The 72,089-nt window shown below is 39.4% G+C and overlaps 2 protein-coding genes across 3 annotated transcripts; one reads left to right on the forward strand and one right to left on the reverse strand.

Moving 5' to 3' along the window:
- Positions 1 to 14,594: 14,594 nt before the first annotated feature.
- LOC311081868 (uncharacterized protein) lies at positions 14,595 to 27,291 on the reverse strand. The gene is made up of 3 exons (XM_084112567.1): positions 27,238 to 27,291; positions 21,520 to 21,649; positions 14,595 to 16,148 (listed from the first exon to the last, which is right to left on the reverse strand). Exons 2-3 carry the CDS (start codon positions 21,602 to 21,604, stop codon positions 14,956 to 14,958), a joined length of 1,278 nt encoding a protein of 425 aa, XP_083968693.1. The 5' UTR covers positions 21,605 to 21,649; positions 27,238 to 27,291; the 3' UTR covers positions 14,595 to 14,955.
- A 1,724-nt stretch (positions 27,292 to 29,015) lies between these two features.
- Positions 29,016 to 48,836, forward strand: LOC311081049 (uncharacterized protein). 2 transcript variants are annotated; one of them, XM_084111446.1, is made up of 3 exons: positions 29,016 to 29,068; positions 34,610 to 34,759; positions 45,429 to 48,836. In XM_084111446.1, exons 2-3 carry the CDS (start codon positions 34,675 to 34,677, stop codon positions 47,312 to 47,314), a joined length of 1,971 nt encoding a protein of 656 aa, XP_083967572.1. In that variant the 5' UTR covers positions 29,016 to 29,068; positions 34,610 to 34,674; the 3' UTR covers positions 47,315 to 48,836. The 2 variants fall into 2 exon arrangements, with proteins under 2 accessions (XP_083967572.1, XP_083967573.1); XM_084111447.1 differs by having other exon boundaries at positions 34,625 to 34,759.
- Positions 48,837 to 72,089: the final 23,253 nt, after the last annotated feature.

A 72,089-nucleotide genomic window follows, 5' to 3' on the forward strand; every position in this document is an offset into this window, starting at 1 on the left:
TTGATCTGACTGCACTGATGCTGTTGAACTGAACTGAGCTAGATGATGACATCACTGTTTTCTGCAGAACTGCTTTATAGATGAAATTAACTAAATTAATAACTGATCATCTTTACAATGGAACTGAATAAACACTGAACTGACTTCAGATGAACAGCAGCAGAAATGCATCATTTTCCTGTTGTCACTGTAAAGCTGCTTTGAAACAATCTGTATTGTATAAAGCGCTATATAAATAAATGTGACTTGACACTGAAGTGGACTGTGGCTAACGTATTCTGGCTGTGTGGGAGTTGCGACACGCATGAACTGACTTTTCTGCATCTGTCGTAATTTAGATACTTTTAAGATGGAAAAGAGATAATAGAGAGAGGAGTTTTTTTTCTTCAGACTGTTTCATTTTAGTGTGGTGATCTGGGCAGATATTGTGTAATATTGGCATGACTTGCTTGGTCTATGAAACTTAACCATCCCAGTCCAGACTGTAAAGTCATTGTTGGCTGTAAAGTTGACAGTTTCATTATTTTTGCTGTTGGCTGGCCAGATAGTGTATGTGGTCCTGGTATTAGGGCAGGGGTTCTCAACCTTTTGCAATTCATGGCCCACCAATGACTGTTTAAAAACATTCCGAGGACCACCTTTCCAAATATTATAGTATTAACACGGAATAACAAAAAATTAAAAAAGTACAATAATATACTCTGCTGTTAATCTGTTATGTCACTGTAGCAGACTAGGTCAAGTTATGGGATAGAATATACAGTTTGTACAAAATAAAAATCATAATAAAAAGTGAAAAAATAAATACAATTTAAATAATGTCTATGGAAAGTCCCATAAAACATGAAAACCCAACACGTGTATAGGTTTGGCTATACTTATAAGGGCCAAATGTCCTCACTTATCTAGTGAAATATTATGACAACGACTAGTGGGGACATTTTACTGGTCCTCGCTAGTTAAACAGGCTTATTAATCATCCAAAACATGTTTTTATTTAAATTGAGTGTTTTCCACCTGTTTCTGTGATGGGTAGATTTAGGGAAAGGAGTTGGGTTGGCTGCCTGATATAGGTAAGGGCCCCTCCGGGACTCCAGGCTTTTACCCAGTACTGCAGGGGTCGCATGTGGAACAGGCCCAATGGTACCACAGCGGTGGCGGCTGCCATCAGGCCCAGCAAGCTATGGAAAACTATGAGAAGAAGGAAATCCTGTACTTTGAAAGACATCGCTAGCCGCTGAATACTTATCGAGTGTTCCGGCGTCCCCCCAGGAAAGTGACTCTGCTGGGAGACCTCTGGGAGCCAAAGGCTCTTGGCTGAGTTGATTCTGTGCCCAAGACGCTAACAGAGCTCATGCTCCGACCGGGCTTACAACATCCAGTGGTCGGGGTAATTCATGAAGTGGATTCCCATCTGTCTCAGAGAAGATAGAGCAGCGAGCAGTGTCCTTGCACTTTGTAAAAGTGTGTGGAGCCAGAGAGAGTCCGAATGGGAGTACTTTAGCTTGGTAAGCCAACCCCTCGAACGCAAATCTCAAGAACGGTCTGTAATGAGGGGCTATTTGGATATGAAAGTAAGCATACACTGTAAGTACACTGATTTAAAAATGCATTCAAGATTTAATCACAATATTTTATTTATTTCCACATTTATATCTTGACAATAAGAAATTATAATATTACAATTACAAAAAATACATCCACATTTCATCCAACATTTCCCAATTGTTGGTTGCAAATTATGCATGCAATTAAACAATTAAATTGCTTCCACCGAAGATCATCAGTTCACCCAACTAATCTAAATATGAACTAAATTTGGCCGCTATAAGAAATTAACACAAAAATTCTACGGGTTCGAAAATGAACTTCAAAATCACCATGTAACTAAAAGCAATCCCACAACACAATTTTATTTACCCTATTTAAGCATTATTTGTATACCCTAGTCTTCAGTGGTGTTAGGGGCTCGGGGCAACTTTAAATGCTGAAATCATGAGCACCTGCACACTGATCCAATTGACAAGAGCATCCACAAGTGAACTAAAGCGTACCCCCACTCAAAATAACCACTAAAAATAAAAAAGACAAAATAACAAAGTTGCAGGTTCAAACCTACTCGAAGACTACAAAAAACAAAACAAATGGGTAAATACTCACATGGGACCACAGTAGTTACTTCCACGGAAAAAAACAATCACTTACGACAACGGGACGGCCACATACCATTCCTCCCACACAAAACAGTTGAAAATTCTAAACGTAATAGTTTTGGACGACCCCCCAATTATGTTAGGGTCAAAGCCACAACACAAAAGAGGGTCAGCACAAAATGCTCGGTCCAATAGGGGAATTTATTTAAGGACAATAATCATTACATAAAAGTGGGAGAACAGTAAACGGGAAAGCCAAACAGCCAAAATGTATGATTTTCCTGTTATCACTGTAAAGCTGCTTTGAAACAATCAGTATTTTATAAAGCACTATATAAATAAAGGTGACTCGACTTTTTACTGAAGTGGACTGTGGCTAACAGACTCTGGCTGTGTGGGAGCTGTGACGAGCATGAACTAACTTGTCTGCATATTTCGTAATTTAAATATATTTTGAAGATAGAAATAATACAGGGAGTTTTTTTCTTCTTCAGACTGTCTCATTTTTTAGTGTGGTGATCTGGGCAGATATTGTGAACCTTAACCATCCCAGTCCAGACTGTAAAGTCATTGTTGACTAAAGTTAACAGTTTCATATTTTTTTCGGTTTGCTGGCCAGATAGCGTGTGTGAGGTTCTGGTATTAGGGGATAGAATATACAGTTTGTACAAAATAAAAATCATTATGTCTATGGAAAGTCCCATAAAACATGAAAACCCAACGTGTACATGTACAGGTTTGGCTATGCTTGTGAGGACATTTTACTCATTTAACCTAATAACAATTACCACAACATACTGGGAATTTATTAGTGCATTTATAAAAATGAAAATATTATGGTTTCCATGTTGTAGATGTTATCCACAATTTCTCTCTCCTCAGCTTTAGTTGGAGGATCTTTCTTTGGCTTCTTTAATTCAATTCACAATTATTTGTATAGCGCTTTTCACAATACACACCGTTCAAAGCAGCTTTACAGAAAATGCATGCGCCTACATTACAATTTAGAGTGATCTGTTATCAGATGTGACTGTCTTAAGTTATGTCAAAAATGTACACCATTTTTTGGTGTTAAGAGCCAACATTCAGACTTCAAAAAAGAAATTCAGAATTCTGACATTATAATACTACAAGAAACATGGTATGTAAGAGATTTGTCCACTTGCTGCCCAATTGGATTTAGAGAAATAGTTCTACTATCATCCAAACTAAGAGGGGTCACTCAGGGCAGAGACTCAGGGGGGATGCTGATATGGTACAGAACACAATTCATAGACTCAATCAAATCGGAAAATTGTACATTTGTTTAAATATCCAAATAGAGATTGTCTCCACAGGCCATCACATATTCTTGTGTGCTACATATTTAACCCCGGCTGAATCTCCCTATTACAATGAAGAAACCTTCTCCATCCTCCAAGATGAGATCTGCCATTTCCAGACAAAAGGAAATGTGTTAATGTGTGGAGATTTAAATGCCAGAACTGGAAAGGAACCAGATTTTGTCAACACACAGGGAGACAAATATATTACAAACACCAGCCACCCTCTGCTCTCATACCACATCAGAAATAATTATGACAAATTCACAAACAAAAGTGGGAAAAGTCTACTAGAGCTCTGTCGATCACTGGGCTACAGGCCACTATATACAGTATAGTGAACAGTCGCATACGGGGAGACTCTTTTGGCTGTTATACCTTTAATTCTTTTCTGGGCAACAGTACTGTAGATTATTTCATTACAGACATTAACCCAGTGCATCTCAGAGCATTCACAGTCAGTCCTCAAACACCTCTGTCAGACCACTGTAAAATGACACTATATCTAAAACAAACTCAAACCAATGAATCAGGCAGACAGCCCTCTCAATTACTGAGGCTGCAACAGCCCTATAATTGGACAAAAAACAGCACAGAAAATTATCAAATTATTATTGAACAAATTTATAATTAACACATATCCACAAAATAAAAATAGGCATAATTCTGGCACTAAGTGACATCAGCAACAACCGCACAGAATGTGATTCACAACTCCATTGTGAATTGACGTCACACAGCTCTTCACCTCCAGACACAGTGAATGGTCATGTGAAGCTCCCCCCTCACACACAGCCACCTTCACACAGAACACATGTAGTTCTTCTGATGGACTTGATTGGAAAACACATAGAACCAGATAAACTGTTCTCCAGACAGCGATTTCTCGCCCTCCATTGCAGAAACACAGAACATGCTCATGAACTGCTCACTAAAGATGAACGCGGCTTGGCCAACAACTGGCTATAGAGGAGCAAAAAGAAATCAGATGAGAATGCAGCCGTTTGATCCATCTGGACCTTCATCTCACTCAAGACCACCACAAGACCTCCAGAGACGACCCATGACTTCACGATGGTCTTGTTATTTATTTATTTATTTATTTATTTCATACGTTCTTGGTTTTGCCTTAAGATAAACAGCAGTATTTTAATCTCTGATCATAATGTTAATTATTAGCTTTTGGAATATCCAGGGTTTGTGCTCTACAACATTTGGATTAAAAAGCACAGACACAGATTCCTTGAATAGCATCACAAATGTTGACTTACTAATTCTAATAGAAACTTGGTGTAGATCAGATGTGTCCACTCAGTGTCCTTCTGTAACATATATTAATGTATTAAAGTCAAGTGAAATAGTCAATTCCATAACATTGTTTAGCAATTCAATATATGATGATAATCAGAAGGGAATTGATTTAGCAATAAAACATTATGAATGATATATTTTAAAATATAAACAAAATCCTTCTGAAAAATGGTTTGACCAAAAACACAAAGATCCATCCAGTCAACTCTGAGTTACGCTTAAAATACTCAGAACGTCTGGAAACAATACAAAAACACACTGAGACAGAAGAAACTGGATTATTATAACAACACTCTTCAAAAGATTGAAACCACAATTGATCAGGGCCAGTTCTGCAGCATGTGGGGCAGTTTTAACACTACAAAGCCACAAGAACCAGCCATTCAAGATGGTCAAATTTGGAAAGATTATTTTGAGAACCATCAAACTGACCCTTTAAATAATCTCAACCAATTATAAGTACTTTAGATTATCCAATAGATTATCCAATAACCCAAGAAGAACTTGGAAAACTGAAATCCCTGAATTTCAGAATGCATTGCTCAAACTTTTCAACTTGATTCTGAGTTCAGTTGTTTTTCCAGAGGTCTGGAATACAAGACTCATGATCTCTCCTATCTTTAAAAGTGGAGACAAAACAGATCCTAATAACTACAGAGGAATCTGTGTAACCAGTAATTTGGGGAAAGTATTTTGTTCTATAATCAACTCTCGGATTTCATCTTTCTTAAAGCAGCACAATGTTATCCGCAGGTCTCAAGTTAGCTTCCTCCCTAAACATCGAACCACTGAGCACATTCACACATTAATAAACCAACATGTAGCCTACACCAAAAGAAAGACGGAAAAATATTTGCATGCTTCGTAGATTTCAAGAAGGCTTTTTGACTCCGTTTGGCATAAAGGATTGTTTTATAAAATCATTCAAAGTGGTATTGGGGGTAAAATATATGACTTCATTAAAAACATGTATAACAAAAATAAATGTGCAGTAAAAATTGGACAACAAAGAACAGAATATTTTTCCCAACAGTGAGGGGTCAGTCATAACTTCATTTAACATTTATATTAATGAATTGGCAGACCTACTGGACCAATCAGAGAGTCCAGGACTACATCTATTCGACACAGAAGTCAAATATTTACTGTATGCAGACGACTTACTAATTCTATCTAACACACCAGAAGGTCTCCAGAACAACCAAGACATTTTAACTAAACACTGACATGACTGGACCTTAGAAGTCAACATCCAAAAAACTAAGATTATGATAGTTCAGAAAACTAACACAAATCTGTGCCCGTATTTATCAAACCTCTGACAATTACTTACAAGAACACTGCTAAGAATTGACGTAAGAGTAAAACAATTCTTGGTTCAAAGCTGCGCTTAAAAGTTAGTTATCAAGCAACTCAGTGTCATGATCCGGGTTCCTTCTTTCTCTGTCTCCCTCTTGTGGCCACATCTCACACTTTTTCACTACACCATCACCCTGGTCTCATCAGTTCCAGCTGTTCCCATTTATCCTTAATCTCCGCTCATTCATCTCACCTGTTTCCCCTTTCCCCCTGATGTTTCCTGCTATTTCTAACACTCTCTTTCTCTGCCTCTTTGTCAGTTTATTCCAAACTTTCTAATGCTGAAGACGCTTCTCTTACCTCTCTTATCGAACGAATTGAGTCCTGTCCTGTCCTGTCCTGTCCTGTCCTGTCCTGTCGTGTCGAGTCCTGTATGGTTCGTGTGGGAGCCTCTCCTCGAGTCAGTATACTCATCCTTTCTCTTGCTGGCTCACTGAACTCTGCCCTGCCAATTCAGACGCTGAGTTCCTGATCAAGACGCGGTATCCAGTCTACGGTACCTTCTCTCTCTCGGCGGACTTCGCCTCTCACTACAGTCTCCACTCGGAGCTCAACTTCACCTGATGCCCCGCTGCGCATCCTGACGCCCCGCTGCGCATCCAATAATTACATTATTCCTGTAATATCTGCTACCAGCAGTTTATGTTGATTTCTACAAAGCGAAGTTATCTGTTGACTGTTTCCTGAGAGTCCTGAGAAGATTTATGTTTCTTATTGCTTCAGTGATTCGCTTCTCATTTCCATTAAAGACTGTATTATTGTGAATCTCGCTTTTTGGTTCTCTATCTCTCAATATAACAGAATAAACTGACCAGCTATGGACCAAGCGAGCAGCCATCCCTTTCAAGCGGCAGTCGAGCTTCAAGGTGCCATGTTGGGGAAACATGAGCAGGAGATATCCACCGCACGCCAGGCTGTTGACTCCCTCGCTAGCCAGATGGCCGACCTCACACAGCGGGTTCATCAGATTCGGCACGAGCCGTCCACCTCTGAGATCCGTGAGGTTTCCGAACCACGTGTCAACAATCCTCCTGTGTATTCCGGTGAGCCAACTCAGTGCCGCTCCTTCCTTACCCAGTGCGAAGTGGTTTTCTCGTTACAGCCTGCCACTTACGCTCGGGACCGAGCCAAGGTCGCCTACGTAATCTCCCTCCTCGCAGGACGAGCTCGGGAATGGGGAACGGCTCACTGGGAGGCAGAAGGTGAATGCGTCTTCGACTTCACACTCTTCAAACAAGAGATGATCCGTGTCTTTGACCGGTCAGCCCACGGGGAGGAGGCTTCACGACTCCTTTCGTCCCTTCGCCAGGGAAGGCGTACTGTTACTGACTTTTCTATAGAGTTCCGCACCCTTTCCACGTCCTGCGGGTGGAACGAGCCGGCGCTGGTTGCGCGCTTTCTGGAGGCGTTGAATCCTGATCTCAAGGACGAGATTTTCATGCGCGAGGTGCCTGCTCGACTCGATGCCCTCATCGATCTGGCGATCTGTATTGAGAAGCGGTTTGACCTGCGCCACAGAGCACGTCGGACCGAAGCCGCTCGCTTTCCCACTTCTTCCTCTGCCGTTTCTCCTCATGCCTCTGACACGGACTCTGAGCCCATGCAACTTGGTGGTCTTCGAATTTCTCCCAAGGAACGCGAGCGACGCATCACCAACCGCCTGTGCATGTACTGCGCCTCAGCAAATCACTTTGTCACTCATTGTCCAGTAAAAGCCAGAGCTCGTCAGTAGGCGGAGGGTTACTGGCGAGCGCGATGTCTAGGAACTCTCCATCCAAGTCCTGTACAACACTTCCTGCACTTCTTCGGTGGCCCGTCTCGTCTGTCTCTTGCATGGCTCTGGTTGACTCGGGGGCGGAGGGGAATTTCCTCGACGAGTTGTGGGCTCGGAAGCAAGGTATTCCCCTCTTAGACTTAAAAGACTCCACCCCTCTCTATGCCCTTGATGGTAGCGTCCTTCCTAGAATAAAGCAGAAAACTGTGCCTCTAACGCTTACCATCTCGGGAAATCATAAAGAGACAATTTCTTTTTTTATTTTTCATTCCCCCTTTACCCCTGTGGTACTCGGTCATCCTTGGCTAGTACTACACAATCCCCAAATTAACTGGTCTGATGGTTCTATTTTGTCGTGGAAATTGTCTTGTCATGTTGAATGTTTAACCTCTGCTGTTCCACCTGTTTCCTCTGTATCTGTTTTTCAGGAAGAACCCGGTGATTTGTCTGGAGTCCCGGAGGTTTATCACGATCAAGGTCTTTAGTCGAGCCCGGGCCACTTCTCTTCCCCCCCATCGTCCTTACGATTGTAGTATCGACCTTCTCCCGGGGACCACGCCCCCGCGCGGCAGATTATATTCTCTATCGGCGCCTGAACGAGAGGCGCTGGAGAATTATCTGTCCGATTCCCTCAACGCCGGCACTATTGTGCCCTCCTCGTCACCTGCCGGTGCAGGGTTTTTCTTTGTCAAAAAGAAGGACGGTTCGTTACGTCCCTGTATCGATTACCGAGGGCTGAACGAGATTACTGTCAAGAACCGTTATCCCTTGCCTTTAATGTCGTCAGCCTTTGAGATCCTACAGGGAGCTAAGGTCTTTACCAAACTCGATCTTCGTAGCGCCTATCATTTAGTCCGCATCAAAGAGGGTGACGAATGGAAGACCGCCTTTAACACGCCCCTCGGTCACTTTGAATATAAGGTCCTCCCCTTCGGGCTGGTCAACGCCCCCGCCGTGTTCCAAGCTCTTATCAATGATGTCTTACGAGATATGCTTAATATTTTTGTCTTTGTCTATCTCGATGACATTCTCATTTTCTCTCCCTCACTCCAAGTCCATGTCCAACACGTTCGTCGAGTTTCTGTTAGAAAATCGACTCTTTGTCAAAGCTGAGAAATGTTCGTTTCATGTTCCGTCGGTCACGTTTTTGGGTTCAGTCATTTCTATAGAAGGAGTCAGTATGGACCCGGCTAAGGTCCGAGCGGTCACCGAATGGCCCGTTCCTGATTCTCGTGTTGCGCTTCAACGCTTTCTTGGCTTTGCCAACTTTTATCGTCGTTTCATACGAAATTTTAGCCAAGTTGCCGCGCCCCTCACTGCTCTGACATCTGTCAAGTCCCGCTTTAGATGGTCAGAGACAGCTCAAGCTGCTTTTGATCAGCTAAAGACTCTTTTTACTTCCGCTCCTGTCTTACTCTCCCCTGACGTCTCGAAACAATTTATTGTCGAAGTCGATGCCTCGGAAGTCGGGGTCGGGGCCGTACTTTCTCAACGCTCTTCCTCTGACGGAAAAGTACATCCCTGCGCCTTTTACTCTCACCGTCTTGCGCCCGCCGAACGAAATTATGATGTAGGCAATCGTGAACTGCTCGCCGTCCGGTTGGCGCTCGGCGAATGGAGACATTGGTTAGAAGGCGCTTCCGTTCCTTTTGTCGTATGGACGGATCATCGAAATTTAGAATACATACGTTCGGCTAAAAGACTCAACGCCCGCCAAGCCCGTTGGGCTTTGTTTTTTACACGTTTTGATTTTTCCATCTCTTTTCGCCCCGGTTCAAAGAATGTCAAGCCTGATGCTCTCTCTCGCCTCTTCGACTCCCCCACCGCAGCCGTAACCCCTGAGGTTATTATTCCTCCCGGTCGTGTTGTGGGTGCTACTGTGTGGGGAATCGAGAGGTTGGTTAGACGCGCGTTATCTCAGGTTTCTGCGCCGTGTAACTGCCCCAAGAATCTCCTTTTTGTGCCCACGTCCGTTCGCCGCGCTGTCCTCCAGTGGGGACACTCGTCCAAATTGTCTGCCCATCCCGGCGTGCGGTGCTCTCTTGCTTTCATTCGTCAACGTTTCTGGTGGCCTACTATTGAGCGCGATACGCGTCGCTTTATCGCCTCGTGTGTTACTTGCGCACAAACCAAGACCGGCAACTCTCCTCCGGCTGGTTTGCTTCGACCATTGCCTGTGCCAGCTCGCCCCGGTCTCATATCGCGCTTGATTTTATTACCGGGCTTCCTTCGTCGGCTGGCAATACGGTCATCCTAACAGTTGTCGATCGTTTTTCTAAATCTGCTCGTTTCATTCCTCTCACTAAACTTCCTTCTGCCAAAGAGACAGCCCAAATTATGGTGGATCATGTTTTTAAGATACATGGTCTTCCCACTGACGTGGTTTCAGATAGAGGTCCGCAATTCTCCGCCTTTTTTTGGAAAGAGTTTTGCCGTCTAATTGGAGCTACCGCCAGCCTCTCGTCGGGTTTTCACCCTCAAACCAACGGGCAAGCCGAGCGTGCCAATCAAATTGTCGCCCGCATTCTTCGCAGCCTTGCTCACCGTTGTCCCGCATCGTGGTCTGAGCAACTGGCCTGGGCAGAGTATGCACACAATTCCCTTCCATCCTCTGCTACAGGTCTTTCGCCTTTCCACTGCTGTCTCGGTTATCAACCTCCTTTGTTTTCGTCTCAGGAAACCATGTCTAATTCACCGTCAGTTCAAGTCTATATTGACCGTTGTAAGCGCACTTGGAGGAGGGTGAGAACTGCACTTCGTCGCTCTAACACTCGCATGAGCATCACTGCCAATAAGCGTCGAGTCAAGAGTCCGCGCTACCTTCGTGGGCAGCGCGTTTGGCTTTCCACCGCAAATTTACCCTTACATTCCGATTCCCGCAAGTTGGCGCCCCGCTTTATCGGGCCATTTCGTATTATTAAGATCATTAATCCTGTCGCGGTACGACTTCGCCTCCCATCCTATCTTCGTTGAGTCCATCCAGTTTTCCACGTTTTGCATATTAAGCCCGTCGTGCGTGCGCCTTCTCGTCCTGTCTGTCCGCCTATTCGTGTTGATAATTTTTCTGTCTACAGGGTTCGTCGTATCCTTGACATGCGCCGCCGGGGTCGTGGTCACCAATACTTAGTCGATTGGGAGGGATATGGGCCGGAGGAGAGAAGCTGGATTCCCTCCCGGGACATCCTGGACCCTTCGCTCATTGATGATTTCCTCTGCTCTCGCCAGCCCTCCTCCTCGGGAGCGCCAGGGGGCGCTCGTTGAGGGGAGGTACTGTCATGATCCGGGTTCCTTCTTTCTCTGTCTCCCTCTTATGGCCACATCTCACACTTTTTCACTACACCATCACCCTGGTCTCATCAGTTCCAGCTGTTCCCATTTATCCTTAATCTCCGCTCATTCATCTCACCTGTTTCCCCTTTCCCCCTGATGTTTCCTGCTATTTCTAACACTCTCTTTCTCTGTCCTGTCCTGTCCTGTCCTGTTGTGTCGAGTCCTGTATGGTTCGTGTGGGAGCCTTTCCTCGAGTCAGTATACTCATCCTTTCTCTTGCTGGCTCACTGAACTCTGCCCTGCCAATTCAGACGCTGAGTTCCTGATCAAGACGCGGTATCCAGTCTACGGTACCTTCTCTCTCTCGGCGGACTTCGCCTCTCACTACAGTCTCCACTCGGAGCTCAACTTCGCCTGACGCCCCGCTGCGCATCCTGAGTTCCTGTAATATCTGCTACCAGCAGTTTATGTTGATTTCTACAAAGCGAAGTTATCTGTTGACTGTTTCCTGAGAGTCCTGAGAAGATTTATGTTTCTTATTGCTTCAGTGATTCGCTTCTCATTTCCATTAAAGACTGTATTATTGTGAATCTCGCTTTTTGGTCCTCTATCTCTCAATATAACACTCAGTCGTGATTTACGTGAAGTGTAGGACTAAATCTTAAGTCTCTGAAATTTAAATGTTTTATTTTTCAGTTATAATGATTCGCCTTACCCGGCCAGCCTAAACACGGGCTCTCCGTGTGCTCTCCCTGCTTTGGATGTCCTCTCAAGCACCTCAAGTCGGGTATGCCAGCCCGACAGAGGACCCGCTCCAAGATGACTTGCAAGCACTGCAGAAAGAAAAACTAAAACTTAAAATGAAAGTATTGAGATTGCAACAGGAATACAACACTATAGCATTGAAAAAACAAAAACAAGAGTGACAAATAAAATGGCCTGTAAAAAACAGAAGTGTGTGTTAATACTTGTTAATAATTATATGTACCCAAAGTGGAGGTTGGCAAAGTGTTGACTGAAGGCTGCCCGATCACATGCAGACCTGCCAACCTGTACGCATTTTGCATAGCGGATACACTTTTTGACCTCAAAGTACGCTGGTACGATTTGTCACTCTAAACTACGCAAAAACCTGGTGACGCCTCTGTGCACGCGCAGTCCTCAAATCAAGCAACAGCAAAAGAAGAAGAGTTCGACCAATCATAGTGCTGGGTTCATTCCCCAAATAGCAAGTGGGGATGACTGACAGATGCGTAAGGCCTATCATTAAAAAGAGACTGAAAATCGACACCAATAAAGAATCCCCCTCGATCCACCTTCCACTCCGCGGCCCGCCGTCTGACTGATTTCATAAGCGAGGACAGTACAGTAGTCACGGTACTTCTGACTCCTGAAGTTAAACGGCCTGGGGTGGATGTGGAAAGTTGAAATATTGTCTTGAGTTAACTTAATCCTCTGGATTCGATGATTGCATGGATTATCTTAAAATACTCCATCATTCATGGTTACTCAGATAAGAGGAAGACATCATTCAGCCATGCAAATTATAAAATGCTCAAGTAATGCTGAACAATAAATCTAAATAAATTTGAAATCGCTATGGCTTAGTGATTATTAAAGTGCTGTGATTTGTGGATTACCGATTGCACGTAATGAACTGACTCCATATGAGGAAATGTCATGAACTTGTAATTTCAATGAAAAGTATAACTTAGATAAAAAATTATCCATGAATTTATATGGAAACAAGCCTTAGGAGCTTTCCATCTTTACTCTCATGTTACGTTGCATTCGGAGATCGACTACTTTTGAGTGACAAAATTCCAGCCACCGGAAACACTAACTGATAAAGTGAGTCGTACAAAACCTTTCTTTTTAGTAAACTTTGTGAACACGAACAATGTAGTCAATGCTCAAGTTCATGTGTAGAGCCCCTGGTTATTATTGCGAGCACAGTTTTATGTAGTGTCGAGCCTTCTTAGTGTTTTAAAAATTACGATTTAGATGCCATCATAGAAGTGCCCCATGCACTCCCATTCAAAAGGCATTTTGACCCAAAATGAAAATACGGTCAATCATAAAAGTGGCGTTTACATTCTAATTATGCTTTTACACGAAAGTTTGACTCGGGTAGATTAACAAAAAGAGCCTAGGTTCAATTTTGGCAAGAGTTACCTTTTAACAGGTGACATTTGCCTACACTGGATGTGAGCATCATGTTGAGCCAAAAGCAAATAGAACCCATTATAATCACGGATCACTTTCTGACGTACTCCACACTGTTGAGTCTGTTGACAACAGGACAAATGGAAGAGTGAAAGAACATTCCCGTTGAAGCATCCAATTTAATCAGCTCTTTTGCATCTCTGTACAGACTTCAGAAGGATCCCAGTGTTGGAAATAAGAGGATGGTTTATTTTAATGGTGTACCAGATTGTATCATAGGATTATATGTTTGTTCGGGGCAATTTTGTTTTGTGAACGATTGTTATGTCCCTCCACTACCTGTGTTTCCTTTTTCTCAGTTTGGCTGCTCTGTTATTGTGTTTATTATTGTGTGCAGGTGTGATCGGTAACGAGTGGGCGGAGAGACACCCTTTAAAACATCAGTCACTCCGTGGAGCGAGCGGAGATCTGTGTTCTGGCAACCACGCCAATGATTGACCTTCCTGCATCGTTTCTTCTGTTGTAGTTGATCTCCCATTTTCTGTTTTGTTGGCAATTTATTTAATTTTTGTTTAATAAACCCCTAGACAAAACGAGTCCAACTGACATTGCAGTCATTTTATGTTGCGGTTAGTGTGTCTGATCGTAACAACGATGCACAGTGTAATGGAGTTTGCAAAGAAAGTTTTGTTAAAAGATGAAGCAGCCAACTGTACCGGATCTGCATCACAAACCATAGGTAAAAGATTTCATAATGATTTGTAAGTAAACAATGGTTTTATATGGATGATGAGGTTTACAAAACACTAACTCAAAAGCAATAGTGAGTGGGTGTTGATACTGTTTCCTATGCAGTGACATCACGTTAGCCAATTATAACATATATATTTTAGGGTGTTTTTTGTGGAAAAAATGTTTTTATTAAAATAAGTTAACCTCAAGGAACATAAAAAAAATCTATGTAATGACCACTTTAAAAAGCTATGCGATCAGCTGTATACTTTGGGATTTACCCAATTTAAAAAAAAAAATGTTTAACTTAATTATGAAGTTAGAAACACATAGGATCAATGGTAAGACTGCTATGTTTAGCTATTACACAACCCGCAGCTTCCAAATGTTACCAGATGAGCCATAAAAGTAGCCAATGGAAATCCAGACTGACAACATATACAGTATGCTTACTTGTGCATTCTCTCACTAAAGATAAATCAAACAATGCAGTGAAATGTTCATTATTTCATTCAGTTTGTCCTTTTATTTACATTCTTTCATTAACAATGTGGCATTTCACAGCAAGACACACTAACATTTTAATTCTGAGGTATCAATAAGTAGAATGAAGCATTGCCATTATACAAATGAATTATAGCCTAAACTTAACAGTTACATACTTTCCAGTGCCTTTTTTAAATTGCAGAGCCATTTAAAATCCTTTCCACTCTAAGAACACAAATAGGGTCTCACATCTGCATGACTTTTCAGGTGTTTCTGTAAGTGTGATGGCAAAATAAAACTTATTGCTACCACAATTCAATTTTCTTTACTACAGAGTTAAAGTGCAGGTGATATTTGAAATAGCTTTTTTCTAAACACCTTGTCACACTCGGAACTGTGCCATTTCTTTTTCAGAATGAGTTCGCAAATGACGTTTCAGGTCTTTTAGATATGTGAAACACTCTTCACACCGAAGACACATGAAAGGCTTCTCTCCAGTGTGAACTCTAATGTGAGTTTTAAGGTTTCCTTTAAGTGTGAAACTCTTCCCACACTGAGGGCAGGTGAAAGGCTTCTCTCCAGTGTGAACTCTAATGTGAACCTCAAGATTTGTTTTGTTTGTGCAACTCTTTCCACAGTGATGGCACATAAAAGGCTTTTCTCCTGTGTGAATTATTACATGATTCTTAAGGTGATTCCTGTCTGTAAAACTCATTCCACACTGCTGACATATTAAACAGTTTTCTCTTGAGTGAATCCTCACATGGCGAATAAGGTTTTCTTTACATCTGAAACATTTTCCACACTGACCACATGTGAAAGGCTTCTCTCCAGTGTGAATTCTTATGTGACCCTTAAGACTCTCTTTTTGTGTGAAGCTCTTCCCACACAGTTTGCATATGTAAGGACTCTCTCCAGCGTGACTTCTCACGTGGGAATCAAGGGTTGCTTTACGTGTAAAACTCTTTCCACACTGAACACATATATACGGCTTCTCTCCGGTGTGAATTCTCATGTGAGTCTTAATATTTGCTTTTTGTGAGAAGCTCTTCCCACACAGTTTACAGGTGTGAGGGCTCTCTCCAGTGTGATTCCTCATGTGGGAATTAAGGCCTTTTTTCAGTGAAAAACACTTTCCACACTGAGGGCATGTGTGAGGCTTCTCTCCAGTGTGAACTCTCATGTGAGTCTTTAGATTTCCCTTTCGACTGAAACTTTTTCCACACTGTTGGCAGGTGAAAGGCTTCTCTCCAGTGTGAATTCTCATGTGGACATTAAGGCTTCCTTTTTCATTAAAACTTTTTCCACACTGTAGGCAAGTAAAAGGGCTCTCTCCAGTGTGAATTCTGATGTGGACTTGAAGGTTTCCTATTCGATTAAAACTTTTTCCACATTTTTGGCAGGTGAAATAACTTCTAGTTGCTGTCCTTTTAGCTCTTTTTAGTGAGGAAGCCTTTTCTGTCTGTGAGCATTTAAAATATTTTTTTCCAGTTATTAAATCATGACGTTTCTTGTTCAAATGTTTCTTTTCCATTTCATTCAGTTCTTGACTCTCCCCTTTCAGCAACATCAAGTCTAAGGCAAAAAAGACAAATACAAGTTAACCACAGTTTAATAGCATACAAACCAACAGACATTAAATCATTTAGACATTTAAAACATCAAAACTAACAACATAATATCCTACTCCCACTAAGCTAATGAAAGAGGTGTTACCTGTAATTTCAGAATATGTCCCAATAAAATTACAATAATGCAAAAAAAAAAAAAAAAAAAAAAATCACCCATAAGTACTGGTTACTTGTACAGGTTTAGGAGGCTAACTTTTATAACTGTATTCCATTACAGATTACAGAATATTAGGGGCGTAACAATACATCGATATGGATTCCACACGTAAAATATCGATATACACCTTTATTTTGACACTCTCCACATTCTCACGTAACATCCTTCCGCCAAAGCGCACATTTTCGTTTACTCACCAACCATACGGTGTCTTTATAACGTTAATCTCCTCATCTGAAATAGATGCCTGACAAGACTGACTGAACCCTAAACACGTTTTGTCACAAAAGTCGGTATTGTCCACTCAGGCATCGTGAGTTCATGTTTTACAGCAGAAACAGACAAGCAGTAGCACCCTTGTTGGTGAACAGTCAGATGTCACTTTGAAAAGACGCGCTAGCTAAGAGGAGTTTTGTCAAAGCTGACTAAAAGTGATCGAGGATGGATAATTTCAACGAACTTGATGAACCTGTGATATCTTCTTAGGGGCATAAAAGGAAAATAAAAGCTGAAAACTTTTCACGGAACCTTGCTAAAGCAGCACGTTACAGTGTTGAGGGAAAAGCTCCCTGTATTGCTTGTAATCACAACAACAAAGTTTGTCAGGCGTCTATGTCAGCTGAGGAGATTAACGTCAAGTCAAGTCAAGTCAAGTTTATTTATATAGCGCTTTTCACAATACAGACTGTATCAAAGCAGCTTCACAGTATTAAATAAAAAAATACATCAATGCTTGTTTCTAGTGGAAAATGTCCACGTTTGGTAATGCTGATCAATAGTATTGTTGATTGATTAATTAAATTAAATATCCCAAATATCCCCAACTGAGCAAGCCAAAGGCAACAGTGGCAAGGAACCGAAAAACTCCATCAGGTGACCCAATGGAGAAAAAAAAAAACCTTGGGAGAACCCAGGCTCAGTCGGGGGCCAGTTCTCCTCTGGCGTTTATGAACTAGAGGTTGGATTTAACTGTAAGATTAAAAGTATTATATGAATGCCTGGCTGAAAAGATGCGTCTTTAATCTAGTTTTAAACTGGGAGAGCGAGTCTGAGCAACAAACAGTATCAGGAAGACTATTCCAGAGTTTTGGAGCTAAATGTGAAAATGCTCTCCCTCCTTTGGTGGATCTGGATATCCTAGGTATGACCAGAAGCCTCGAATTTAGTGATCTTAAAGAGCACGATGGATTATAGGGCGATAGAAGATCCGTTAAATAGACTGGAGCTAAACCGTTTAGGGCTTTATAAGTCAGTAGCAATACCTTGTAATTAATACGGAACTTTATAGGTAACCAATGTAGTGATGATAAAATTGGTGTTACATGATCATATTTTCTTGATCTAGCAAGAACTCTAGCGGCGGCATTTTGGACTAAATGTAGCTTGTTTATTGAGGATGCAGGACAACCGACTAATAAAGCATTACAGTAATCTAGTCTCGAGGTCATGAATGCATGAACTAATTTTTCTGCATCAGAAACTGATAGCATGTTACGTAGCTTAGCAATGTTTCTAAGGTGGAAAAAGGCTGTTCTTGTAACATATGAAATATGATTTTCAAAAGACAGGTTGCAGTCTAGTATAACACCCAGGTCTTTTACTGTAGAGGATAAAGTAACAGGACATCCTACTATGTTAAAGTTGTAGTGTGAGAGGTTTTGTGGGCGTTTTTTTAAACCGATGATTAGTACAACGTTACAAAGATTAACCGAGTGTTGTATCATTTATCATAGCAATTACTTAGAAACATGAAATGTTAATGTATCTGCTCTGCTAAACAACAAACTTTTTGAGGTATCGGCAAATATTGTATCGCTGGCTGAGAGAATCGATATCGTATCGTATCGTGATGAACTGTCCGATTTACACCCCTACAGAATATATGCTGTAAAATGTAATCTGTAACATATTTCATTATATTATTCAAGGCGAATAACAATCTAAATAGTTTGAAATACTTCTCCAAAATGGGTAGATTCTTTTTTGTCAAATGTATTGCAATTAAGTGTGCTCCAATAAGGATTTTTGGAGCCGATCACTGATCGTCGATCACAGGAAGCGGGGGTGGTGGTGGGTGGCATTTTTTAGACATTTTTCAAAAAAAAATATATAATTTTCACCTAAATATTTGATCAGATTATGTAGTGTATTTTTGTTTTTACAAAGGGGCAATTGTTGCACAATAGCTGTCACACAGCACAAGCCTGATTTCAAACTCTGAATTGAATTCACAAAAAAAGACAGTAATAGTCAGTAATAAAATAGGAACAAATAAACAATTTTTAAGCAGTAGCACAAATAAATAAAATGGAATAAATATACAAATAAAATAAACAGTACTTTTGTTTGTAGTTTGTCAGTAGTTTGTTTGTTTTTCAGGTAGGTCTAACACTAGTATTGAGGTAAGAATACTAAAGAAATTCTAAAGAGAGTCTTCCCTGCACTGCAAAAAATGCTTTTCTTACTTAGTATTTTTGTCTTGTTTCCAGTCCAAATATAAAAAAAAAATCTTAAATCAAGACGCATTTACTAAAGTAGTAAAATGCCATAAAATATTATGTCTTGTTTTTTGGGGAAATAAATCAAAATTAAGTGAGTTTTTGCTTAAAACAATATATATATATATATATATATATATATACACACACACACACATATACATATGCTGAATGGCTAAAATTGAGGGGGAAAAAAATTATTTAATAACGACATCAGTAGCAGTATTGGTATCCGTAATAGGGCTGGTACGATGCGTCAACGTAATCGTAAATTAGTTGATTTGCGAGAAATGCCTCTTGCTTTTTATATTCCCCAATACGCTGATTTCACGCAGCCGCCATTTTGAAATCGAAAGTGAGGCTCCGGTGGGAAAAACCCCGGAAGTAAAGATAAACAACAATGCCTTTGGACTACCAACCTGAAGCTGCTGCCGCGATTTACACTATTGGATGTTAATATCCAATATAGGATATGTATATAGTTCATTCCTGCTTCTTTTTTTACTTTCTGAATTATATAAAAAAAATATTTTATTTATAAATGAATTTCACTGTACAGTATGTACAGTTTTAGAATTGACAACATCATTAAACACAACAATATGCCATCGCATTCACGACTCTCCTGTGATTAAAGGCGACACTTCCGGTTTTCTTCCCACCGGAGCCTCGCTTTCGATTTCAAAATAACGGCTGCGTGAAATCAGCGTATAATGGTGTCTTCCGGGTATGCTGAAAATCAGCCATTATTACAAAAATGATCTAAAGTGTGGGAATTGACCCTTTGCTAAGCCACCCCCGAAAACCGCCACAGGCCAATCGTGGCTTAACAACCGTAACTAGGCGCAGGAGGTCTGGCAAGCTTTTGAGCGAGGGAAACATGCCGAAGCGTTGTGCGTATGGATTGTGCAAATCTGATACCCGGTATCCTAAAAGTTTGGACGGGTGGGTGGAATTTTTACCCTTCCCGAAACCAAAAATCCAAGGGGAGAAATGTCGGGCGTGGATCAAGCAGTGTGGGAGGCCCCATTCACAACTAAATGACGACAGGATTAACATAAACACCTACGTTTGCTCCACGACGTGTGAGCAGTAGCCTGGCGCGCTAAAAATATAAGCGTGAGAATGTTATCATTGCAAAGTGGTCAGGCTAATGTCTTGTGTTTATTCCACAAGATTTATGGATAAGCTGTTTGATTTATAATTATTAGATTATTTTCAAATTTCACTCACCCTGCTGTGCATGAACATAGCTGTTCCTCAATTTGTGTGTTTCCCGTTTGAATGGTCAGCGTACGAGGCGGCTGCTGCTTGCGCTGGGACCTATAGGCTTTAGCTTCAATTTTGATAAAATTATTCTCTAATCGGTTGCATATTATGTCGTGGATATATCCCTCGAATGCATACTGCAGTCCCTTTTGTCTTGCTCTCTCAGATATTTCACCTGTTCGCCAAAAATTACTAATTATCTCCTTGGGAATGTCTGACACCGGTGCATACATATGTAATAGACTTGCCAGGCGTGAAAGCTTGTCAGGCGTAGCAACAGTAACTAAGGAGGGCGGGGCTTAGCGAAGGGTCAATTTTTTAAACAGAGATGACAAACCACAGCAGCACAACTTCTATGCAGGAACATCTAAAGAGAACATGCTGGGGCTCTTACCTCAAAACGCAGAGATGGTAGCGCAAGTATTTGGACTACTACAGCTCATTTTAACACAGCACCCGTATACAGTTGTCAGTCCCATATTTTGTGCTTATTACGGCTGCGTTCATACAGCATTCTGCTTTTAACAAGCTGCTGTGGCTGCGAGACGCACAGCTTAAACGTACTCTCTACAACCAGTTACAAAGCATTTAACACTGTTATCTAAAATATCTAATGGATGAACTCACGCCTCGATTGGACTCATTAATTACGTCCTGTCAGTCACTGTAAAACTTCACAATTTTATGGACACCGCCATGTTCGATACTGTCGCTATGGTTACCACTATAGTTAGAATGCGGTTGACTTCAGCTGTTTGATCACACAGCTGAATGAACATAATCAAACAGCTCCTTTAATCCACGGAATAAACAAAACATTTCAGGATTCACACTTGTAATCAATTTCTGCTGAAAATCCCCAAAAGTGACTGAATGCAGTCATAGACCTTATTCACAGCAGCGCCATCTGATTTTTAATGGGAATGAAAGAGGATAGACATAGGCTACATCTCTTCAGTGGGTTGTACTGTTATTTAATGTGTTTTTGAATTGTTCTGCTAACGAAACACTGAAAAAATATCTTTCCAAGAAATTTCAGCAGACAAAAAATCATGCAAGACAACATGAGCTGCAGAAAATTATAAGTGATCTAGGAGCTTTATATAGCTTTTAACAGCAGATGCTATTGAAAAAGTCTGTAGTAAACACCTTTCCAAATTAGGCCTACACTGATCGTTAGATTAATCGTTAAATCGTTAGATTAATCGAAAAAATGATTGATAGATTAACTGATTGAAACAATAATCTGCATTTGTAGACAATAAATGTAAAGTTGATCACTCACATTACATCTTTTGCAAAAAATAACATAATAATAATAATATTTCTTAAGATGGAAACATTTTAATAAGGATCAAATGACTGAGTTCAGTTTTGAGAATGAAACCAACCTGTTTGTGTCTCAGTATCTTCTTGTTTCACACCGAATGCTTCTTCAGTCTTCATGTCTTCACTCTCCTCTTTAATCAACGCCATCTTTATAATAGTGTCACATGGACCTCAGTTGTGTGTTTGGACACTCTGTCATGTTTAAGATGAGAATAATTAACAGAAAGAAAAATAAATCTAACTAAATATATGGGTGCATCTCAGTCAGCTCCCTAGTTCAGTAGTGTGGCTGGCTGCAGTAAAGGTCATAAATCTCACCCTCTCCATGTAATCGAATGGGACGCGAGCCAAACTAAAAAAATCCAACTACACTTCAAATAATTTTCTTCCCAAAGATGGTTTCTGTCATTTTAGGTAGTTCTTATTGCGCAGATGTATGGTTCAAGTGTTCATTATTCCAATAAGTTTGGTTTTAGTTAGATATTTGATGCTTTAAAAACGGGGTATAAAGTTATGATTGACAGCTGTGCTGTCTTTGGGAGTGGGAGTATACATGCGGGACCTTGATACTGTGGCTCCTCCTTAGCATCACTACTACTGCGCAGACTCTGGCTCTGAGCGATGTAAATCCATATAATAATCCATATTCACCTTTCATATTTCACTTCCAAAATATTCACACTGTTTAAAAATACAACCAATAATATTCAACAGGCAATTTTCGGTCCATTTTATTTCGCTTTGCAAATTCGCTTCCAAAAATTCAGTGGTTCAAATTCGACAGTAAATTCAACATTGACGTCCAGGAACTGCAGGAAAAGCAATAGATTACCGAGCATACTCTCCATCTGCTGTTAGTCGACCTCACCAGCAGATGGTGCAAAAGCGCTTGTTGTTGACGAAGACCAGCAAAATTAGAGCAAGTCATTCATAAAACTCATTTACAGCAATGTAAGTGTATTTGTGATTATTATGACGGCTGTTTTATGTTAAATTCAGTGCCTTCACGGTTACTTTTCCTGTGTAGCCTACATGCATCTTTCTCTACCGTGAACGAGATTATAATGTTATTCCCCGATGCGGATGTACAGATCCAATGTTACATTTTTGAGGTTGACATATATTTCTCTTGGTTGTTTAGTTGCCTTAACTTTATATTGTGGCGATGTGCTGCATGCAGGCTATTAGGGTTTCCCTCAATACTTCTGGACATATACAACGCTTAAAGGGAGACTTCACCCATTTGCATTAAGCTTTGTATTGTTAGAAACCCAGTCATATATTATAATAAAGGTGGATTTTTCATTCATTTTTCCCTGAGATGGGAGAAATAAGGATTTAAGTGTTTTACTTCCTGCTTATTATGACGTAAAAATCATCATTTTGCGTCATAATAAGCAGGAAGTCACATTTCATTGAAAAGTGTAGAGACTACAATAGCTCCTCATTATTCCAGGGGGCGGGACCCGCTCACGCTACAGACCTATTACACATCAGTGGGTGGGACTTCACTTTCTGAAACTGAAAGCAATATCCTCCATCTTGTTTGAAGCTAAGCTAACAGGTGCTGTGGAGACAGATATAAAGTTATGACAATAGCGGAGGAGAGTACTCAATATGATATAGAAGAAGAGGATTTCGGAAGTCTGATGCTTGAATCAGGTGTTTGTGGCTACCTTTACAAGCCGCATTATAGCGAAGAGCAGCCGAGGCAGAAGACCTGCCTGCCGCGGACGAGGAGCCCGGACTGGCTCGAGTTAGGGCGGACTGGTGGCGCCGGTGATCTCACTATGCAACTACGAACCGCTACGAACACAGAGATAGAGTCCGTCTGCGGCAAAGAATTTCAACGATGACAATTTCTCCTGGACGAAATCTCTGAATCAGACGAGGACACGGACGTTTGTGTTGTGAACCATCCTAGTTTCGCACCGCATCTGACTGAACATCCCGGTAACGTTACCATGCAATAATTCACCACTTCGAAAGAAATACAAATGAGGAGTAATTCACTAATGAGTTCGCCAACTAACTAACGTTAGACATTGTGTGTGAAATGAATTTCAAGCTCCGGTGGTAGCTAGGCTTATGGACGGATGAGTGATTCATATGCTGTTCTGGATTAGTGGGAGTGGCTTGCGCAGCTGTGCAATGTGGTGCATTGTGGGAGTTGTTGTCTTTCATACAAATGCGTCCTGAAGTTACTTACTTTCTTTCCTCGGTCAAGAAGGCACCAAATTCAAAATTTATTTTACATTTCGACTACATATGACCCACTTTCAATAAAAGATCAATGTTCCCATGGGTGAAATGCTCCTTTAACGTAGATTAATGGACTACAGTGATGTAAAAGACCAAACTCGCAGGCAAGCAGATGGACTCAGAATAACGCGCAAAGCTGAGCGTTTCCCAGTGATAGACTGGCATAAAGATGACTTGATGTTGGACATTCGCACATTTAGGGACCGTCTCTAAAGTGTATACGACTTTGGTATACACGTTTCTAACTCCGATAGCATTTGAATAGAACGACTTACTAGGGCTGTACTCAACCAAAGAAAATCTTGGTCGACTGAAGTCCTGAAATTTTCGACTTAAAATCGACTAAAAATGACGTTAGAAAAAAAAAAACGTTAAGTTAATTAGATGCGCACTGTGCGCAGGACTTGGTAGCCTTGTTGTCCGCCTAAATGAATTATAAATAAACATAAACAACTAGTAGGCTATTTGCAGTATATTAAATCGTTTTTGACCTAATTATTTTGCACTGAAATGAGTCTGACACTTGAGTCTGTCAGCTCTGACAGCGCTGCATCACGTGCACCCAGGGGCGTAGAATTTAGTAGGGACGCTAGGGACGTGTCCCTACCAATATCCAGTGACACTGATATATCCTTAGCAATAATTTCGATCAAAACCTAAAATATATTTATATTGATGTCCCCGTCCCCACCAATTTCAAAATCAAACCTACGCCACTGCGTGCACCTGCGCAATATCATAGCTTATGATTTCCGAAAATAGTACTATGTTGTCAACTAGTGATATCATCACAAGAACTGTTGAGGAATATGCAACATAATTTAGACAATTATTTTTGTCATATGTTATAATAATAAGTTATAACTGTCAGACACTATCATTTCACCGTGCATGTCCTCGCACCGAGCGAGGCTGAACATGAGCTCAGCTTCGCAGCTGAGACACGAATAGACTATTAACTTAAAGCTTTTACTCTTAATAAACACAAAAAGCACGTCCACTTTAATAAAAAAAGAATATTTATTAAACAAACCAGATCAAGAGCAGAAACGAAATAAAGTGCATAACTGAAAAATAAAGCATCCTAGGCTCAAAACTAACACAACCAACAGCACAGTGCAATTGCGCATTAGGCTCCAAATAAAAAAGTTAGGTTATCACACTAAAACATTGAAATATGCAAATTCTGATATGTTCATAGCCTACTCAAAACAGACAGGGCAAGCTAACGCAGACAAGTGAGCTTACCACTTTTAGATGATATGTCATGTTTGTCGAGCTGTGGAAAACTGTTGCTTGCAAACTTTGCATTCGACCTTTTTCCTGTTATCAATTTTAACAAAATGCTGCCACACTGTCGATTTCTTTGTTGTTGACATGTTAGAAGAGGACTGACTATTAAACGCTCTCACAATTAAATAAATAATATTCAGCATCAAACTTTCTACGCTCGACGCTCTCTCTTGGGTTGGACTAATCCAAAAAAGGTGAAAACAAGGGGGGTGTTTTGAAGACAGACTGTTACAGTGAAACAAGGGTACTCTGAAAACACCCCCATTAGCAGTTGCTTTCCACCTGATGAAATGAGCGCGCCTCAGCGCGGCAAAACTGATGAAATAAACGCGGCAAAACTGATGAAATAAACGCGGCAGAAAATCGACCAATCAGAATTTTGGTCGAACCAGAACGTATCGACCAATTAATCGACTAATCGACTAGGACAGTACAGCCCTACGACTTACAGTCATAAAACCAACTGTAAAGTGTTCATGTAGCGTCAGGCATACTGCGCTCCCTTTGGATTTTTGATATTTATTCAAATAAATTTAAGTTTGCTACTGAAGTTAGAAACGTGTATGCCAATGTTGTATGCAACTTTAGAGACGGTCCCTAAATGTGCGAATGTCCAATGTCAAGCCAATTTTACATTTAGTCATTTAGCAGACGCTTTTATCCAAAGTGATTTACAGTTAGCCTAAATTAACAATAGGACAACAATATGCAAGTGCTATGACAGTTTAAGCTAATGCAATACACGTAGGCATACTATATATAGTATATCAGTATGTATATCACCAGTAGGCTTATATGTATATCGCCAGTATATCACGAAACGCTCAGCATGAAACTTTGCGCGTCAAGTTCATATTCTGAGTCCATGCTTGCCTGTAGCCTATATAGTAGCCTATACAGCCTACTTCCCCAATAAGGTGCAAGATTGATCTTTCATATCACTGTATTAGTACATTAAGCTACGTTAAGCGTTTTGTCCCAACTGAAGGGGAATCCTTGAGTATGAGGTATTGAGGGAAACCGATTATAATCATGTTCATGGTAGAGAAAGCTGATGACATGTAGAATACACAGGGAAAGTAACAATGAAGTTATTGAATGAAACATAAACACACAGCTTTTGTGTGTTTATCATCTTTTCCGCACATACTGACACAGATAATCATTTCCATTTTATGAATGAATGTCTTCGTCAACAACAAGCGCTTTTGCACCATCTGATGGTGAGGTCGACTAACAGCAGATGGAGAGTATGCTCGGTAATCTATTGCTTTTCCTGCAGTTCCTGGACGTCAATGTTGAATTTACTGTCGAATTTGAACCACTGAATTTGTGGAAGCGAATTTTGCAAAGCGAAATAAAATGGCCCGAAAATTGCCTGTTGAATATTATTGGTTGTATTTTTAAACAGTTTGAATATTTTGGAAGTGAAATATGAAAGGTGAATATGGATTATTGAATTTTTAATAATGAAAAGGTGCTTGAAATGTTTTTAATTGAAATATTCACAGCTTAAATATTCAACCATGTTGAATTTCAGCCCATAAAAATGCAAGCCCTAAAAATACAATGCATTAAAATGCAAGCATGGTTAATGCAATGCCTATTTTTTTTTTTCAAGTAGTGCAATTCAACAGGCTTTTTATTTCAAAAACATGTGACATTATTTTACTTCCATACGATGATCTCTGTAAACCCATGAATCATGCGGATTCACTGAGATTTTATAGATTGTACTTCCAATAAAACGTTTGCAATGGGTATGTAAATGCGTTTTTATGCATGCTTGGCTTGAGTTTTTTTTTTTTTTTTGCATTTCCACTGTTTTGACCGGTGTGGCGTTTCAAACGCTTCGAAGCAGTGAATCATTTTGCGAAGCAATTGGTTCAATTGATTCGAAGCTTTGAAAAGCTTCGTTTCTCGCATCACTACAGTATAAATGACTGTCATTTGTCATGAGTTTTTTTTATTTTTTTTATTACTGCGATTACTTTGGAAAGTAATTGCTGCTTTTCGCATGGCTGACAACAGCGACTTATTGAGAGCGCAGCTTTCTAAATAAAAACAGCTTGTGAATCAATAGTTTCAAATGAGTCTGGGTTTCGAAAAGGCAAGCCCATGTTATTCCTATCGCTTCTTGTTTACAATATACCACATTCACGACATGGGGAGCGGAATGAGACGTAGAAACATTAAGACGTTAAATGCTTAATAATAACACAAACCTTTCACCTGCCGAATCACACCAGACGCAGACCGCGGCGCAGCCTTATGACATCACACCGCCAGACCAAAATAAAAGTCCAAACCAACAGTTTAAAACACAATATATGTCAGAGAAAATACAAATTTATTTCTTGGTGAAAATAATAAATACCTGTTTTACAATAATGTGCTGGAAATATAAATGATCAAAGAAAGAGTGTGAGAATGTCCTTCAAAACCAAAACTGTAATGTGTGGTTTCAGAAACAATTTGGGGACAAAAAACAAGACATTATTACAAGCTATTCTATATTTTTTTTATGCATTTTGTTGTACAAAAGAGCCATATCAAATGTGACATTTAATATTGTACAAAAAGGTGTCAATAAACTATTAAGGTCACAGACTATATGCAACAAATATGTAACAATCAATAGATAACATGTTGCAAAATGTTATTATTTGTGCAGTATTAATTTTGTGTGTGTGTGTACAGGTTTAACCTACAATATGATGTCCTAATTGTGTAGTGTGCATTCAGGTTTCAGGGCCCGTATTTATCAAGCTTCTCAAAGTGCCATTTTAGTCTTTAAGTGCTGAGAATTAATGAAATTTACTCCTACTCTCAAACTTACTGTAAGTATAAAAGCAGGTTATCAAATTTCTTAAAGCTAAGAATCACTCTTACTCTCCCAGTTATTTAAGACAGCTCGATAGATCTATCAAGTGGTTAGGAGTGATGACACTGAGGAGACAGAGACGTGCACGAATCTTTCAGGAGAGGAAGAATGTTTTTGACGTCTCGTTTGGACAGATCATCTCTGTCAGCGCTGGTTAATGTTGGGCTGAACTTACCTTTTATAACATGTTTTTGTTGTTCAACTAATTCAGCAAGCAGTAGCGCTTCTTCCTGCCGCCAGTTCGGATTTCTTTTGGAATCCATGGTGGCTGAATATACAATCTAGGCCATATAGCCAGGGCAGGTTTAAAATTACAAATTTTAAGACATGGTGGAAAACGTGTTTGTTTGTTTTTTTGTTTTTTTTTGTCAAAATTTACTTAGTAAAAGCTGTAAAATACTGCTAGTTGTTAGTTCATGTCAACTATGAAACCTTATTGTAATAGTAGTCTATTGCTGCCATCTACAGGCGTTGATCGTTTTTTCCCCCGTTTACTTTCATAAAAGTTAAGCACGTTTTACACGCTTGGATTAATGCGAATGAATACTAATTCATATTTTGTGTTCTTAGTACAACATCTTTCTACAATCTAAATAAATCATAAAATAGGCCTAATTTATTTATTTTTCTTCAGCAAGGTGCATTAAATAAACTAAATAGAATGCACATCGTCGTACAACAATTTTAATAACTCATGTCATTAATATGTTAATAAATTTTATAGAAGGGAATTTTACCTTCTTTGTGTGTTCAACTCTCAACAGATTGGATTTAAACTTTGTCGGCTGAAGTTTTAAGTAGTTTGAAGACAAAAAAACAAACCAAGCACTAATACCAGATGTAAAAAGGGCCTGTCACTTTAAAGTAGTCTGTGGCCCTATTTAAGTTCGTTTTCTTGACATAGGCTACGCATCAAACTAAAATGGAAAAAAGGCTTGTTTTGAGGAATGGTTCCTGACTGAACCCTTGTAATAGGCTACATCACAGTTTTGCCTTTAATGGACAGAATCTCACACTTCCACTAGTAGTTTATTTTTTTTAATAGACAAAATAAAATAGTAATATTTTAATATTTTTAAAATTGTAAAAAGACGGCTTTTCCCCCTCCAGCCGTTGTGACGTCATACGGCTGCGCCGCGGTCCTGCGTCTGTTGTGATTCGGCTGAAGAAAGGTTTGTGGTTTTAAAGCATTTATGGTGTTTAAATCGATTAAAATCGTTCAATCAATTAATGATAAAAAAAACATTAATCAATTAAAATATTTATTATGGAATGTAAGATTGTAATGCTTTATCCAACATTTGTGAACAGTGTTTTTGTGAGTAAAGCGCATCTGCACATATGAGTATCTGCATTACAAAAAGGTGCGTCTCAGTTCGCTCCCTGTATCAGGAATCACTTTCCCTTAAACACGAATTCAGGCACTGCAGAGATGGGAGAACGTTGTCACGGTGTAACTGTTGTCCTTGTTCAGTTGTTACTTCTAATGCAGATGTGAACGATCGACCGCATGTTCATTTATGAAAAACCTGTGCAATATGTACATTAAAATTATACTCTCTCAATAAATTATGTTGGAGTTATTATCTCACTATATTATTTTAGAGTTTTCTGATCAGTACTGTAAATCAAACATCGTATAGTGAGAAAGTTTAATTGTGATTTCAAATTGTGATTTGTGTAACGGCAGAAGTCTCCTCCAGCAGCTGCAGAACATAGTGAGTCGACTCCTCGACTCCTAATAGTCCCTATTGTAGGAGTTGACTCCAGCACGGGAATCGACTCTCGTTGTGAAATGCTGTGTCTGAAATCGCTCACTTTTCACTCGCTCACATTTTGATGAATTGACAGTGCGCTTATTCGCCCTCACCCGAACATTTGGATAAATTAGTTTAATTCTTTAAAGATTTCATTACCTACTTTCTCATTTATTTATCTCTGAAATAATATTCGACCAAGGCTTTTTCTTGTTACATTTCCCTTTTTAGATTGGCAACAGCTAGAAACAATGCATTTCAAGGGAATGTCATCTCTAAACTGGATTAATTTGACCAGTCATGCTAAAAGTGTGTTGTTTTAATAAAGGTAGTTTTAGGCTTTGCGTTGTAAAAAAAAGAAGAAAAAAAAAGAAGAATAGCCTGTGTGTAATAATGACGGCTATCTTGTGATATATTATATTTACAAACCGTGTTTTGACTTAAAGTAAATGGAGTCGATTCCGGGAATAGATATCATCTACTCCTACAGTGGGAGTCGGGAATTAGTCGACTCCGAAAACCCCGGAATCGAACACCTCTAGACAGTACACTGCACACACTCACACCCCAAGCTGTCTTTTCTAGTTAGGCTACTTATTAAACATGTACGTTATCAAAAATTAACATAACTGCCTCAAAATTTGCATTTTTGTGTAAAAATGGTGTATGTAATTTACGTTGTAGAACAAAACGTCAAAGTATCGTCAAGTTATGTCTACCACAGGCTTTATTAAACACATAAACCGACTATAAAACCCCATTGTGATTGGTCTATCACTTACAGCCCCTGTCAGAAGCTATACTCCCATTACCATAACTGATCTTCAGCTCTGTCCGGAGGCTTCCTACAGCTCATCTATTAAATTGTAAAGACAGTAATGATGACGTTGATTTTTACCATATCGATCTGAGCGCGAGTCTGATGATGAAACATTGGAAGAACTAGTCATTCAACACGAACCTCCATCGTAAGGACGACTAGAGCAGGACGTTTCTGTGATACGCTACTCAGTTTGAGGTACATTATGAGATGTTGCAGCTGTCATTCCTCACCATCAGTATGTCCATTAACAAACCGATTTGTTTACTTCTAATTTATTGCAGTGCACATGCGGGAACTATATTAATAACGGTGCATACATTAGCTGAGCTCAACAAGCTGCTCAACAACAAATTATCAAGCATAACAAAGATTTATTAACTATTTATGTGAAATTGATGGTGAGTTAGTTAAATAAGCTAGTATTAGTTACGGTACTATACAGTTATCCGGACCACATGTGATGACCTACCCCAACCCCACCCCTAAACCTACCCGTCACTGGGGTTTCGAACAACCAAGAGCGGTTGTGGTCACGTGTGGTCAGGATAACCGTATAGTACCTTAGTTACTAATGGTTCGTTTCCACTGAGTGGTACGGTACGGTACGGTTCGGGTCGGTAAACCATGAATTGGCTTGCGTTTCCACTGCCAACAGTACCCTTACTTGATAGGTGTGGTGTAGCTTATGCTGGAAAGAAGCGATCAACGTCATTTTCGCACGAAGAAAGCAACATATACAACATGATGACATACAGCAGATCTTGTTCTTGCTTCTCGGCGTATTTGTCACAAGAAGCCAAGCGCCAACATTAGGCGTTTCTCAATAGCAAGTACGCAAAGTTCGGACTTAATTGCCAAGTCCGACTCAGGAGAATGGCTCCCGAGGACGCGAGTCCGGTTATTCTGCAAATGGAACAGCGCGCGTCACTCAGCTCGCTCTGCTACTCCGGTTATCTCTGTATGTATAGGCAACAATAAAACGAAATATGTTATAGAACACCACACTGCCTCTTTACGTTTTCATTTAAAGAAATCTAAAACATTATAGCCACACAAATGTGGTTCAGGCAACGCATATTGCTTATATTCACTGCATATAACGTTAGCCTATTTTTATAACAAAACGAAATATAAAACACAACCCTGCCTCTTTTCGTTTAAATATAATATAAAAATATTAAACATTTGCTCCAGGCAATATGTTCATTTGTACTAAACAACAGATGTTGCAGTAAACAACATTACAGATCATCTTCGTTGTATTAAAATTTAAAATGACAAAACTCAACCCAGTCTCTTTTTGTTAAATTTCAGTTTTATCAATATTAGCCATTATAAAAGTAAAAGGTACAAGAAGCTATACAAATAAAGCAAACAATTCAGTCAAACATACAAAGTCAGCGCTCTAGTCTAACCATACAACGGTAAAGTTAAATAGCTTATATAAAGTTATGAAATTTCACTTAGCCCTCAGCCAAAAAACGATTGGCCAGGGAACAAATTATATATTCACGAGACCAAAAATAGCCCGTTAGATATACACAAGACGAATTATATCTCATGTTTAACCACTACAGAGACGTCAGAGTCAGCGGGAAACGTCAGAACGACTAGCCGAGGAAAGGCTGTTCCAGGCGGGGTACATGAACGCCGAGCGCCCGGTCATCGCTGGATCTCACAACCTGGATAAAATTTTCATAAATCTTTATAAATAAACCACAGATTTGAGCTTTAAACAACTACATTCTCGCCTGAAAAACTCTTAAAACTACATTTCATGATACAAAAACAGTAGTATTATATTTCAACTGTATATTAAAAAATGTACCGTACCGTACCGCTCAGTGGAAATGAGCCATAAGCCTCTAGTGTGGACTTCACATTCCAATTCAAGTAAAAACTTACAAAAGGCAGATGCAATCCTACCCTGATCTTTAAACTCTGACCCTCCTAGGGATGACAATTTTGTATGTATTCCCTTACCAACAACTGAAGCTCATTAACTGATTACTAACCGGTAAATGGCAATATTATATTAAATTTGAATAAAATAAAATTAGAATTGATAACCCATTAAAAATTTGTTTTCCAGGGGTTTAGTTTTACATGCTCAAATAGCAACATGAGAAAAAAAAATGCCAGTTTTTAATGAACGTTTTGGCTTGACGTTTATATAGCTACTTTTATTTCTTGATCTGTTCTGAATACAGTTACACTGAAAGGATTTGTTTTGGAGTGAGGAGAACTAAAATAACCTATAGCCCAGCTATTAGGGCTGCACAATTAATCACAATGAAACTGCATGCGACTTGGCAAAGGCTGCAATTATTTTATGCGCAGCTTGTCAGTGCAGTGCGACTGATCGGTAGTAAATGCTGCTCCATCTGAACACCAGAGGGCGCTCACGCAGACACGCCAAATATGCCCCACACATCATTCCAGGAAATCCCTATCGCTGTAGATGAATAAACCGAAGATTAAACATGACTAATAAACATGCGACTGCCTTATTCTGTGTAATCATCTCACAGAAGGATGCTCAACTGTCGTTATGAAGTGAGTTTGGAGTAAAAGCATGTTATTAAATGTTGTCTTTTGTTGGACAAGAGGCTCATAAATGCTTCTCATGTTTAGAAAGCTGTTTGACGCATGTTGCTTTTTCAAATGCACGTTATAAGTGACTCAAACTCACAGTGCTTTCAGACAGAGCAGCGTTTACAGAGCCGTACATCAATGACAAACTGTGCATAAAAAATAATTGCAGCATTTGTGATTTCAAAATCGCGATAAGCCAAATCGGTTTAAGTCCGATTACATGGAAATTGCGATTAAACGTGCAGCCCTAATAGCTATGTTTATAGTGTTTTTAGGCCTAGTTTCACAGACAGGGCTTAGATTAAGCCAGGAGTAGGCATTAGTTCAATTAGGTTATTAAAGTAGCTTTTATAAACGTGCCCTTGAAAAACATTACTAATGTGCATCTTGAGACAAAACAATGGAACTGACATATTTAAAGATATGCAACTTATACACAGTTTACCTGTTTTATTTTTTCTCTCAAAAACTTAATTTCATATGTGTAGCGTTTTTTTTTTTTTTTTTAACCACAGAGCAAATGTTTAAAAAAATATATTGAAAATGTACTTTAAGCCATTTAACCGATAGTATTAATCGATTAAAATTCCTACTGTCGGTTAACAGTTTACCAGTTAATTATGAGCATCCCTAATTGCAATGTTATGAACTAACTGTGTTTTATACACCAGGCAATTTAATTTGTATGGCGGGTACCTTGTCCAGAGCAGTTGATCAAACTGCATTCTCTTGTGAAAAGTTGACAGAAGATATCCAAGCATGTTGGACATGGTTGTAGAAGCCTTGCCTGTTGCTGATGCCAAGATGAAAATGATCCGCAAAGAGACAAAGAGAGGTTTGTGCTGGTGAAGAGGTCAGACACAAAGATAAAACTACTTCGAATGCAACCAAGGTCCTATAATATTGAAACAACAGATGGTGTTGTGTTGAGGAACCATCAGCATCTTTTGAAAGATTTATCAGCTGAATTGTAATTGACATATTTCACAGGTTTTCTGGAATTGATGAATATGTGACCAATCGTTTTCATCTGCATTTGAAGCTACAACTTCACCAGTTAAACCATAATGCCGGAGTTTTTTTTTTTTTTTTTAATTGAATCGGTTGAATTAATTACTTTGCAAAATAAATCAAAATTAATGTTTCGAAGTGCTTTGCGAAACGCAACACACTGAATGACACCTGCTACTCAAAATGTTGTAAAAGCAACTTTTACAATGTGTGATTACAAATAAAATGCAAATGTTTTCATGAAAATGTAATCTTATAAATGTATCTACAAATCATTAAATACCAATTTAAATAAAAATGAATTGTCTGTATAGTTTGTCGTCTTTTATTAATTTGAAGTGCTAGTTTTCATTGTTTTGTGAGAGGGCTTGTATAATCAGACATTTTAAGACTATCAACTCTCACTCTGACTCTCTCCCTTGCCAGTGCCCTGACTACTGAACTAGGGAGCTGATTGAGACGCACCAATATATTTAGTTTGGATTTATTTTTCTATCTGTTAATTATTCTCATTTTAAACATGACAGAGTGTCCAAGCATAGAAACACTCCTGGTGAAGCAACTGAGATCCATGTGACATGCTATTATAAAGATGGCGTTTATTAAAGAGGAGAGTGAAGACATGAAGATTGAAGAAACATTCAGAGTGAAAGAGGAAGATACTGAGGAACAAACAGGTTGGTTTTATTCTCAAAGCTGAACTCTGTCATTTGAACCTTATTAAAATGTTGAACTCAAAAGCACTTGATCCATCAAATCAGTGCCAAACACATTATTTCCTTGGAGGAATTCCAGAAAGCAGGGTTATTTTTTTTTTCTGAAGAATGTCATTTGAGTGGCCTAATTAAAGTGGTTTTATTTGTCAAGGAGTGGGTCGCCTCATGTGGACATGTTAAGATCACATGACCAGACAAACCTTTTGGAAATAAATGCAATGATTGCTGTATTCACCATTTGTGCAATGCGCATTGATGCTACTGTAACAATATTTATAACCTAATCAAAAATAAAGAGGGTCAAAAACACTTAGTTTACAAACAAAATATTATCATACTAACATTAAAATCTGAGGGTTGTTCCCCCCCTAAAAATATAATTAAAACCACGCTGTGTATTGTAAATAATATAATGATATATACTTAATAATTGTGTATGTAGTGAAACAATACAAATGATTTAAGTTCAGAAACATTTTGAGTCCCCCTCCCTTGCCTCACAGTGCTTTGGTCTACTGCTTGCTTTCCGCCTTTACACTCACCTACACACACAAGTTCAGTGGGAGAGAACAAGTTCTTCAGTAGTTGTGGAACTCCAGTATGTTGGCTTTCAAGACTATCTTATTCACTTTAATAAACGGATGAAGTGATTCTTTTCTCTTTAATACAGATGATTCTCTGTCATTTATAAATTAGTCATGAAAAAATAAATTATGATATCCGATCTATTTTTTCATGAGTCTGCAATATCAACGATTATAATGTTACCTAGCTTGTTTGGTAGCTTGTTTAATACAGTAGTTTGTTGGATAGTAAGTCACCCACTACAACTAAAACAGCGATAAGCCTATGTGTGAACTGATATTAGGCCTATATATACAGTAGATCTAACTGGTGTGTTGGGACTTGCTCAATATGATGTTAAGTGGCAGATCAGTGGGCTTGTCTGTCCCAGACGAAACCTAAAATTCTATGTGGAGGACACAAGATAATTTAATAATTATAATATGACCGCATGGTGAACCTATGAACCTAACTCATATTTAAACAACCATCTCTTTGTGTAAGCTAGAAGTACAATTTTGGCTGTATTATTAGTGTCCCCTTCAAAAATTGATCTTGAGAATTTTTTGGTTTATTGCCCCCCCAGTCTACTTTTTATATACCTCTCAGAAATATACTTGAAATTGCACTTAAGTGTACTTGACTTAAAGTTGTAATCAAAATTATTCAACCCCCATTGCAAATCAGGTTTGTTGGCAAAATGTACTGACTTTCAGCTGTTTGCAATTAACAAATCAAACAAGTAATTGAAATAGCTCAATACAACAAATGTTTCAAGTGGTTTCCCAAAATTCAACTGAAAATGCAACTTTTAATGACTTCTGCAGTCTCAAAATTATTAAACCCCTGAATAGAATCCCTCACAACAGCACAAATCTGCAAAACAGGTGTTGTCTCAAGCACACCTGATGCAACTAATCTAAGGCTTCATTAGTTGCACCAAGTGTGCTTGAGCTAGAACACATGAAATATCAGGACTGGCTAAGTTTTTTGAATGTCACGTTTGACTGTATGTTAGAAATATGGCTAAGACAAAAGAATGGTCCAAAAAGTTAAGAGAAGATATCATCGCCCTTCACAAACAAGGAACAAAAAGATAGCGAAAGCACTAAATATTCCTAGAGACACCGTTAGAAGCATAGTTCGCATGTTCACAGTTAAAGTAACAGTGGTGACACTACCTGGACGGGGCAGAAAAAGGCAGCTATCAACGACTGCAACAAGATTTCTGAGAGGCCAGGTTCGGAAAAACCCATTAATGACTGCAAAAGACTTGCAGCAAGACATGGTGGCAAAAGGCACTGAGGTTTCAGCTGCACAGTAAGGCGCGTACTAAACGCATGCCAGAAATCCAAGACGTACACCACTACTGACCCAAAAGCACAAAAAAGGTCGGCTCCAATTTGCTCAAAATCATATAAATAACTCACAGAAGTTTTGGGATTCTGTTCTGTGGAGCGATGAAACGGCGATGGAAATTTTCAGCCCTATGGATCTGCGGTATGTCTGGAGGAAGAAGAATGAAGCATATGCTGAAAAGAACCCTCTGCCTACAGTTAAGCATGGTGGGGCTCGATGATGCTCTGCGGCTGCTTTGCATCCTCTGGCACTGGAAACCTGCAGCGTGTGGAATGCAAGATGGATTCATTGAAGATTCAATAAACCTGATTTGCAATGGGGGTTGAATAATTTCGATTAAAACTGTATACTGACAGAAAAATTGAAGCATATTTGGCCTATCAGAGTACTCAATCTTTTCACTGAGATATACTTAAAAGTATAATTAAGTATTCTAAGTTTACTTGGCATGTAGTTGTGTTTAATATTTGGAATGAGTCGCCTATTAAATACTTTTTTCACATAGTTTTACATACTGTCTTATAAACTTAATTTTTTGGGGGAAAATATTGATTTATAAAGAAAACGGATACGTTCCTGAATTTTTGTGTAGGCTAGTCCACTGGTAGTGTACATAGGAATTGACTTCAAATCTACTTTACTCTTTCCCTGCCATTGACTGAATTTTCCAGCTATCCATGTTTTCACTGTTATACAGTAGGTGGTGCTATTACGCATCTTCTTAAAGAGAATCTGAATCTCCTGATCAGAGCACAGGAAAAGAAAAAGCAGAAACAAGTGATAGAAGATTGCTAACGCAAATGTAAAATAAAAAAAAAGCGTGTAAATCAAAACTGCCTAATGATCTTGAAGATCACAGAGATGATCTCGAATAAATAATGCTAACGTCAGCGGCTGGAATAATGAGCGCATGCTCTTTCAATCGGCAAGAGAGGAATAACATGGATGGAACTTTCTTGGCAAAGAGGATTGTATGCATCACAGTTAGATACAAGGGATATGGCTACTAACATTAGTAAGACAAAAAGTTTAATTTTCGTAACTTGTTTATTAACTTGGAATATGTGCCGATCGGGCAAATGTCCGGGCAAATGATCAGTCCGGGCAAATGTCCTGTCAGGTCTGTGTCTTCCCAGGTCCAGCTTTCAAAAAATAGACGGGTCCGCGTCAGTTCCGGGTAGCACATTTAAGGGTCTCTTTGGGTCGGGTAAGAATTTTTGGACCCATGAAGACCTCTACCGTCTTTAGTTTTTTTTCTCATTTTGGCAGATTGCTGATATCAGTATACATCAACACCATTCACCATTCAGAACATTTACCATTCAGTTTGCCAATGATCCAAAACACACATCTAACAAAAGAATTGCTTCAGCAAAGAAAGATGAATGTTTTGGAATGGCCCAGCCAGAGCCCAGACCTGAATCCTATAGAACCCTGAAGAGGGTTGTGCACAGGAGATACCCTCACAATTTAACAGATCTGGAACGTTTTTGTAAGGAAGAGTAGTATCACATTACTTTGTAGTATTGCGTTAATTCATAATTGAAATCTACAAAATAACCCAAATTTTCATAAATACATACTGTAGATGTTAATGAAAACAAACCATACTTTCCTCCAAATACTTTATTAATGAGAATGAATAACTGGCTGTTACCAATCAAATGAAATTAGTGCAAATAAAATCCGAGGTGGTGATTGTAATTGCATTAATAATGTTACGAGATTAATGTTTTAAATATAAAATCCTAAATATAGAAATATGAAATGTTGGGGAAAAATGAAAAGAAAGGCCTACTTTTAAATGGGAAACTAAAACCACCAATAGCTGACGGAAAGTGTTTATGATTCAGTCACTAAATCATTCAAAACGGCTGATTCATTCAGGAAAAAGTTGTTTTCTTTATGAATCTCATTGAATCATTGAGGAGAATCAAAAACACAAACAAAGCGAAACACCGCTGTGTGTTGCTCAGAGAAGCGCTACAGTTCTGTTCTGTTTAGAACTATTTTCAATTCGAAATAGAGCGGAAATATCAACATTGACAATGTTGTGTATTAAATGTAATTTAATAATTTAATAAACTTTTTGTTTATTTAACTTTTTCACATTTGCTGATATTTGGAAAAACAGTACTCTTGCTCATGTTATTGTTTAACTATATTATGTTATAATAAACAAAAATAATATAATAATATAGGTTTATATAGTATCAATGTGTGTGGGATTAGTCAAATTTGAACACACTACATCCACAATGTTGTCTTTGTATTGTGTCCTACGCCGTCAGTTGCATCGCTTCCACCACCATTCACAAATACCCTCTCGTGGCCTCATTGAATAGTAAAGTGTCCATTGAATGCACACTCTAGAATCTCAGTGGAAGTAGTAGGTCATCTAGGTACTTTTCGTCTACTGTTTTTCTAATACTATGTATTCGGACATAATACTCTGTTGGGGTACTGTTTTTTTGTATACTATATAGTTAGGAAGTATTTGATTTCAGACACACCTCAGATGGGTGTATCAGGTAAGAGAGACATCCAAAATGTGCAGTATCAGGTAAGAGAGACATCCAAAATGTGCAGTGTTGGGGGTACTCCAGGATCAGAGTTGGGAACCACTGCGTGAGAGCACTGCCTTCAGCATAGCCAAAATGGATGTTTGCCACAACTGAGGCAACCCATTGCTGCAGGTGGTTCTCTCTGAACAGCCAGGGAGGATAGATGCACTTTGGGGATAGATGCACTGTTTAAAAATGCTTGGAAGACTAGTATAATATAGTTAATAGAATAGTAAGCCTTAATATTCCTGTGCCCGGTTGCATAAAGCACCTTAAGTTTTTCCCTTAAGTATGATACTTAAGGGGCGATTTCCCCTTACCTAAGAGAATAACTTAAGGGTGTTGCATATAATCTCTTAAACGGTTCTCTTAGGTAAGGGAAACATTTAAGTGTTTCACGACAGCGATCCTGGATTCACGTTATAAAAGTCTGTTGTTGCCATAGATACGCAAAACACTAACACTAGCAATTTCGCAGTTTCATCAAATAAAGTAGGCTAGGATATTGGAATGGATAAAGAAAATAAAAAAAGAAAACCTAATTGGACAGAGGAGGAGAAATGCATTCTTCTTGACTAATATGGTAAAAGAAAAACAATTTTGAAAAGCAAACTAAATCCCAATGTAACTGCGGGAACTTGACCGTTGCGTTTAAATGACGGGAAAGAGCCCCCGCAACCCGGTGAACCATTCTGCTGACAGACGATTTATGCACGTGGAAAACATCTCCCACTACCGTCTGAAAACTCCCAGTTGCAGAAAAACGCAGTGCTATAAGCAGTTGTAATACCGCAGATAAAGAGTGGTTGCGATGTGTGACATGGTCAAGGTCGCCGTCTAGTTTGTTGCTAAGCTGGTCCAAAGGGTTCTTCCCTATCCCTAAAAATTCTTCTTGGCACATAATGATCTTCAGCTGGTTCCATAAATTCAGCCATGTCGTCTTATTTTTGTCCGCGTTACTCTTAAGGTTACGATTTCCAAACCTTAAGTTATACTTAGGGAAATGACCGTTAAGGGGTTTTATGCAACACTTAACGCTTTTTAAGGGATTACTTAAAAGAAAAAACAGCATTTAAGGGAAATTCTAAGTGTTTATGACGTTTCACTTAAAGAAACCCTTAAGTAACACTTAAGGGTTTTTTTCAAAACACCCTTAGGTTTAAGGGAAACATAAGGGCGAACTTAAGGGAAAATTACACTTAAGGCGAGACACAGCAGGCAAAAAAATAGATTTTTCATGCAGTGGTCAGTTTTGAGATTTTGGGCTAATTTACTCCTTCAATATAGGTTCTTTCAAACTGCTATAAAGAAAAAGTTGAAAATATACATTAAGATGTTTATTTTATTACATTTTGTTTACTTGCGGCAGTAAGTTTCTCCCGAATTTACCAGGAAGTTAGCATTCCAACGCGACATGCCAAGATCTGTCTGTTCACTGAAGTCTATCATGACCGGCATCGCTGTAAAGCTCTGAGTCTCCTGCACAACGCTATGTAACCCAAATATGGGCATTTCCTTTCTATCAGTAACAAATCGTGAATGTCCAAAGGGGGATTTAAAGCTAATGACGAAATCTCATTGGCTACAGCTGGTTTCTGCTAACGTGATTCGCTCGGACGCATCACGTGCCATACTCTGACACTTGTGTTTACCTCAGCGCGGGACCTCCGAAAATGCCGGTAACACCGCAACTATCAAGGAAAAAAAAAACAGCAATTGCGCTTTGCAAGATGTGTGAAGGGAAAACAATCGGATGTATTAGCTGAAAAACCATCAGGAAGCAGCACATCTGACCGTAAGCTGTCGTTAGGGGGGTTTAATGACAGTGCCGCTGACTGTGCGACACAGCAGTGGCTGATTATGTATGTCGCACGTCTGAATGAATTAATAAATGATCTCTTGTGCCCTAATTGTGCTGCATCAGATCTTATTATTAACATTGATCCAGTGAACCATGGATTTTGTAGCAGTCTGCTTCTAGAGTGCAGTAATTGCAAAGGAGAGAGTGGGTATAGGCGAAGCGTCTACACGGCTGCATAGCGAGACGAGAGGTGATGTCGCTTTTGACGTAAATGTCCGCATGGTGCTTTTGGCCCATGAATTAGGGATGGGATATGCTGCACTGAGGAAGGTCAGCAAGGTGTTGGGGATCCCTTCCCTTCACCTGAAAAACATACCAGAGGCATGACAAGAGAGTGACAGGTAGGCTTTGGAAACAGGGATGGGACAGGGATGTTGATTTTGGAGGTCTAAAGCCGCTTGTCCACCAGCGTCTCGATTTCTGAAGCGACGCCAAAGCCCATTCATTTCCTATGGAACTACGTCAGGCAGCAAAAACGCTCCCGCAAAGCATGATGGGTCGCGTCGCGTCGATTTGGTCAACAGCGGCGCTGCAAAAAAGTATCTCGGTGGATACTTTATGCAAATGAGAGCGTCAAAACGCGGGGGAGCAGCCAATGGAAACTCGGCGGCGAGAATTTGTGTATGGCCGTTGCTATGGTTTCATATTTAAAGTACATTTTTCCCGGCGCGAAAATGGAGAAAATTTTTATTATTGCTGTCTCAAACTTTCCAGTAATATATGATTCCAGCCTGGACATATATAGAAATGTCCAGGTAAAAAATTATGCCTGGAGGGATGTTGTCCAGATTGTCGAGCTCCCTCGACAGCCTGAAGTACTGCTGAAACCGGTCATCATCCAGTTGCAGCTCCTGGACGAGACGGTGATATTCTCCACTCTGCTGCCGGCCAAGCAGGATGGGATGGACCCAGAACTGCCGTCTTCCCCTCTTCCAACGCAGGTACAACACCGCAATGCTGACCACCCGGTTCCTGATAGCGATGAGTCGTCGTCGTCGATCCATTGCGAAATCCATTGCGAAATGATAAATAAATGATAAAAAAGTATTTATACAGAAATTATCCCTCCAAAACTTCAAATGATGTCCGTACAATGTCCAGCCCACAAACCCCGCCCCCAAGCAGCGAAAACGTCACAGGCGTCGCGTCGGAACAAAAATTTCTCGGACGCTGGTGGACAAGCGGCTTAATGACCTGTTACATTTATCATAGTGTTGTTGTAACAGTGAACATATTTTCATGGATGGAACAAAGATGGATTCGTAACAGTAGAATAAAATGAGAGAGAGAGAGAGAGAGACACACACACACGCACACACACATTAACAGTAGGCTGCAACACACGCACGCACAATTATGGATCTGTTGTAATAGTATAACATTATAGGATGGCCTTATTCTTTATAGTAATTTTATTTTATTTTAGCTTGTCCAATTGGCTGCTATAACTGCATGGTCTACTCCCTGGTTCTTTCCAAAAGAAATTGGGTTTTTGCCACTCAAGTGTACCGTTTCAATAAACTCAACAAAAAAGGAACAGTTCTTGACACAACATGCATTTTTATTTTAGTGGCGGAAATTGAGAGAGGATTGGAGTCACTGCACAAGACTAGGGAGCAGATCCAGCAGGCCTATGCAGACGTTGATCCAGAGTTAGCAGAGTTGCTGAGGGAGGATGCTGATGCTGTAATTAACATTGGTGTCTCTTTTGATGGCACCTGGCAAAAAAGAGGCTTCACTTCCCATTATGGCATTGGCATTTGCATTGATATTCTAACAGGACTGGTCATTGACTTTGAGGTATTATCCTCTTACTGTCATGCTTGTGTCCTAAAGCAAAGTGCCAAGAATGAGGGGAAGATTACTGTGGAGGAATTTGACAGCTGGAGGGAGACGCACACTGACTGTGCCAAGAATTTCACAGGGTCTAGTAAGGCAATGGAGCAGGAGGCAGCAAAGCGGATGTGGGGTAGATCAGTCAGTCGCCACCAGCTGCGGTACACTGAGATGCTCTCAGATGGGGATAGCTCTGCTTTTAAAGAAGTACTGTCACTGAACCCATACCCTGGGCATGAGATTGTAAAGCTGGAATGCATAAACCATGCTCACAAGCGAATGGGCACAGTGCTCAGAAAATGTAGTGCCGAGCGCAAATTGGGAGGCAAGGGTTTGGGGAAACTGACCGCAAATAAATGCAAAACACTGCAAAATTATTACAGGGGGGCAATTTTGAATAACCAGGGGTCACTGGATACAATGAAAGCAGAGATATGGGCAGGCCTTCTCCACTGCATGTCAACAGACGAAACACCATTGCATACTAGGTGCAATCCATCTAGGTGTTGGTATCGGAGGGCAGAAGACAAAGATGAGACCCCCGAAAGCCACACTCGACATGCTGCAAATTACCTATCCCATGAGGTGGGCCAGAAACTTCTCCCCATCTATCACCGCATTTCAAGCGACAGCTTGCTGCAAAGAATGCAGCATGGTGGCACACAAAATGCAAACGAGTGCCTTAATTCAGTGATATGGGCTCGCTGCCTAAAAACTGTTTTTGTGGGCAAGAACAAGGTCGAGGCAGCGGCAAGCATGGCCATCTCCTCTTTTAATGAGGGTGCCTCAGCTATGCTTAATGTGATGGCAAACTTATGGCTGGAGAGCACACTTATTACAGTGAAACACCATCAAGCAGGCAGACCTGCTCAGGGTGTCCAAAGCAAACGCCATTCAGTCCGCAAGTGCAAAACGCAAACGAAAACTTGTGAGCACAGACAAGAAAGTGAAAAGGCACCAGCAAGAGATGTCAGAGGGACCTACATATGGTGCTGGAATGAATAATTAGAGTTTATAAAGCTGTGACAGCTACTGTTGGTCTTGTTCTGTGTACATACAACTGTCTAGCGTGGGTTTTGTTGGCAACTTTGTGCATGATACGCCAATGTTAATTAATTGAGTTACTGCAGTTGTAGGCCTTATATGCCTGCCATGTTATTTAATAATCAGTTTTCATGAGTTTGTAATATTATATATTATTATAACTAAGGGCCTGAGAATTTATTCTGTTTTTGAGCAATTTTTTCCAATAGAAATGTATTAAATTCCCCTATTTAAATCTTTAAATGCCGTTTTCTCAAAATCAGTTTTTTGTCATTCTTCAGTAGAAACATCTCAGCCTATGTAGCACCTGTGTACACCAAACTTTCCAGTTATACACTTGTACATGCAGTATTCTGAAGATATTTTCAGAGGGATTTGTTAATAAATCATTCCTGGCCTGATTTATGTGACATTTTAATAAAAAAAATATGGCGAAAATCGATTTTTTAAGGCTATGGACAGTATATTTTGATTTCCTAGGTAATGAAAGCATATATCCTGAAATCCCTCTGAGTTTTTATTTTCATCTTGTGTGTAAACAAAATGAAAAAAGAATTTTGCACCTGGCTTTATCATATGTTCAGATCTATCTACCGAAAATGTTTAATTAGATAATGCCTAATTTGCATAATTAAACATACAAATTTCAAAAACTTGTAATACATTTTTTTTATATACTTGTGTAAGTAATCAACTGAGGAAGTTTCATGGTGATATCTATTATTTTAAAATTTTACCCTATTCACCTGTAGTGTCTCGCCTTAAGGTGCTTTATGCAACCGGGCACTGGTGCTTAGGGCATCGGGCCACCATTGGGCCACCACAAGGGTCTGCTTGTGGCTCCCAGATGGCCAAAGAAACATTAGATGGGTTCGACATGCGGCGCTGCACTCAACAATCAGTGTCTGACTTGCAACACTGCATGGCGGTTAGAAGTTTTGTCTGATGCCACATCACCGTCAAAGTACCACAAGCTGATGACACTGCAGTTTTACAATTGGCTGGATTTACTGATGAGAGGAACAGGAAGCATAAAGTTCACTACAGGAAGTAGAAAGTTTCTGACTCCTTCCCCGACTGCGGCAAAATCTCACAGATTGGTAAAAATCCAGCTGAAGTCAACACCTATTGGTTTACTGTCCTTGTACATCTGGTTTCTGGTTGCGTTGGGGAATATTCTCTCTCAATCGGAGGGCCAGTCCCTGACATGGAAGACAGGGTTTATTCTGGCAATTTGTTGTGACAGTTGATGAGGTTCTGAGATTACAAGAAAAACCTCCTTCAGTAGCTTTTTCTATAGTTTTTGATGTTTGTTTTAATGCTTTAATGCCTTTTGTGTTGGTTTTGATGTCTGCTTTGTGCCAAGAACTGGTGTTAACTTGTATTTGTCTTTTTGCTTTAGCCCTGATGGTACTGAAAGAAGAAAGTCAAGAACTGATGGAAGAAAAAGATCAGTATGAGAAACATTATGATTTCATGACTGGAGAAAAATCCACACAGACTGAAAAGACTTCCTCACGAAAAAGAGCTCAAAAGAGTGACACTAACAGTTGTTTTACCTGCCGTCAGTGTGGAAAGAGTTTCAATCAAAAACAAAACCTTGAAGTCCACTTAAGAGTTCACACAGGAGAGAAGCCTTTCAGCTGCCAACAGTGTGGAAAACGTTTCACTCAAAAAGGAAACCTTAAAAGCCACTTAAGAATTCACACTGGAGAAAAGCCTTACACCTGCCAACAGTGTGGAAAGAGCTTCACAGCAGAACCAAACCTTAGGTATCACATGAACATTCACAATGGCGTGAAGCCGTTCACATGTGATCAGTGTGGAAAGAGTTTTACACGTAAAGTAACCCTTAATTACCACATGAGGATTCACTCAAGAGAGAACATTTTAATATGTCATCATTGTGGAAAGACTTTCAGTCATAAAGTAAGCCTCAAGACTCACATGAGACTTCACACTGGAGAGAAGCCTTACACATGCCCTCATTGCGGAATGAGTTTTACATATAAAGCATCACTTGATTCCCACATGGGAAGTCACACTGGACAGAGCGCTTTTCCCTGCAAAGTGTGTGGGAAGAGCTTCTCACTAAAAGGAAATCTTAAGACTCACATGAGAACTCACACTGGAGAGAAGCCGTTCATATGTGTTCAGTGTGGAAAATGTTTCACACGTAAAGGAAACCTTATTTGCCACATGAAGATTCACTCAAGAGAAGACTGTTATATATGTCATCAGTGTGGGAAGAGTTTCCCAGACATGAAATGCCTTAACAGGCATGTGATAATTCACTCTGGAGAGAAGCCTTTCAAATGCCAAGAGTGTGGAAGGGGTTTCAAATTCAATAAAAATCTTAAGGCTCATATGAGAATTCACAGCAGAGAGAAGCCTTTCAAATGCCCTTCTTGTGAAAAGAGTTTCAGTCATAAAGTAAGCCTTAAGACTCACATGAGACTTCACACTGGAGAGAAGCCTTACACATGCCCTCAGTGTGGAAAGAGTTTCACATATACAGCAACACTTAATGCCCATGTGAGAAGTCACACTGGAGAGAGGCCGTTCATATGTGGTCAGTGTGGAAAGAGTTTCACACGTAAAGGAAACCTTAATTACCATGTGAGGATTCACTCAAGAGAAAACTGTTTAATATGTCAGCAGTGTGGAATGAATTTTACAGACAGGAATCACCTTAAGAATCATGTAATAATTCACACAGGAGAAAAGCCTTTTATGTGCCATCACTGTGGAAAGAGTTGCACAAACAAAGCAAATCTTGAGGTTCACATTAGAGTTCACACTGGAGAGAAGCCTTTCACCTGCCCTCAGTGTGGGAAGAGTTTCACTCTTAAAGGAAACCTTAAAACTCACATAAGAGTTCACACTGGAGAGAAGCCTTTCACGTGTCTTGAGTGTGAAAAGAGTTTCACATATCAAAAAGACCTGAAACGTCATTTGCAAACTCATTCCGGAAAAAAATTGCAGTGTTCTGAGTGTGGTAAGACATTTGGAAAAAGTAGCAATTTCAAAAATCACCTGCTCATTCACTCTGGAGGAAGGCGATTTAGTTGTGAACAGTGTAATAAAAGGTTTCTTTTGCCATCACACTTACATATACACCTAAAAAGTCATGCGGATGTGAGACCCTATTTGTGTTCCTTGTGTGGAAAGAGTTTTAAATGGCTCAGCAATTTAAAATGGCACCAGAGAATACGTGTCTGTGAAATTAAGTCAGTGTTCACCCTGCAGAATGTGGGGCAAATCTGTGGGGCAAAACCACTTTCATGATCATCTGCATCCTTCACCTCTTGAGGCTTTTTCTTTTCTTTTGTAATGTACATATGAACTTTTTGCAGCCACACTTCACCATCTCTTTTGCTATGGTTTAATATATTGAGTGGTTGCGGTAGACACCCTCTAATTGAGACGTCGCTCCATTCCATATTTTGATATCTCAGAATCAAAATATTAAACTTCTTTCTAGCTGTGAATTGCCACAATATAAAGGAAAGACTGTAAACGAAAGAACATAAACTGAATGAAAATAATGAACATTGAACTGCATTATTTGATTTATTTTTAGTGAGAGAATGCACAGGTAAAAGTGTTGTTATCCTGAAATTTAACATGGATATTGTTGGAGCTCATCTGGTGACACTGGAAGCTGGTTCCAGCTGTGGGTAAACATTCTCTCACAGCCGATCCTAGGTGTTTCTTAGCTTATTAATTAGTCAAAGTTTATTTCATTTACATAATACACAAAGTATGCATCAGATTTTATGCAAATGCTTAGCGTATCTGTACAGCCAAACTCGTAGCTTTTTAAAGTATACTCCATTTGATAGCATGCACGAACACAGGCAGTCAACACATGCACACTAAAAATGTTATCCTTTTCCACTGTCTGTGCGGTTTCTCTTTAGAACTTAAAAGTGATAAAATGTATTTGTACTTGTTTAAACTAGTGCTCATCAACGTAGGCATCTATTGCATCTCCAGGAGTCTGTTGTTGTTAATTTTTTTCGAATGTAAAATGGCCTCTGTTGAAAAACTAGTCAAATCGTAAAAAGAATGGTCGAACTGCCGAAAAACAAACGTAAAATTAAAGTAAAATATCCAAAATAAATTTTCTGAAATTTTCAATAAACAGTTTAAAGAAAAACACTATTTTACAAGTATTTCCTGAATTATTATGATCAAACACTTTCTCTGTAAAATGCTAATATCTTACAGTTAACTGTTAGCTAGCAGTAGCACACATGCATGCTAATGTATATAGACATCACTGTGTTAGTGTCTACACGGTTACTGCCTTTAAATAAAACAACATACAGCATATTGTCGATGTTTTCTGGCCCATCCTGGGCTGAAGCACTGACTCTGCTCTTCAATACTAAAAAAAAAAAGTTGCTGCCTTACATTTTTAAGTACAATCAACTTAGATGTTTAAGTAATTTCAACTTAAATTACTTTAAACTGACTTAAAAACATTAGTTGAATCTTGTATCACATAAATAAAAGTTGAAAATTGCTTAACTTATTTTGATGAGTTAAAGCAATGTAAAAGCATATGTTGTCATAACTTATTTATCATATATTCTTTAAAGTGCACAATGGTGACCAACAAAACTCAGACAACAGAAACCCTTAAATCCCAGGAGAACATTAAACAAGGACAGATCTCTCAAAATCTAAGCGTCTTCACTTATTACAATCTAGTTTGACTCTTTCACACAAAAGTTCTTATTGAGAATTAACAAAGGTTTAGATGCTGATGTTTTATTGAAAATAATAAAGTTTGAAGTCACCATTATTGTGGTAAGTGTTTGCTTTAGGTGGACTCTTGACCAAGCAGCAACCTTCTGGTCTCTCTCTCTTGAATCGAACACGGAAGTGTTCATCTCCAATTCATCGACTGGCCGCTAGAGACAGACTTCAAAAGAGAGTCAATCCCATAGAACCCCATGTTAAAATGCCCAACTTTACAGCAGAAAAAAATATGTTCACAACCTGGTACAAAAAGTGGTTTTGGTCTATATAGCTAATTTTGCCCTTCATGACAACTGTGAGGGGGGTGAATTTTTTCATAAATCATCCGTTTAAATTACATACCTTTTTGCACATAAGATCACATCGTTGTGATCAGTCTTGGCTGGTCCCTGGGGTGTACGATCACACTGGTGTGATTGGAGTGGTCAGTGCATCACTTGATCAGCTGCTAAATTCAAACGTGCTTTCGCGTGTTGGCTAGCGCTGAGCCAGAGACGGACGCACTCAGCGCTGTCATATATCACAACTATTCAGTGTTTTGAACCCCATAATGTTTATTTTAGGTTTGAGACATATAAAATCATATTAGTACTAGCAAAACAATGAATTTTCATATCTGATACACATTGTGTAAGTAGCTTTAAAGTTTACTCTATTCTTCTCGCAGTACACCGGCCACTTACTTTCATGCAGAGTCCTGCACGGGTCCGATTTTGTAAATCCGCACCCGCCCGTACCCGCAGTGCTTCAAACCGCATCCGACCCGTTATCCGTCAACAGCACCAATTAAAATCCGCACCCGACCCGACCCGCTTAAAATAGAACCGACACCCGACCCGCACCCGAAATAAAATCAGTTTAGCCAATCACATTATAGACACACTTACAAAAATGTTTATTGCCAGGTCATACAGAAGTTATAACGACAATTAACACAAGGACAACTTCAGCCGAAGCTGTCAAAAGGCCGGTAGGCTACATGAAGAACATGGCTAACGTTACCACAAAACTGAGTAGGCCTAACAGACGCAGCTACAACACTATATCTGCCACGCAATTATATCTGCACTTTATCGTTTTAAACCCGTGTTTAGACCCGTGTTTCCCCCGTGTCCGACCCGACACGCACCCGTATCCGACACAGTTGGATATTTTTCACCCGTTTGAGCAAAATTTGCGGGTACCCGAACCCGTGCAGGACTCTACTTTCATGTATTTTGGGAGAAGTGGATGAATTGACGTTTTGTAAATCCATCAGATCCAATTCTCTGAACTGTGGCACAAAATACCATGGCAGCGCCCATCGCACATACAGCTCAACTAACGCAATCGTTATAAAGATGTTTAAACAACAAAACACATACACTTGCACATATTTGACAATCGGAATATCAGATATTTCATGCTATAGCTAATACATTTGTGAATATTTTGAATAAAAAAGGATCATCATGGAAACAATAAAGTGACAGGTTCTAAATAACGGTCGCCTTGAAAAACTCACGCTGGGGGGGTCAGCCATAATATTTTAAACTTGCGTGTGAAAAGGTTAAAGTTCTGCATAATTAAGGGCGTGGCCACTGGAGTGACAGGTGGATTACCGCTGCTGTCACTACTAGCCATTTGTCTGTTAGCCATCACGTCAGCTAATCCCGCCTCTTTGCCCATTTTCGGGTATCCAGGAGCGACGCACTGCCAAGATAGCGATGGCCGGCTCCGCTCACTTTGGGCTTCAAAAATTGTATATTTTAGCATATATTCTATATATTTTTTTCATGCTGTGACTATACAAATCACAACATGTAAATAGGAAAATGTTGGCATTATTTTGTCACTTATTGGCAGCAGTATGCTAGCTGGAGCTGTTTACCTCTAGTCTTTATGCTAAGCTAGGCTAGCGGTGGGTGCGTCAGACAAAGTTACGGCACGCACGGAGATGAAAAGGGTATGTATGGGCTTATCTAACTCTGGGGGATACGGTGAATAAGCTAAAGTCAGCATGTTTCTTTAAGTTTTAAACTAGCAAAGTATATTTCAATGCACATGCAATTCAACAGCAAGCTCATGCTGCTTATATTATCATACATACAGTGAGGAAAATAAGTATTTGAACACCCTGCTATTTTGCAAGTTCTCCCACTTGGAAATCATGGAGGGGTCTGAAATTGTCATCGTAGGTGCATGTCCACTGTGAGAGACATAATCTAAAAAAAAAAATCCAGAAATCACAATGTATGATTTTTTAACTATTTATTTGTATGATACAGCTGCAAATAAGTATTTGAACACCTGAGAAAATCAATGTTAATATTTGGTACAGTAGCCTTTGTTTGCAATTACAGAGGTCAAACGTTTCCTGTAGTTTTTCACCAGGTTTGCACACACTGCAGGAGGGATTTTGGCTATTATATGCTAATTTAATTTAAACCTAAATTAAATTAGGTTTAATTTCAAACCTAAGATCGAAATTATATACATCACAGAGAGACTTTACAACTTCCTTGTAAGGTAGAAAAACGTTTAGCTTTAAATAGCTTTAAAAATGGAACGTATATGTCATGCTTACACATGGCACATTCCTTCCTCCCAGTCCCCCTCCCTGTCCCATGACATGTAATCCTCACACAGGATCCATGCTATATAGTCTAACTCATGCATTCAAACACATGCATTTAAAACTCCATAAGATAATACAACTGATTATGAATATTAATAAAGAATAATAATACATAATATTAAATATTAAAATTATATTAAAAGATGAAATTTTAGTCATCATCTCCCTCCACTGGAACTATGGCCGTCAGTTCCACACCACCATTCCCAGGTGGTCAACCTATTGAAGTGACAGTGAGCAGGAGAAATAGCAGACCAAGAAATAGACAGAAAGGACAGAAGAATAGAAACAGGAAGGAAAACAAAAACAAAACAAAGAACCCCAAACCATGTTATGTCCCTGCATGCTATGTGTCATTTAATATCTATGTGTAAGCATTTAAAATGAACCCCAAAAACTAATAATTCTTCTACCAGTGCCTGAACTCGTTAAGTAATTATTCCTGGTCAAAACAACAAATTAAAACAACGTTGATGTTAAAGGATCCTATTCCTTAGGGTTGTAAATCAGTAAGCGGGTGTTCATTGTTTGTGAGGTTGTGTTTTGTAAGTAGTGTAGTACAGTATGTGTAAAATCTCCTATTTCACTCTGTATGTCCCATTCTCGGTTCTATACATTTGGTTAGTAATAATCAATTTGACAGGTTTGGTACTTTTCCTTCTAGTAACACATATTATGAGTTGTAATACTAACAGAAACACAAAAACTCCAACCATAATCAAAACTATCCATTCCGACCATGATAAATTCCCTGGAATTCGTGTTAATTTCCTCACAGTCATCAATTTAGCTACTCCATTTGCTACGATAACATGACCCATTGCTTGAATTACCTTCTCTTGAGCTGCTTTAACACTCTTTTTAACTCTTCTAACCATCTCAAAGAGTTCATAATTCCTTTCTTCTACTAAATCGTTACCATTGTGGCTCTAACTGCAACAATTGCACATGTGGAACATGAATTCCACCCAAGTGAAGAGGATAAAGAATCTCAAGGCAAAATGGATCAGGAGGAATTGGACACAACTTCCCTCCGTATATCATATTTTAACTTATTCCATCATGTAATATACACCACTGTGCTTCTGACACCTGCCATGCATCTGTGGCTTGATTTACAGGAACTACTTCCCAAACTGCAGAACCATTAAGAGATAAACTAAACATTGTAGAACATGAGCAAATGACCCACTCATGTTCCTCAACACAACAGTCTGTGGTAGAAATCATTGGTGTTTCACCTTCAGCCCAATATCCATTCCTTCCTAATCTAATTACTGAATTTCCTTGTCTAACACCCATTGATTGAATTCGCCTAACTGTCATAATATTGCGCTTCCCCATATTGACGCCATATCATAAGGTAATGTTCCAGAACCTGACAATGAATTTTCATTAATGGTGATTTTAACTAATGGGACATGTTTAGCAGAAGTCAAATTAAGTAGATTACCGAAAACCACTAACAAAGATTCCACTATTCGCTCAGGAACTTGACCCATCCGAATAACTCTACCATAATATCCTCTACCATTTGATCCTTTAAATTCTGAGCTAAAAATAAACACGCCGAACGATGTGTCTCAAAATCAGACGATTTTAACGCATCTGCCAATTCCTTTGCAACATTATTAAGATGCTGACCCGCTGCTATAATATGTAGAGAACCTTGAAGAGCCTCAGTGAATCCTTTCCCAGTCATTGTTCCCACCCACTGAGTATACTCGCTTAGTTGATTCATTTGAGCAGTATTACTAATTGAATTGACAGAACCTAATACCCCCGCTATGTCTTCCCATATACTTCAAGGTTTACGATTTTTACTACTCAGAAGGTCTCTAGACTAGAGGTATAATATTTAACTTCTTTTTCCAACAAACTTCTTATTTGTGTAAAATTACCACAATAAGACTGATCAAAAAGAGAAAGAAGGGATTTCAAGTTATAATTAATGCGTTGTTTTTTAACAATGCATTAATGGCTTCATTTATCAAGGTTTTGGTTTCTTTTGCCAACAAAATACCATGAGCTGGTGCAATAGTTGTATTTGGGCATGTTTTAGCTTTGTTTGTCTTTTCCGCAGAAAGATAAAAACACCTTCCAATTTCCCCAGTTTCTAGTTCAGTCTCACAATATTCATTCTCATCTTCTGAATGCCATACTCGTACATAATTTCTTGAATCTTGTTGTCCCTGAGGAAGTATCCCTTAGAAACCCTTCACATGGCAACACTATGGGATGAATACACCCTTGGGCCAATGAGTCCTATATTGTAAGCATGTGAGTACGATTTAAAATTAAATTAATTTCCACATTAGAAGACGTTATGAGGTCTAACCCCATAACTACACATTGTTCTTTTGAACAAATTTCTCTTCTTTGAGCACTACCAGAATACCCCCTGTCTTTCACAGGCCAAATTAATCTGCTTTTGTAACAGTGATGGTAAAAGTTACATCCTCCAAAGATGTCCTCACGATATTTAGCAAGGTCTTTATCATTACGTGGCACCCAATCCCATAATCCCCATTTGGAAATAAAGGGTAGAGTAAAATGTTGGCCAGATTTCAGAGTTGCATTCCGAGTGATTTCTTGAACTCGAGGAGTCCATAAAGTTTGGCTTCCTTGGTAAATGCCAAGTAAAAATAAGCATACCATTGTCGTTGGGTATCGAGAATAACTTGCAACCATCTCTAATCAATGTCAATGGAATTGATTCCTGAAATGGAAGCAGAGAAATAATTAAACATCACTTCTTTGTTCCCAATTTTTAAAGATAATGGAGGAACAGTGCTCAATCTCAGGCCATAAGCCATCATCATCATTTTGTTCATTCACTAAGCAAGGTTTAAGTTGTGATCAATGATACCATCTATCTGTTCCTACACACTTCCCTTTAAGGCAAACACTTGTATCAGTTGTTAAGAGTATCTCATATGGTCCCTCCCATCTAGGCTCTAAACCTTTCCTAGCAATACGTTTTGTAGTGTATTGACTATGGACTAAGAAATCATGATTTGTTCGTTATAGCAAATAATGCACATTCCTTCTGAAATCCAAAGCTTTTAGCCTCTGAACTCATGAATGCAAATCATGCGTTAGGTTCCAGCCAGTCTGCAATAGATGGTCTTGGTGACAACTTTTATGGCACCTTGAGTGTTAACAGACAACACGACACAGGATCTTCTCCTGCTTTGCGAGCTTCAAAAGAATTCCAACCCCCCCTCAGCAAGAGAGATAACGGAACTTTCTCCTGATGGGCATTCCAAACGCACCACACACACACACACAGACAATTACGCACACACATGGACTTTCCATTGACTTCCTCATATAAAGACATTACCAAATGTATATGATATATTTCTGTGTTGCATTTTATATGCCCATGTCATATTGGGGTAACTACAATTTTATCGTGTGATAATCAAACTCTAAATGCTTGTAATCATGAATAATCATGTATCTCTGTGTCACTGTCTCGCAAAAATGTTATTTGTGGTGTCTCTGTAATCGTCTAGGCCTGACTGAGTCGAATCTCGATAATAGATTGCAATGATATGATTATTACTATATGAATCATCTTTCTAGAGTATAAAGGCTCAAATTTTGACACCACCACAACTCATTCAAGTGGGTGGTTCTCAAGAGACAAAAGAACTTTTCCCGCTTCAGATTCTCGGACGGTCATTTGTTGTTTGCGCGAACTGAGGCGTGAACCCATCCTTTCCATAAGAAGACTACACCCGAAGTCCCTCCTGGCACTTCGTCAATGAGAGGTTTCCTGCTCCACAACTCCTTAGGGAGTTTCTTTAATCTTTGTCTTTATTTTCGTCTTCATACTTTTCCTACGTTCAGTGAAGTGAACGTAGCCGGCAACTTTAACTTTAAGTAGACCCTTTAAACTTGCCGCGAACTCCGTTTGCTCCGGAAGCACGAGAAGAACGCCCAGCTCACACAAAGACTTAATGCAAGTATCACCTTCATTTGAAATCTAAGGCTGTGTTACTCCCCTTTTGGGTATTCTAATCTTGGTGTCTCTCAGAGTTAGTTGTTTTGGAAACTTGCTATAACTGTGATTATTCTATGATCATTCTCTCTCTTTCTCTCTATCTCTCACTCTCAGCCGTTATCCGTTTTCTTGTTTTGTTTATGTGTTCGTATTCTGTGTTTGCATACTCGTGTGAATTGTAGTATTCCGTATTCGTAGTTTCATTTATTAAAACCCATTATATTCTTGATTGCTTCTGTCTGCTGCTCACATTACAAAGTCCCTTAAATGTTAATTCGATCTAATAGCTACAAGCTTTACCTTTGCGGATACTTTAATTAGTTTCTTTTATATAGACAGAGAATTTATTTTTCGTGGCCAGAAAAATAGCCTTTTCGTGAGAGTCTATAAAAGAATAACTTTTCTTTAAAGTTGATAAAGAGATCGTACGATCCGTTCGCTGGACGAACAGATTATTCGATAACAAATTAATTCCATTAAAGGTTATCCTGAGAATTGATCTATTCTAGACTATTGGTATATTAATGGTTAATTATAATTCATTGTAATTAATTATTGATATATACAATTGATCTATTTTTGCCTACCTGTATTGATAATTGATTATAATTTGTTGTATTTAATTGTCCCTCTATACAGATACATTGGCAAAAGTATTCCCTTTTCGGATCTTTTAACCTGTATGCGATACGCGATCATATTCATGATCAGTTATTAAAATATATCCCCTTTATTTGAGCAAGTGTTCTTACAGTTTGATCATAACAAAACTGCCTAACTCAGGAATGTGTGGAATGTCAGTAGTGGTGTGTTTTTCATTCCATTGCTGTTGAGCTTCTCGCACTTTCTTATTATTGTCTTTAGTAGCTTTGTCCAGCATTGTGAGATAGCGTAGTAACTTTTCATGGAACAAAGTAGAATCTCCTCCTGTTCCCGCAGGTGGCGGAGCATCAGGAGGTAGAGCCATTGCTCTTCCAATCATCAGTTCAGAAGGGGTTAGTCCTGTAACTCTGTTTGGAGTTTCTCTCTCTCAAGTTCCACAAAATAGCAGGTAATAATTTATGCCAACCTTGGCCAGTTTGCAGAATGGCTTTGGTTAGAGATGTTTTCAACGATCGGTTCATCCGTTCTACCATTCCTGAACTTTGTGGTCGATACGGAATGTGGAATTTCTGTTTACCGGTAATTCCCATCAATTTCATTGCTTCCTTCATCAGTTTTCAAGTGAAGTGAGTTCCATTGTCAGAATCAAGTTCATTTGGAAGACCCCAGCGAGGAAAAACTTATTCCACCATTACTCGTGCTGCCGCTTCAGCAGTGAAGCAATCCATTGTTCTTTCTCTTCATCTGTCTCCGTTTGATATGACAGAAGATGGAGCTCAGGATTATCTTTGCTGTTTTCTTTTACCAAGGTAAAAGGAGGGAGAGGAAGTAGAGCTGCTTCTCTAGCTGCTGCATATGCTGCCGTGTTTCCTTGACTTTGGACTTGTCAGATTGATGTGATTTCACTTTGATCACGGCTGCTTCTCTCGGTAAGGCATGAATCATGTTCCCCAATTTTCGGTTGAATCTCTCAACAGTCCTGTTTCCCATTGGGTGGTAGGGGGTCGTATGAGATTTCTGAACACCAGCAAGCTGAAGCATTTCAGAAATCAGGCTGCTTTCAAAACTGGCTGCCTGATCTGAATGTATTCGCTCAGGAAAGCCGTAGATGCAGAAAAAGTTGTCCCATAGCTGCTTCACTACTACTTTCGCGGATTGATTAGGACAAAGGTAAGCCTGTGCCAGCTTAGTAAAATGGTCTGTCAAGACTAATACATCCAGAGACTTATTGGACGAGTCTTCAGCTGACCAAAAATCCACACAAAGCAGCAAGTGGTCTTGATGTTTTGACACTTTCAAGCGGAGCTCTGACCTCAGGCCAGGGCTCTACACTTACTTTTTGAACAAGGAGCACTGGTGCGCCTAAATAAAAAAATTTAGGAGCACAGACAAATATTTGGGGGCCCAGTCATTTTTGTTGTATAAGTTTATCATTATAGTTTTATTATTAGAATGATTCAACAATTAAATTTACAATGCTCATTGTAAGGTTAAGAGCATCAGACCAAAACTTTCAAACAAAAGATTTTCATTTAATTCTATTTTATCGTCATGTAGATTTCATTTATCATTGTATGTAGGCCCTATGTATGTTTCACATTTTATCTGAAATGAAGATCATGTCTGAGTCACTTGGCCAAGCTTTGTAGCCTGGTCGTCTTGACCTCTTACCAGCAGACAGCCAATTTTCAGCACATTTTGTAGGATCAAACAGTTCCAGGGAGGGCCCCTCTGTGCTGATCCGAATTAGTAGGGCCCTATAAAATCCGTTTTATTTTTTCCCAAATTCCGTTTTTTCCGTTTTAATTTTTGGGAATTCAGGTTTTTTTTGTGCCCTTTACTGTAATTTTAGTCGTAAAAAGAGTGTTTTTAATGTTAATGATTAAAATGTACACAAATAAAATAGGAATGACAAAATTCTCATTTTAAGAGATGTTAAATGTGGTTTGGTTTGTTTACATTAGTGAATGTATTAGGCTAACTAGCATGAACCACGAGCAATACATGTGTTACTGTATTTATTAATCTTTGTTAATCTTAGTTAACCCTAACCCTGTATTTTTAATGTTACTTCACACAGTGCATTAAGCTAACTAATGTTAACAAATACAACTTTTCATTTAAATAATGTAGGCTACTAAATGGTGAAATTAACATTAATAAAGATTAATAAATGCTGTAGAAGTGCAGTTTATTAATAGTTAATGTTAACTGATCTAGTTAACTAGAATTTAATAAATGGGACCTTATTGTAAAGTGTTACCGATTTTGTTATACACCGAACCGATTCAGTGTTGGACAGATCAGGGGTCTCATTTATAAAACTCTGCGTAGGAACCTTACTAAAAATGTACGTGCGCCCGAAAGCCAAAAATGGCGTACGCAAAAAAATATTCAGACTTATAAAACCGTTCGTACGCCAGAACCTGCGCAGAATTCACTTTATAAATCCCAGTCAGTAGAAGATTGTGCGCACATGCGTCTCCTCCCCGAAATAACCATATATGGAGCTTACAACGCCTAGTTTTACTATGCAGATCCTCATCTGCATATCATTTGCATATGATTATTCATCCACGTGATAACGTTTAACGGTACAAGACGCATTAGGCTACATTAATAAAAATCAAGTAGTTGCCTATCCTTGCCTTGTTTTTGAATACATAAATCAAATAGTGTAAAATACATTTCAGAGAAAGTTTTTCTCAATCTTTTCCACTGGCCGAATTGTATTTTTAATTGATTTATATTTTTAATGGAAACAGATAGGCCTTGGGCATTATTTGCACTAAACTATTTTCTCAGACAATCTTGTATTATCATGATAAGCAATTATCTATGTGGTTAAAAACATTAAAACACAGCACGCCACAGGAAAAGTGTTAAAAAAACATCGCATCCACAACAAATATTTCTATTGACTTAATATAAAAATGTTGTAACTTCTCAGTAATAATTTCATGTTTAAGTGTTTAACTCCATTAATTTGAATGGCATATTTAATCTAAATGTTTATATCAGAAGCAAAACATAGTTTAAATCATTATTTTATTTATTTAAACTGTTATTTGCGTCAGTTTCACTAAACGGCTCAACGCGCTCGCTGGTGCGGACATTTAAGAAGGGATGGATATTTATTTCATGTAACAGCTTGGTGAGTGAAATTATATTTGTATTATCTTTCTGTTTAATTTTCTTTAGATTTTCTGTCTAAAAGTGACCAAAAAGACATTTAACTCCAGCTCACCATCGGTGTCGCCAAACTGCTCCATCTCCAAAACGTTCGTACGCATGGGTCAGAGTTTGCGTGCAGGTGCGCAAATTTTTCCGTCAAGTTTGTTTTTATAAATCACAACTTATGCGTCGGAAGTGGCGTACGCCTCTTTCAGGGCCTGTTTTGTGCGTACGCAACGGTTATAAATGAGGCCCCAGTTGTTTTAACCATTCATTAAAGTGAATCGGTTCAAATGAGTCATTAGTTCGCGAATCGGACGTATCATTAGCAGACTTGTACGCGTTGTGTGATTATCCCGGCAGTTTTAGGACATCGCACAAGATTTGTCAACACAGAAAACATTTCATCATTGGATAGGTTTTTTTTTTTTTTGCACAATTCACACACAGCGGTAGCCTAATTCAGGAAAAAAAATATCCGAATGCTCCACGTGAAACCTCGTTCTTCCAATCTTTTACCATTGTGTCAATTCTCAATTGATTTCGATTAATAAGCGCGAGGGAGTGAGAGAGAGCAAGACAGTTTGAAGACGCGCGCGCGACCGGGCCTCTCTCTCTGCTCGTTCTTTCAGTAATATGCGATTTTCCTCAGACATACGTTTTTCTCCCACACAAAAACAGAATTTTATTCCAAATATGTAGGCTAAAATTCCGCGTTGACACTAGATTCCGCGTTAATTTGCCAATTCCGCGATTCCGTCCGCGATTCCGTGATCACGGAAATTATAGGGCCCTAAAATAGTTTGTGTGTGGGCACTGTAGTTTTTTTTTATGAGGCTACAGACTAGCTACTGAAGATTTAGGCCTAAATAACTGATCGGTAATATAGTGTCCTACTCTGCCCCTCCTCATGATGATGTATTTGCAGCTGTTTCTATAGAAAAATGCTGTGTCACTCGCACGAGTGCGCCCAAATATTTTTTCACGTTCGCACGCCGAAATATTTACTCGCATGTGCGAGTGAAATGGGCGCACTGTAGAGCCCTGCAGGCTCTGGCGACTTGGTGACAGCGCATCTTCTGCAGCATCTCACACACTCTTTATGTTAGATAGAGAGTTCTGTGTTGCCCCTGGTGTGCAGCTTCATCATGTACTCCCTTGAGGACTTACATCACAGAGAGCAGCAGGCACAACAAACTAAAAAGTCTTCTTCCTTGTGATGACATCTTTGGAGACTCGATATAATAAACTTTTTCTTACTGACAGTTTATTCCAGTTTCTCAAAAACCAAAGAACATTAGGTGATTCCTTGTTCCTCTCTCTCCTAGACGGCCTACGTTTGTGCTCCACAAAGAAAAGCACTCTGTTCAGGTCAGGATCAGCATGTTGTAAATCTGTCAGCTCCTGTTTTGACAGTACCGGATCGTCTGACAACCGAGATGGAATGATTGACCCAAGTAGCTGTGGAAGCAGGTAAACATATGTGTGGCATGAGGCGGTAAGGGCTCTCGATAAATAATCTAGCTTACGGTGATAATTGTCGACTACGCCACCCTGAATAAATCAGGGAATATCTAAATAACCCAGCAATTTGCATTAGGTCTCACAGGTTCGTGTGTGTGTCAGGGAGGTTAGAGACAAGAGTACAACTAAATTACAAAAAAAGGTCTTTTATTGACATACAAAAATAGTTAAAAACAGTATATTTTCTTAAAACAAGGGTGCTCAGCGCTCAATGCACAAATATCAAAGGACAAAAACAGGTGCTCGCAGGGGGCAATATGAATGGCACACACCAACATAGTCCTCTACCCACGAGGGTAGGAGGAGTTTCAGCCAAACAAAAAAATAAAACAACCAGGCTGAGTCGACCAGCGGAAGGACCACTTAATGGCTTTTCCAAAAGCGCAATCCTACTCAAACACACGTCTCCGTGCACTTGGATCACACATGCAGGCACTTCAAAAGTGTCACCCACTGCAACACCACCACAACACTGCAAGAGAAGGTCCTTCCGCCTGGCCACCTCAGTTCCTGGAAGAAACAAAATGAATAGACAAAAAAAAGTAATTAAGTTTAGTAAAACCCCAAAATAATAACCAAAGAAAATATCACAACCAAATTACACATACAATAATCAAGATTTACAGCGACACACACTTAGATAACAAAATAAATCTAAACAAAATACACAAGGCTGAACTAAAGAAACGAATGACAAAAGAATAGAGCTGGTGCAACACACATACACTGATTTTCATACACTAACAGTCAGTCAGATTAACGTTATAACTTTGTCACTCTAGAAAGAAATTGTAACTCTTGCTGTCACTCTAAAAGGAAGGAAGTAGACAATACAAATCCTGTTGACGTGTTTGCTGGCCCACGGCGCGATCACAGCGCAAACACTGTGGTTCTTAAAATGGACTCAGGTTTATACGAAGTGCAATTACTGTGGTAACGACAGGGAGATCGTGCTGAAGATCAGAGAAATGGTCCGAAGGACGAGCAAAAAGAACGGTCCGAAGGACGAGAGAGGAGACCCACGCCTCACGAAAGCCTTAAAGGAAGCGAGATGTTACTAATGCTCGTTTTACTACAATTTTCCAGCCATCTTACATAACACTTACCACAAGAGGATATCCCTCACATATAATTCCCACAGGCTACTGTTTAGAGCAGGGATGGGCAACTTCGGTCCTGGAGGGCCACTGTCCTACAGAGTTTAGCTCCAACCCTAATCAAACACACCTGAACAAGATAATCAAGGTCCTCAGGATTACTAGAAAATTACAGGCAGGTGATTTTTTCAGGGTTGGAGCTAAACTCTGTAGGACAGTGGCCCTCCAGGACCGAAGTTGCCCATCCCTGGTTTAGAGCATTCATCAAAACCGCCGATTAGCTGGGGTACAGGAAGCAACACGTTAATAGTAACAGCGACCCACTATACCGCACCCAATCGCTGAATACAGAGACAGCACGTACCTGAAGGGTGAGCAGACACTCACTCTGAACTGATAAGTGCACCGTCAGAAAAGTGCTATGGAAAACTACAATTTAAAAAAATGACACATCAGTAGCGTTCTAAACAGGATTTAAACCAGCCGCTACCAACACATACCTGAGATTCCAGTGAATGACGCACGAGGGGGCGGAACAAAGACGTGACGTATCTCAGGAGACAGCCAACCCGCATTAAATAGACCATACTCTCCCCTGATAGGACACCACAACTGTCAATCACTTAACCAATCCTGTCACATATGGCTGAACATGATTTTCCTGTCGTCTACTGCTGTGCAGAATGGCAGAAATGTCCTCCTGAGAAATACCAAACTGCCTTGATAAAGGAGCATTATTCATCTCAATATCTGAACAGGGCTTGTCTTGTGCTTGCTTCTCAAAAGAATGACACGACCAGCGGAACACATCTTGGACATTCTCTGTATTCACAGCCTGAGACTCCTCCAAGAGAGCATCATAGGGCACTCTGGTAAATCGGTGGAACACACTGGGTCGCACAAACGGTTCACAACTACATTCTTAGGCCCAGGAATGTATTTGATGTTGAAATTATATGGTGTGAGCTTTGCGACCCATCTTTGCTCGCAAGCATCCAAATTGGGTTTTGTAAAAATGCAGGTCAGTGGGTTGTTGTCTGTCCATACGGAGAACTGCTGACCCTTGAGCCAGTGACTAAATTTGTCACAGACTGCCCATTTGAGAGCAAAAAACTCTAGCCTGCGTGCTGGATATTTTGACTGGGCATAATCAAGTCTCTGCACATTTTGTCTTGTCATCAACAATACTGCAAAACTCAGAATAGACAGATGCCAAATCGATATTCTCACTACCAGGGGATGTTATGCATGGCCCACCACTAGTCCCCTCCTCATGTGGGCCATCTAGTTTCCCAACTGACCAGAGTCGGGACTGCTCTGTTGAACTTGTGGTTTGGGGCCGGTCCCGGCAGAATAAGCTGATGCTCTGTGGCCAGGGGCATGACAGTTAAAGCACAAGTGGTTTATTCGACAGTGTGAAATAGTATCATGACTTGCATCGCCACATACTTCGCACGCAACAATTTGTTTGGTTACACCACTCTGTACTTTATGTTGAGGTCTGTTCACCCTTGTTGCCTGCTGGCAAGAACCCTGGTCCAAAACTCGTTCCAAAAGCTTGATCATGTGACTCAAAGACTGATCCTGAGTACAGTGCTCAGTATCTTGAGGTGGTGCTACTGCTGTATTTTTCTCCATACCACGACCATGAGCACACAAAATGTCTGTTGACTGGGCATGACATGCAATGCCACTCAAATTTACATTAGACTTGCGTTGTAGGAGCTTTTTCTCCCTCTGATACTCATCCAGTCTAATCTGCACATCAGCTGCAGTCCATTCATCCAGTGGCTTACACTTAAATATTAGAGCCAGCTCTCGATCAGGGCAGTTCCAAATAAACATTACAGTGACCTCACGCAAAGCATCTTCAAGACTTATGCAGCCTAATCCAGTAATCAAATGGTCTCTCATTTTTCAAAGGCAAAGTGGCGTAAAAATCTGCCAAAAGCATGCTCAAATACACAGTATCACTGCAGTGTTGTTTGAGCAGGTCAAAAATTGGCTTTGGACCATCACTGAGGTCAATCAGTGGGTTACTTCTCAGTCCAACCTTTACTACATCACGCGCTTTGCCCTTTAACTTTGTCAGTAGCTACTTCATCGGCTTGGTCTTTCAAGGTCACTTCACTTTTTCTCAAGCACACTTTTACTGTCTCCACCCACTCGTCAACACAAATTTTCTCTTCCCCATCACTTCTGAAGAACGGGGGCTCGTTGCTTAACATCTTGCTTAACAACTAAGCTGACTTTTGACAAATCACTCATATTAATAGTTGAATCACTTTGCTTGTTTTTGCCAAAACCCCCAGATTCAAGACAGGTAATGATGTTCAGGCCAATGCTGCTGCCTATCTGTTTCACTATGTCATTTATCAGATTCACATCAGAGAATTGCACAGAATCATCAGAAACAGCACAAGACTGAGACACCCTGGATGTAGGCACATTAGTATGTATTGTGTGAATAGGGGTTGAGGAAAGTGTATTAATTTTATCAACCCCGCCTGTCTGATGTGCTTGGATGAACCTCAGTACAACCCTCCCTCTTCCCATATTCATCTGACCGTTAAAACTCTCTATATCAGTATCTGACATTCAAATTAAAATACCACTTCTGATTTTTTTTCTTCTTTTTTTCAGTAAATATGTAAAATAAAAAAATCTACAATATAATTAACTTCAATTATCAAAATATTTCAGTCCCTTTAACACTTCGGAAGTTTCCTGGAATCAGAGATCTTTCAGTTCACATCTCATGGCGAACCTCTCATCCACTCAGTCACATTGCAGCGCTCATTCGCCTATCACCCCGGCAACTCCTTCACTCGCGTGTAACGGCCTGGTCAAGTCAAGTCAAGTCATCTTCATTTATATAGCACTTTTAACAATGTAGATTGTTTCAAAGCAGCTTTATAGAGATAAACGTATAATTTAAGGTAACAGAGATTGTTTTGGCTTTATAGCGGTTCTTTAATAAAGTTATTTTCCAGCTAAAGCTAGTTTTGATTGATTCGCTTCCGTCGCAATGATCATTTGTTATTAAATTAGGGGCCGCTAAGACGACACCATTCTCCCTACACAGACTTTAAACGCGAACCTGTGATAAACGCTGATGGAATGCGCATGCGCATTAAGAACTGGTTCTATAGTTATGTGCGTTTGAATATATGTGCACAGGTTTGTAATTCCCGACAAACCAAGCCTAAACAAAGTACTGGTCTTTCCTTATAAATTTTGATACAGAATTTTATTTTATTTTGTCACTTCGGGGTAGGTACGCAAAACTAATTTTCCTGACAACGCTTTATCTGTAGAATGGTAAATCTCCATAGGGAGAGACTAGTTGGCACTTCAGCACTGTGTTGTCATCGGGTCCAGGCGAAGGTCCTTCGTCAGATCTGGATACGGCCTGGATCCGGCAGGCTGCGGGAAAACCTCGGGATGTTCCCGGTTCCGGCTGACCTAATCTATGCAGCCTAACATTGAATTATAGAAGTCTATAATGTATTATGTGAATGCTAGGTCAAAGAGATGTGTCTTTAATCTAGCTTTGAACTGAAAGAGTGTGTCTGCTTCCCGGACAATGGTAGGAAGACTGTTCCAAAGTTGTGGTGCTAAATAGGAAAAGGATCTACCGCCAGCAGTCGATTTTGATATTCTAGGTATTATTAACTGGCCGGAATTTTGAGATCGCAATAGACGTGAAGGACTATAATGCGTTAAGAGCTCGCTCAAGTACTGCGGAGCTAAACCATTTAGTGCTCTGTAAGTAATCAGCAATATTTTAAAATGTATGCGATGTTTAATAGGCAGCCAATGCAGTGTTGACAGAACTGGGCTAATATGGTCATACTACCTGGTTCTGGTAAGAACTCGAGCTGCTGCGTTTTGAACTAGCTGTAGTTTGTTTATTAAGCGTGCAGGGCAACCACCCAGTAGAGCATTACAATAATCTAGCCTTGATGTCATGAACGCATGAACTAATTGTTCTGCATTTGTCAATGAGAGCATATGGCGTAATTTAGATTTAAGATGGAAAAATGCGGTTTTACAGATACTAGACACATGACTTTTAAATGAAAGATTGGTATCAAAGAGCACACCCAGGTTCCTAACCGACGACGAAGACTTAACAGAGCAGCCATCAAGTGTTAGACAGTATTCTAGGTTATTACGTGAGGATGTTTTTTGTCCAATAATTAGAATCTCTGTTTTTCCAGAATTTAGAAGTAGGAAATTACTAGTCATCCAATTTTTTATATCAGCTATGCATTCTGTTAATTTTGTGAATTGGTAAGTTTCGTTAGGTTTTGAAGAAATATACAGCTGAGTATCGTCAGCATAACAGTGAAAGCTAATTCCATGTTTCCTAATGATATCTCCTAATGGTAGCATGTACAGAGTGAACAGCAGTGGTCCTAGTACTGAGCCTTGTGGTAAGCCATACTGAACTTGTGTTCGATAAGACATCTCTTCATTTATTGCTACAAACTGATAACGGTCAGATAAGTATGATTTAAACCATGCTAGTGCAATTCCACTAATGCCAACATAGTTTTCTAGTCTATTTAAAAGAATGTTGTGGTCAATGGTGTCAAATGCAGCACTAAGATCGAGTAACACTAATAGAGAGATACAACCACGATCGGATGATAAGAGCAAATCATTTGTGACTCTAACAAGAGCCGTCTCGGTACTATGGTACGGTCTAAATCCGGACTGGAAATCCTCGCAGATATCATTTCTTTCAAGAAAGGAACACAGTTGTGAGGATACTGCCTTTTCTAATATCTTTGACAGAAAAGGTAGATTTGAGATCGGCCTGTAATTGACTAATTCTGTAGGATCAAGTTGCGTTTTTTTAACAAGCGGTTTAATCATAGCCAGCTTAAAGGTTTTTGGTACGTATCCTAGAAACAAAGACGAATTAATGATATTAAGAAGAGGATCTATGACCTCTGGGAGCATCTCTTTCAGTAGCTTAGTCGGAATAGGGTCTAACATACATGTTGTCGATTTAGATGAATTAACGAGTTTGCAAAATTCTTCCTCTCCTATAGCAATAAATGAATCAAATTCATTTCGAGCTACAATGCTCTCCCTGATGCGATACTGTAGTAGACGGTTGCATAGTTATAATTTTGTCCCTGATATTATCAATCTTATAAGTGAAGAAGTTCATAAAGTCATTACTGCTGTGTTGCTTGGAAACTTCTGGGCTTGAAGCTTTCTTTTTCGTTAGTGTAGCCACTGTTTCAAATAAATACCTAGGATTATGTTTATTTTCTTCTAATAAGGGTTGAAAAATAAGCAGATCTAGCAGCTTTTAAAGCCTCTCTGTAAGTAATCGAGCTCTCCTTCCATGAAATCCGAAATGCCTCTAGTTTTGTTTTCTTCCAGGTGCGCTCCATTTTTCTGGCTGCTCTCTTAAGGGCCCGGGTGTGCTCGTTGTACCACCGCATTGGACTATTTTCTTTAATCTTCTTTAAGCGCAATGGAGCAACTGTGTCTAAAGTGCTGGAAAAGAGAGAGTTAAAAGTTTCTGTTGCAATATCAAGTTCTAAGCTATCCAGGATGCTGAGATGATGAAACTGATCAGGAAGATTATTGATAAAGCAATCTTTAGTGGCAGAAGTGATAGGTCTAACATATTTATAACACGGAGTTGGCTTTGCAGCCTTGGCTAAATGTAATTTACATGAGACTAGATAATGATCTGACATGTCATCGCTCTGCTGCAGAATTTCAACGGCATCAACATCTATTCCATGTGATAATATTAGATCTAGAGTATGATTACAACAATGAGTAGGTCCTGACACATGTTGTCTAACTCCAATAGAGTTTACAATGTCTTTAAATGCCAATCCCAATGCATCTTTTTCATTATCTATGTGTATATTAAAATCACCAACAATTAGTACTTTATCTGCAGTCAATATTAATTCTGATAGAAAGTCTGCAAATTCTTTGATAAAATCTTTATGGTGCCCTGGTGGCCTGTATACAGTAGCCAGCACAAATCTCAAACGTGATTTATCGTTTACACTATATATTTTTACATTAAGCACCAACACTTCAAAATAATTATATTTAAAACTTGATTTCTTAGTTTTTTGGATTTCCAAATTCGGCGAACAGACACAGTCTCTATATGATGATATCTAGGTGAAAGAGGCTCTATGTGATGGGATTTATCTGACCTTGGTCCCACGAAGAGTGAAGCAATGATCACGGCACCAGTTGTAGCGGTGTGTTATCTTTTTCTTTTTTTTTTCTTTTTTTTTTTTAGTTTATTTGAATAGGGACAAGTATGTTACATAAACTCATGCTACATACTACAACATTTTAGCCGAAGCTAATTCTCAATGTTCGTCCCTAATGGGCCTTTACATAAAATCAAACAATACATTGGTAAAATAAACATAAACATTTTATTTCATCTGGAGTAACAAACAGATTATGAGGACTCATGCAGCACTTAGAGCAGCGTGCGGCAGCAATGCACAACGTGCTGTGAATGATAAAGGATAAAATGAACGTAAAGAAAACCACTTAAAGGAGAAGTTCACTTTCAAAAAAACTTTTGCTGATAATTTACTCACCCCCATGTCATCCAAGATGTCCATGTCTTTCTTTCTTCAGTCGCAAAGAAATTAAGGTTTTTGATGAAAACATTCCAGGATTTCCCCCCATGTAATGGATTCTATTGGGACCCAAACGGTAGAAGGTCCAAATGACAGTTTAAGTGCAGCTTCAAAGGGCTTTAAACGATACCAGACGATGAATAAGGGTCTTATCTAGCGAAACGATCGGTCATTTCCAAAATAAATAAAAAAGTTTAAGTTTTATAAGCACAAACGCTCGCCTTGCTCTGTTCTGTGATGCGCGTTCGTGACGTCACGTAATACGCAATTACGTTGAAAAGGTCACGCTTGACGTGTTTACAAATGTGCAGAAGGAGGACCATATACACATTTTCAAATGTATTTGTGTCAGTTTATCGTTTAAAATGCCCATTTCGTGTGCGTATCCTGGGTGTTTTAATATTAAAAAGCCAAAAAGAACATTTTCTTCAGGACAGAAATTTTTCAAGCGTGACCTTTTCAACGTAATTGCGTATTACGTGACGTCACGAACGCGCATCACAGAACAGAGCAAGGCGAACATTTGTGCTTATAAAACTTAAACTTTTTTATTTATTTTGGAAATGACCGATCGTTTCGCTAGATAAGACCCTTATTCATCATCTGGTATCGTTTAAAGCCCTTTGAAGCTGCACTTAAACTGTCATTTGGACCTTCTACCGTTTGGGTCCCAATAGAATCCATTACATGGGGGGAAATCCTGGAATGTTTTCATCAAAAACCTTAATTTCTTTGCGACTGAAGAAAGAAAGACATGGACATCTTGGATGACATGGGGGTGAGTAAATTATCAGCAAAAGTTTTTTTGAAAGTGAACTTCTCCTTTAAAGAAAGAAATTAATTAATAAAACATACGTGTGTCCATTACAGAGGGACTAAAAGTCACAATTACACAAGTATTACAAGAAATACGGCCTTTATTAAATCAGCACGTAAACTTGCTTGACCTACCGCTGTGAATGCTCATGCAGAATAGGAAGAAGCAAAGTGCGTCAACCCCCCAAATCAGCATGGTGGACAGAAAGAATGAGGAAAACCCCAAAATGGTCATGGCAAGTTGAATCACAAAATAAATGTTCTTAATGCACACCTGCTACACATATTCATTACTGTACAAATTAAATATAGATGGATCTTTTTGTAAAGTTACAAAGGTAGCCTATTTAGTCAAGAGCAGTGAGTAATTTATTTGTCCTTTGTTTGATTAACATTAATGTTAATCTGCTGCCCCTTTTAAGCACGGACTCCATTTGAATATAACTGACTTTGTTTACAAGGATACTGTGTTTTTACTTAATTTTGTGTGAATTCATCCATACAAGCGCAAGACGTGAAAGACAATTCAATTTAGTATTCGCGTGCTGGTTTTTGGGGCGCGCACTTTGGATGTTTGCGTTCATGGAATTTCTTGACCTGCAAATGTCCTGTAATACTACTCGTTATACATACATCAGGTAACAGTTCATGTTTTACTTACATATACGATTTAGTTTTAATCCAAATAACACGTAAACGATCAGCAATCAAGAACATTCAACAGAAGTGCTCTCTCTCTCTCTCGTCAGTTAACGTTAATAATAAGCTACATGCATCGTTTTACTTTCTTTGCCATTGGCATCCGACTGAACTACACACTTTGTTTTTTGTCCGGATTGGCCAAACTGTATATTTTTTTAATGTACTTCAGTGTGAACAAAAAATGACTCACTGGCCCATAAGAAACATAAAAACAAGCAGGTGATTGGATAGATGTGACATTTAGGTAACATCTGTCCAATCAGCTACTGTTCAATTCATGTCAATCATTTTCATGTCCGTCACTGCTATTGCTAGACGGCATAGCATCAAAATGCCTGAAAGAACATACGATAGTGGAGCACAAAAACGAAAAATACAAAGGTTGAAAGAACAACGTGACCAAGAAAAATCCCTAAATTGACTGGATACTTCGAGGTAGGGGTGTGTGATATCACAATTTTGAATCATGGACAATTAAAATGTCTCCACGATCTGCTTCTGTAGTATTATCGTTCAGTTCTGGCGCCTCCATCTTAACATGCTGTACAACAGCCGCGGCTCGCCTCTCTGGGGAGATGACTTTCACACAAGTCTAAAATATTCATCCAAACATAGACCTCATACATATATATATATAAATATATATAAAATAAATATATAAATATGTTATATAAATATTTTCAGATTTTCTAGACTATTTTAAGTCATAAAGTGAGTTTCAAATTTAGTGCATGGATTCGGCAGGCATATTCATGAAATTAGTTGGGCAGCCGGTCTTAGAGCCCTCCATAGCTCAATAGTGCCCCACAGTTTTCCAATGTAAATCTGTGGTGAAAAATGGAACTGCAGTGAGCTCTCATAAATAAACTGGCTGCCTTGTTTATTTTCACGTGATGTTACCTCACGTAGGCTAAACCTTGCTATGTGGAGTAGTGTATCAAATTAATGAGAGTATAAACCCTTAAAACCCATGCTCATGTGAATAGCTTTTATATACAGTAGTTCTGTTGTGTTTGTTTTAAGTTTGTTCTGAGATTAGACATGACTTTTTTCCTCACTGGAATTCTTGTGATAGCCTAAACAACATTCGGATGCAATAAATACTACATTAAGACAATTCTAAGATGACATTCTATGCGTTAGTTGTGTGTACTAAAGTCTGTCAATTATAATGAGAGCGCCTCCCTCGGGCTGAATAATGCAAGGACAATAGAATTCTGCCAAAAGTGTGTCTGATGTGTTCTGCCATTAGAATATAAAGCTTACAAAATGTTTAACATTAAACTAGCGCTAAGACCCAGAATCTGCCCTACCTAACTTTATGGTCAGGAGCCGCTACTGCTGTACATACATTCACATCACATGTTAATCACATGTACATTCACAAAAGTTCATTATTTGCATGTGCTTTAAAGCCTAAATGACTGCCATGCTTTTTTAATTTATATTTTGTTACCTTGTAAGTCTCTGTTTTTAAAATAGGGAAATTAGTGTGGTTGTACTGCTCAGTCACTTGCAAAATAGTAAAACCAACATGAAAAAGAATTGTGATAAAATTGTGAATCACGATTTACCTGAGAAAAATAGTGAAAATCGTGACATTTTTGCCATATCGCCCACCCACCCCTACTTCAAGGCTGCTGAATCTTCATCGAGTCGAAGACAAGATCCACTGCCAGCTAGCATCGGCTAACATCGGTGCTGTGGTTGAAACACCTGCAGCAGGATCCTTAGCTGTTGCAGCAGCTAGCTCATCATGTCATCGGTAATATTTAAGGGAATTTGGGGGAGTTATTACACAATGACACGCATATTATACGGGTTGGTTTTTAAGGCTGGTCCTATTGTTTTCACGTTACCCGTGATAGATGTAAAGACACCAATCAAAATGACCACCGTGACGATACCGCAGCCTCACTACCATCTCACTCAGACAGGGAGTATGAGACAGAGGGACCGAGTCAGACACTTCAGCCACCCGAAGCGTCATGCTGTAGACACAGTTCTGCTTGTGGGTCAGCCTCACCTCCGGCAGCTCGGATCCTGCATGTTGGGATAAAATTGATGAAGACATGAGGGCATAATGGATTAAAATGGG

The sequence above is a fragment of the Abramis brama genome (assembly GCF_963993115.1).
Source record: "Abramis brama genome assembly, chromosome: 4".
In the NCBI taxonomy this organism is placed as follows: domain Eukaryota; kingdom Metazoa; phylum Chordata; class Actinopteri; order Cypriniformes; family Leuciscidae; genus Abramis; species Abramis brama.

Excerpts from the sequence above, each read along its gene's own strand:
- LOC311081868 (XM_084112567.1), bottom strand. The coding sequence starts at position 21,604 with ATGGCGTTGATTAAAGAGGAGAGTGAAGACATGAAGACTGAAGAAGCA. Across the intron at positions 16,149-21,519 it reads AGATACTGAGACACAAACAG|ACTTGATGTTGCTGAAAGGG; the intron begins GTTGGTTTCATT and ends TTTTTGCCTTAG.
- LOC311081049 (XM_084111446.1), top strand. The coding sequence starts at position 34,675 with ATGGCGTTTATTAAAGAGGAGAGTGAAGACATGAAGATTGAAGAAACA. Across the intron at positions 34,760-45,428 it reads AGATACTGAGGAACAAACAG|CCCTGATGGTACTGAAAGAA; the intron begins GTTGGTTTTATT and ends TTTTTGCTTTAG.